At 45.3% G+C, this 72089-nt stretch overlaps 2 long non-coding RNA genes across 2 annotated transcripts; both read right to left on the bottom strand.

The window, feature by feature from the left end:
* Positions 1-36954: 36954 nt before the first annotated feature.
* Positions 36955-40140, bottom strand: LOC139051266 (uncharacterized). The gene is made up of 2 exons (XR_011509296.1): positions 38929-40140; positions 36955-38857 (listed from the first exon to the last, which is right to left on the bottom strand). It is a non-coding gene; the product is annotated as an uncharacterized lncRNA (long non-coding RNA).
* Positions 40141-40175: 35 nt separating this feature from the next.
* Positions 40176-46000, bottom strand: LOC139051282 (uncharacterized). Its single transcript, XR_011509309.1, has 4 exons — positions 45692-46000; positions 44421-44477; positions 43168-43358; positions 40176-41827 (listed from the first exon to the last, which is right to left on the bottom strand). It is a non-coding gene; the product is annotated as an uncharacterized lncRNA (long non-coding RNA).
* Positions 46001-72089: the final 26089 nt, after the last annotated feature.

Genomic DNA, 72089 nt, shown 5'->3' with positions numbered 1-72089 from the left:
GGAGTCCTCCACTACGGCGTGCCTCATAATCAGAAAGTGGTTTTGGCACGTAAAACCCCCCCCCCCAAAAAAAAATGAGCAACTGGAGTCAATCATGCTTGTGTACATCGGAAACGGCTTATCGACAGCGCAGCGGCAACCTCAAGAAAACCGCATTCACATACTGTGCTTCCATGAAAGAATGGCTCACTCACCGATATTTTCTGTCCTGTTGTTGCTTTCAGCAAACTCACAGTACCACTCGGTCTTGAAGGTAAACAAAGCTGCCCATGGGCCGTTCCATCTATGGCCTCAGAAGTCAGTCAGGCTCGGTCACCATACGCACAAGGACAAAATCACCCATCATAACCTTGATTATCAACCGCAACGTCAGTCACCAATGAAACATTGGGAAAAAAAAAGAGCAGCGGACAAATGCCGGCGCAAATTATCTTGGTTCTCAGCCATGCGCCATGCTCAAGGTAAATATACCTGGTAGCGAAGCTTCCATAGGAGCCCATACGTTCAAAACATGGCGGTCCATCGCCGGTTCATGGGGCTTAGCGCCATGTGTATGTGGTGGGAACACTTCCGGCGGAAAAAAAAAATAACGTGACACCATGTCCGTTGAAAGCAGAAGTGACGTCAATTTGTTTTCGAAGGCGCGAAATTTGTTTTGTTGTTCTTCCTTTGGAGCTATATATTCAAATGCCCCGCCATTCATCTTGATGGGCGTTTCGAGCTTTCAGCGTGGAAAGCGATGCAGGAAAAGGCCAGCCGTACGGTTGTCGAAATCGCATCCCTGCACAGAACATACTTTCTTTGGAGGCCGACGAAAGCTTTAGGTGTAGAGTGCTGATCCTATTGTGGGATACCAAGCCCGTCGGCCAGCGCAGTCGCACGAAAACAACTACACAATTATCTGGCGGTCGTAACTCACTACTTTAGACTGAACAGATTAAGAAGCGAGGAAGCTACCCGCGTTACCAAATTCAGACAAACTTCGACAAGCAAAAAAAAGCACAAACTGTGAGGGGGGCGTATTTCCCCAGGTGAACTTTACGAGTGCGCCTTTCTGCCCATTTCAAGACGTGCATTGCATTGCGAGTGATGGCGTCAACGCCCCCTGTGATGATGGGCGCCGCAAATAGGTGCATTTATTAATAATAATAAAATGGAATAAACCAGTATTTTCTTCACTCGTCACGAATATATAAAATTGACCAGCAATTTTACTTTCGTTGAATGAATCTAACTGTGTCTCGCTTGAATTAAAAACGCTTCTTTCTTCCCCAATGTTTGTTCCCTCCAAACATAGTCGCACTTCAATCGCTGCTCCCAGAACCCCCCTTGCTGATGTCGGTGACAATCTGTACTGAACCGCTTTTCGCCCGACGCTTTGCGACCTAGGGCTCTATTCTCGACATGCATGGCGGCTGCACGGCCGCCATTATCCGCCATGTTTACTCTCTGATTGGCTGTGGAGAGCTCACGTGCCATAAAATTTGTGCCGGGAAACGGAAGTTTTGCGAAATGCCATTTTGCGTTTTCATCAAGATGACGAAACGTGACGTGGAGCTGCAAATATTATAGACTAATACATTTTTTTGGTCCTTGGCAGATATATTGCGATGTTAGTGCTTCAAAAAGAATGTGAGTGGTAGCGTGCAGAAGCCAGTGCAATGCATCTGCAATTGCGCGAATATGTGGGGGCGATCCAAGATATGCGCCATGCCAGCTTGCTGATTGGCTGAAGGAATATCTCATGAGGAGCGTCACAGGAAGGGCTGTTTCGTAAACGTTATTTTGACGATGCGTGACGTTGTGCTGGGCCGCCATTGCTGAGATTTTCCGCCATAATTTTTGCTGCGACGAGCCGCGCGAATTATGCTAATGGGCAGCCATATGCAATGGCAGCCGAGAGGAATGCGTATCGCCACATTCTCCCCGTCGTTTGGCACCACGAAAATCTTTTGTTCATAACGCGTGCTCATAGTATTTGCATCGCTCTCGGGTGGTGTTGGCATTTGTGTGTGGGGCCATCATTTTTTAAAAGAACGCGTTTACACGAAATAATATTGGTTGATCATAGCAAACTTTCGGCAATGTTGTCGACTTTTCACTGCTGCATTTGTATTGTAATCAAGATTAATGCCTTTTCGCACAATCAAAAGTTATGACAACGGCCTCTTTCTAACTTATAAAAAGAAATGTACGCAAGGCGGCGCCTTGAAGTTTCCTCCCGCGGTGCGAGTAACCAGCGAAATGAACAAGAGATGGCAGCGCCGGCGCTTGCGTCGCTCTAGTCGATATCTCTGGCGTGCGCAACGCTATCGGTGATATTCGGCCGTTTCTCAGCCAGCCGAGTCGGGCTGAGTCACTTGCGTTTCACGAAATAGCGATAACGTGACCTAGAACGTGCGCGCATCACCACTGGTAGGTCGCGTATGTTGCAAGGCCGATTCAAATAGGTCGCGAAGCTTCGAGCGAAGAGCGGTTCAGTACAGATTGTCACCGACATCAGCATGGGGGGTTATGGGAGCAGCGATCGAAGCGCGACTATGTTTGGAGGGAACAAACATTTGGAAAAAAAAACGCCTTTTTTAATTCAAACGAGACACAGTTAGATTCATTCAACGAAAATAAAATTCCTAGTCAATTTTATATATTCGTGATGAGTTAAAAAAATACGTTTAATTTTATTATTATTATTAAATGCATTTTTTTCAGCGCCCATCGCTACAGGGGGCGTTGACGCCACTATCACTCGCAGTGCAATGCACGTCCTGAAATGGGCAGAAAGGCGCACTCGTATCACCTGCTGAAATACGCCCCCCTCACAATTTGTGCTTTCTTGCTTGTCGAAGTTTGTCTGAATTTGGTGACGCGGGTAGCTTCATTGCTTCTTAATCTGTTCAGTCAAAAGTAGTGAGTTGCGACCGCCAGATAATTGTGTAGTTGTTTTCGTGCGACTGCGCTGGCCGACGGACTTGGCATCCGACAATAGGATCAGCACTCTACACCTAAAGCTTTCGTCGGCCTCCAAAGAAAGTATGTTCTGCGCAGGAATGCGATTTCGACAACCGTACGGCTGGCCTTTTCCTGCATCGCTTTCCACGCTGAAAGCTCGAAACGCCCATCAAGTCGAATGGCGGGCCATTTGAATATATAGCTCCAAAGGAAGAACAACAAAACAAATTTCGCGCCTTCGAAAACAAAATGACGTCACTTCTGCTTTTAACGGACATGGCGTCACGTTATTTTTTCTTCCGCCGGAAGTGTTCCCACCACATACAGATGGCGCTAAGCCCCATGAACCGGCGATGGACCGCCATGTTTTGAACGTATGGGCTCCTATGGAAGCTTCGCTACCAGGTACATTTACCTTGTATGTTGTCTCAAGCAAGAAAACAAGCGCGTTGGCGCCAACATGCGATGACTCATTCCATTTTCCAGGGACACGCATCCTAGCTATTGAAGCAGACGATGGCTTGTACGCAGCAGACGACGGAAGCGAGAAGCGTTTTCGACGGAATAATCATACGCTTTGAGATAGCTGCTTTATTTTTACTGCGGAGGAAAACTGTTTTGCTTTACCGATAACGCTATATTCAGTGCCTTCATTTCAGTTTCTTAGGCAAAACGTCAAGTTGGCGTCACGTTACGTAAGCAAAACTGGGCCACCAGTGCCATTTTGTTTGCGTCGCGCCTACGTCACGCACCGAAGAAAATGGCGGAATGTCCAGAATAGCGCCCCTATTTCGATCGACCACGGAGGAAGGAAACTAAGGAGAGGCCCTACCCTCTCCGCGCGCTAGGAGAAAAGTGTGGCGGAAATGACGTAGTAGGTGCTAATTTTTTGCTGCTTTTTTATTTTTTTGCTGTATGGCCACGCCTTTTGGGCCACAATGGCGGCGTTGTTCTGATTTCGAGCGCTCACACGTGTTGCTCTGGTAGGTTTCGTGCCGTGGCAAAGGCGCTGTGTGGGCGGATTTGCATTAGTCACCGTGTCTTGTTGCGCTGTGTTACCTGTACCGTGCTCTGCCAGTGGTGCGCGAGCGCGCGCGAAACCACGCGCAGCGCGGCGTGGTTCGCGAAAGATGTAAACAAGAGAGGAGGGTGGCACAAAAGGCGGAGCATCGCCATGAGCAACGCCAACTTCCGGCTTCACTTTTGCTTCACAAAGAGTGACGTCAGGGCCTCTCCTTAGTTTCCTTCCTCCGTGCGATCGACCTTGCAGCAGCCGCGCGGCGCGTCCTCTCTCAAACGTTTTTCTATTCTTTTTTTTTTATGCCGACCCGCTCCCCTTTCTTTCGCCCATGCCGCGCGCGCCGCTTACTTTTTTTAATTATTTTTACCTGTACGCAGCGCGTTTTTCTTTATCGCGTGTGCTACGGCGCACCACACGCCAGCTCGCAAGCAATGCCCGCGCTACGCCCGCGTTGCTATTGCTTGCGAGCTGGCCCGTGGTGCGCCGTGGGCTATGCGTTGGCACGCACGCAGTCTTGCCCATACTTACATTATAGCAGCATGTGCCGGGACATAAAAAAAATAATTCCACTTCCAACACTTCCAACCGCTTCATACTGGAGTCTGTGGCAGGCCTCGGCCTCGGCCAGAGATTTCAGGAGTACGTACGCTCCTTCCTAAAAGACAGAGAAGCCCGACTGCGAGTCTCGCACCTTAAGTCGGACCCCTACCCACTGGGCTCCGTCGGAACACCACAAGGCTCAGTCATCACTCCATTACTATTTAATATAGTGATGAAGGGACTTGCAGACAAACTACGACACATCTCAAACGTAAACTGCGCACTATACGCAGATGACATTACCATCTGGAGTCCGGGAGGCTCCCTGGGAGACATGGAGCAGGCATTACAGTCTGCCCTTGATACCACGGAAGAGTACCTTTTAAACACAGGAATGAAACTATCCTCAAAGAAATCGGAACTATTACTATTTCGCAAGTCTTGCCAAGGAGTCCGATACCTAACACCTCTAGACGAACTTCCGCTCGCACTACACACAAGAGACGGACAACAGATTCCGCGAGTCGACCACATACGCATTCTTCGGCTCCTAATCGAATCCACCGGATGCCACGGACACACGATCAAACACTTAACCGCCAAAACCGAAAACATGATCAGACTCCTCCACAGAGTCTCGGGGCGCAGGAAGGCTCTTCGCGAAGATAACCTTCTGCGCGTATACCACGCGTTCCTTATGAGTCACATTAATTACGTCGCCTCTGCCCACAACTGGACGAAAATAGAAAAGACGAAGCTAAACACACTCATGCGCAAGAGCATCAAACAGGTCTTGGGCATCCCACAAAGAGCAAGTACAGCAAAGGTTGATCAGCTAGGCGTGTACAACAACATTGACGAAGTGATCGAGGCTCAGACTATGGCGCAACTACTCCGCATATCCTCGTCCAAAGCCGGTAGGCTAATCCTAAACGAAGCCAATGTCTCCCCTTCTCCCTAGCTCGAGCACGTGGTTACCCTACCGAGCGAAATTAGAGACAACTACAAAGTATCACCATTTCCCAGAAACGTCCACCCACAACACAACGTGGGTAGCCGCTGGGCCCGCGCCCGCGCGATTCTCGACCGCATCGACGCGGATCGTGAAGCCACCGCATTTGTGGACGCGGCCCAGTACGGCAACACATCCACTTTCGCAATAGTAGTCGTGGACGGCAACGGAACGCTACGATCATCCGCATCGGTTCAAACGAGCACCAGCGCTAAAGCGGAACAAATAGCCGTAGCCATCGCCATGGCAGACCCCACATTTACTTATGTCTTCACGGACTCACGTGCCGCAATTCGGGCCTACGAATGCGGCAAAGTATCTAAAGAAGCAGCGCGTATATTACTAGCGAGCTCAAAAGAGAGCAAACGGTGTCTCTCCTGGTTCCCCGCTCACATGGGGAAAGACATTCACCCGCAAAAAGCTAACCTCAATGAAACGGCCCACGACCGTGCGCGAGAACTTGCCCGCCGCGACGGTCCCACGGCCTACGAGGGGCTGGATATTCAGTTTAATGACGCGCTGCTTACTCACCAAGAAATCACCTCCCACTATCGGAAAGGCAGAACCAAATTCCCGCTCCCACACGCCAAACTCGAACGCGCGCAGGCGGCCGCGTTTCGAATGCTACAAACGGACTCGTATCCGTCACGAGGCCTACTAAGTCACTATAACTCAGAAATCCCGGCAAATTGCCCAGACTGCCCAGAACTCTTTTGCTCACTCTCGCACATGCTATGGCAATGCACCGCGTTACCAAAGGGTCCTCTCTCCAGTGAGCCCGAATGGGAAGAAGCCGTCAAAAGCCCGGACCTCAAACTCCAACTCAAGGCCGTCCAGAGGGCCCAAGAACTGGCGGAGCGTCACCACGTTCCCGTCCCAACTTGGGTGTCGCCTACGGTTTCTGCCGGAGGAGTTCCCCGCGTGGAATCTCCAACGGATTGAAACTCCTCAGGACTTCAATGAAGTTCTTGACTGACTGACTGACTTCCAACACAACAGATCTTTGGTCTCGCTTTATTGGCTCCGTTTCCGAAGACAGATTTTTCTTATAACGTGGGTGTGATACACGCTCAAAAAATGAGCAAAAGTGAAAGGTGCATGATATATACATGAGTATTAAAGACAAACGTTCACAGACGGCGAAATAACAAAAAAGTGCATGCACATACACGCACACGCACATGCGCACACACATATAAAAAAAGATTCTTATACGCCCTCAAGACCGAAATCTAGACGAGCTTCTGATATATGCACTAAGATATTGCACAAAACGACGCAAAATACCTAAAGAAAAGAATAAAATGCTAACATTGTTTAATTGACAGCCATACCAAAAAAAAGAGCTTACTTATAAATCTGCACGAAAGTATATGAAATCCGTGACATATTCATTAATGAAAAAATAACATTGTACTAAAAACTGAAATACACATTATCACATTATTTTGCTCTTGGCCACAACTTGAGTAACGGTGGCAAGGGGAACAGAAGGTAGTCGGCTTTTGCAGCAGCACATAGAAAACATTCGCAGAAAGGCCTATTCCTCAATCAAAGACCAGGTAAAATAAGCCAACAACACGACTTTTCTTTCTCCCCGAATGCAATGCTTAGCAATAAAATTACGTCACTTGGGGCACTAAGTCGTACCTACTGGACACTCCTTTGTATAATAAACACGAACTGAAAAAATCTGCATGTAGGACACTTGCAATGCTCATGCTTTCCAGAAAAAAAAAAGCGTATCATGCCTACACATCAAGGTTGTTCGCGACGTCTTACCATCAGCGATTACTGAGGTAATATACAAACGCGAACAGTAATTTTTCAGCTGTTAGTACGTTTGTAGAACGTGACACACAGAAAAAGCACTGAGGGCGATATGGAAAGCTGGGCAAGTTACTGAAGTTGCAGAATGAGACTTGGCACAGAAAAACACAAGTCATAGGCCAGGTGACAATGAGGAGGAACATTTATTTGTCAGCTTTCTCTACCGGCAAGAGGGAAGTGTAGCACAGTCAAGGCGCAACGACGTCCGGAGGCTCATGGTGCACACACATGGACAAGGCTGTGTTCGTGTAAGTACACACGTGAGCAAAAGTATACGGACGAGAGGGTTGCAGATAAAACAGAATATCTTTATAATTAACACGCATAAAAGGGAAAGCACAGGTGCACTAGAAAATAGGCAATGCGAAGTTTGGACTGCAGTTTTTAGTTTGAAGTTGACTTCAGAGACAAATGAGGAGAGACAAATCAGAGGAGCAAATGAGTTTTATCGCGCAATCCCTGGTCCGCATACTTTTGCTCACGGGTGTACATGCGCCTTCTGATGTCCTTTGGTCGGCGCGCTCACCTGTTGTCTTTAGACGCCCGGAGCAACCTTGCAGGGCTTGTTTTTGAGGTAATTGTGCACCACTGCACGATGCACGAGCGGTACGAGTCGTGAAACAGGTGAAACATCGCGGAACACAAGCACACAGCTACAGAGGACCACGAAACTGACGAAACTACCCGCGCCGGTCAACGTACAGCAGCGCACGCTTCCCGACATCAGCAGATAACAAAACATGCAAAGTCATTTCCAATGCATTTCGGTACATTATATTATTCCCAATGGACTCCTCAGTATCGCTGTTATTTCTCAGCATTATCTCGCTACAGGTATTGTTCTTTCATCTTTGAAACGAATGAGCCCTCCCTATATTTTTAAATATGGTGACTAAGGCATTTGTAGCTATATATAGATTGACCTTCTTAGCACCTTATTTAAAAAAAATGTTAGAATACATAGTTGATAAGCGTACTGTTGAATTCATAGAATCGCATAATGCCCATGTAAGTTCAAACATGGCTTTCTGCATAGATTTAGTACCGTGTCGCACGACGTCACTCATGTTTGTGTTTTCTAGCATTTCTAGCAATGTCAATCGTGATTAATAGTTTGCACTTCATTTGCTTGCTTTTTTTTTTCACATTGCATGGTGCGTGCATATTGTTCTTGTATATATACCTGAATAAAAAATTCAGTTGCAAGTCAGTGCTCCTGTTGCGTTTTCACTGTCCTTCATACTTTGTGCACTGCTTCTAGTCTTTCAAAAATGCACTAGCTCGCCCAGCTCTCAGTGTGGAAGTTAAAAGTCGGCTGTTAAAATGAGAATCCAATAAACATGGAAACTGTCAGTAGGACAATAGCAATGATTTTACTGTTTGCAACATGCACTTTGTACATGTTGGTACAAGAAGATTTGAAAGAGATATACATAGTGTTACAGTGTGCAAGGTTTAATGGTCCCGTCTCTGCCGTGAATATTGCAATATCATCATAGGTGTGCACAGGCCTTATACTGCAAGTTAGAGACTTGCTTCAGGGCTTTCTTATTCTATTCAGTGTCAGCTGCTTGCATTCATAACGTGGTTGGTAAATTGCTTACCATAAGTCCCTGCATTTCATTCTGCTAGTATTCACCCAATTATTTTCAGCACCTTTCTTTCAATGACATTAAGGGTTACATTTATTTTGTGTCAAGGTGTTTTCTAATGCACCAAGATTAAAGATTCTTACAAGTTTTCAAAGCTGACGCAATGGCAAAAATAATATCAGCCATAAAGTGTGTTCATTGAGACACCAGGCACCTTGTCCCACAAAACATCAATTCTGTTTTTAGATAAAAGCACATCAGTTTCTTACTTGCCAAGCTACATCTCTAAACCAGTAGACACCACATGGTCTTTCCGAAAAGAAGGTTGCACAGGTATTTAAATACACTCTTTAAAAGTTTACTGTTAAGACCTGTGTTTCCTTCATTTCAGTTGCAATATGCGAAGTAGGTAGCAAAAGTGTGTAGCTTTAGTGCATCTGCTCTTGACAGAGCTAAGCTGACATTGACATGAAGGTGAAAGGGCCTCCCTACACATATCAACCCAACGTAAAGGTATGGCTTGATAATGACATGTTGTGCTGGAAAAGTGAATTAAAGGTCAGCAGGATTCTCTGGTAATGTGGCACGCATAATACAGCTGGGATACAATATGCAGATTACATTGAAATTACTCAATTGCTTTCTTGGTGTTGCATGGCAGGAAAGAAAGCTGCAGCATAAGTGTGCACGCTATAGCGTTATCTTCATAACATCAGAAAAAAATTGCAATTCATTGCTCCACCAAAGGCACCATCAGCCAGTTAAGCCTTTCTTGACATAAAGCTTCTCAGCCTGGTATCTACATATGTTAGCTTTGAGAATGTCTTTTCACACAAACTTGTCACAGGAACTGTGGAAAAGAGGTCAAGAACGCAACATAAAACTTTGGAAACTGATTTGTCCAGCCCAGTATCATTTTATGGTCCTGGCTTTCTTGATGCCAGTTTGGGACTTAAGAAGGTGCAGCTTAGCATGCAAGGTGTCGAATTATATATATTTCGGAGGAGCTAGACATATAAAGCCATTTTATTATCCCCCACATAATGGTCCAAAAGGCTCTACATGAAAACTATGAGATAAACTTGCGTAAATCCCACGCAATGTGTGAATTGATGTTATGTGAAGTATATTACAGGTAGTTGGCTATGCCGAGTTGAAATGTTGCTATCGGTCGTTCTGAAATGAGCACTCGTGTACAACTTGCTTTTGAATCTCAAACAGAGGTGACCAACAACAGGTGGGTGTGCTGCTGCTGACACCTGGATATTTTCATGCGAGCCAGCTGGTTCCAACGCAGGTAGCGTGAGAGTTGCATGACAAAGCTCGAATGACGACAATGCAATGAACAAGATGGCATCACAAACACAACCACACATCTAGTGGCACAAGCTAATATACAACTTGGGCTACTGGGTTGGCATAAAAACATGTAAGAGTAACAACCCCCATTATTGAAATCTTTCAATACAAACTGTAACAAAAATTTAGTGCTTTGTTGCACCTAATATTGTATTACTTCTGCGACCTTATTTTATTGGTGAGGCCATGAAAGCAGAAATGTCAGGTGAGTGAGTGAGTGAGTGAAACAACTTTATTTGGTCCACTATTGACGCAAGCAAACTCCACGTCACCTGACTAGGCCTACTCGGGGACCATCAGGTGAAACCTGACGGCCCTCTCGCGAGCCCTCTGGACTGCCAGGATTTGAGAGGTCTGATCCTGGGCCCTAATTAGCTTCATCATTTCCTCTTGAGTGAAAGGGGGACCGGCAGAGGCGCAGCCCCACAGCACATGTTCAAAGTCCGCATAATCACCACACAGAAGGCAGTCCGGGCTTGGGAACCGTTCGGGGTACATTGTGTGCAGCGCCGCGGGGCTCGGGTAAGTGCTTGTTTGCAGAAGTCTGAGAGTGACTGCCTGGGCCCTGCACAGCGAGGAGTGCGGCGAAGGTAGGAGTCTTCTTGACAGATAATTATATTTGCAGATTTCGTTGTACGAGCAGAGAGGCTCGGGTCGCCCAGGAGAGGACGCGTTGCCCAGCGCACGGTCAGTCAAACCTCGTGCAGCCGAGTGCGCCTCCTTGTTGGGGTTGATCGAGGACCCCTCAATGGTTCCAAGGTGAGCAGGGAACCAGACCAAAGAGTGATGTTTCATGTCTTTGGCACTTTGGACGATACGTAGGGCCTGGGGAGCCACCATTCCCATCTGAAAGGCCCTGACAGCTGCCTTGGAATCGGAATAAATCGTGTCATGTACACTGTCCGTCAATGCAAGAGCAATAGCAACCTGCTCTGCAACGCTGAAATTAGAAGTGCGGACGGTAGTGTAGCTAAGGATTTTAGAATCACAGTCGGTGACCACTGAGGAGAAGGCCACTTCTTGAACGTACGAAGCAGCGTCTACGAAGCATGTTCGGTCCTTGTTCAAGCGGGCACTGGCGAGCAGAGCTTTACCCCTGGCTCGTCTTCGTCCTTCGTTGTACGTGGGATGCATATTTCGTGGCATCCGGTGTATGTAAATCTTGGACCTTACGTCGCTGGGCAGCTTCACAGCATCGAGACTGACGACCGTGGGGTTACGTCCCAGCTTGCCAAGTATGGCTCGGCCCGCTGGGGTACCGGAGAGTCTGACAAACTGGGAAAATTCTTGGGCTTCAACGATTTCTTCGAACGTGTTGTGAATTCCCAAATTGAGGAGATCTTTTGTGTGCGTTTGGATGGAAAGGCCGAGGGTAAGCTTGAAGACTCTTCTGATTAGGGCATTGATCTTGTTGCGCTCCGATACGAGCCAGTTGTGCATAGCCCCTGAATAAGCGAGGTGGCATAACACGAAGGCGTGGATAATCAGGATCAGATTGTCTTCCTTGATTCCGCGGTACCTGGTGGCGATTCTTCGTATCAGGCCGAGGGCGCTTTCGGTCTTGGAATAAATGCGTTTGAGGGCGGCTCCATTGCCCCCGTTCGACTCGATAAACGTTCCTAAGACCCTGATAGTGTCTACCCGCGGTACTGGGGAGCCCTTACCGGTGAATAATGTAATGTGGCTCTCTGCTGCTGGCTTCCAGGACCGGTGTGAACCGCCTCTGGCCTCTTCTTGTAGAGCAAGAGCTCGAATTTAGCGGGCGAGCACCTTAGCCCGGTGGGGATAAGATACCGCTCCGTCACATCGATGGCCTCTTGCAAAGCACCCTCGACCTGCCCTTCACATCCACTGGAGCACCAGATGGTGATGTCATCCGCGTAGATCGTGTGGGTAATGTTCGGGATTTTGTTCAAGGCCCTCGACAGGTTTATCAGGGAGATGTTGAACAGCGTCGGGGAGATCACCGCCCCCTGAGGAGTTCGCTTTGGCCCAAACTGGATATCGTGGGTCGAAAACTCGTCAACCTTGAGTCTAGTGGACCTTGAAGAAAGGAAGGAGCGCACGAAATTTTACGCCCGTTTGCCGACGTTACACTCTGTCAGGCTCTTGAGAATAATGGCGTGCGATATGTTGTGCGATATATATGGAAGCGGGATAGTCGAAAGTGGACGTGGAGGAGCCCGAACGGCGAGACTAGAAATGAAATAGACTTCATACTCTGCGCTAACCCTGGCATCATACAAGATGTGGACGTGCTCGGCAAGGTGCGCTGCAGTGACCACAGGATGGTAAGAACTCGAATTAGCCTAGACCTGACAAGGGAACGAAAGAAACTGGTACATAAGAAGCCGATCAATGAGTTAGCGGTAAGAGGGAAAATAGAGGAATTCCAGATCAAGCTACAGAACAGGTATTCGGCTTTAACTCAAGAAGAGGACCGTAGTGTTGAAGCAATGAACGACAGTCTTGTGGGCATCATTAAGGAGTGTGCGATGGAAGTCGGTGGTAACTCCGTTAGGCAGGCTACCAGTAAACTATCGCAGGAGACGAAAGATCTGATCAAGAAACGCCAATGTATGAAAGCCTCTAACCCTACAGCTAGGATAGAACTGGCAGAACTTTCGAAGTTAATCAACAAGCGTAAGACAGCTGACATAAGGAAGTATAATATGGATAGAATTGAACATGCCCTCAGGAACGGAGGAAGCCTAAAAACAATGAAAAAGAAACTAGGAATTGGCAAGAATCAGATGCATGCGTTAAGAGACAAAGCCGGCAATATCATTACTAATATGGATGAGATAGTTCAAGTGGCTGAGGAGTTCTATAGAGATTTATACAGTGCCAGTGGCACCCACGACGATAATGGAAGAGAAAATAGTCTAGAGGAATTCGAAATCCCACAGGTAACGCCGGAAGAAGAAAGCCTTGGGAGCTATGCAAAGGCGGAAGGCAGCCGGGGAGGATCAGGTAACAGCAGATTTGTTGAAGGATGGTGGGCAGATTGTTCTGGAGAAACCGGCCACTCTGTATACACAATGCCTCATAACGTCGAGCGTACCGGAATCTTGGAAAAACGCTAACATAATCCTAATCCATAAGAAAGGGGACGCCAAAGACTTGAAAAATTATAGACGGATCAGCTTGCTGTCTGTTGCCTACAAAGTATTTACTAAGGTAATCTCAAATAGAATCAGGAACATCTTAGACTTCTGTCAACCAAAGGACCAGGCAGGATTCCGTAAAGGCTACTCAACAATAGACCATATTCACACTATCAATCAGGTTATAGAGAAATGTGCGGAATATAACCAACCCTAATATGTAGCTTTCATTGATTACGAGAAAGCATTTGATTCTGTCGAAACCTCAGCAGTCATGGAGGCATTACGGAATCAGGGTGTAGACGAGCCGTATGTAAAAATACTGAAAGATATCTATAGCGGCTCCACAGCCACCGTAGTCCTCCATAAAGAAAGCAACAAAATCCCAATAAAGAAAGGCGTCAGACAGGGAGATACGATCTCTCCAATGCTAATCACAGCAGGTTTACAGGAGGTATTCAGTGACCTGGATTGGGAAGAAGTGGGGATAAGAGTTAATGGAAAATACCTTAGTAACTTGCGATTCGCTGATGATATTGCCTTTCTTAGTAACTCAGCGGACCAACTGCAATGCATGCTCACTGACCTGGAGAGGCAAAGCAGAAGGGTGGGTCTAAAAATTAATCTGCAGAAAACTAAAATAATGTTTAACAGTCTTGGAAGAGGACAGCAGTTTACAATAGGCAGCGAGGCACTGGAAGTCGTAAGGGAATACATCTACTTAGGGCAGGCAGTGACTGCGGATCCGGATCATGAGACGGAAATAATCAGAAGAATAAGAATGGGCTGGGGTGCGTTTGGCAGGCATTCTCAGATCATGAACAGCAGGTTGCCATTATCCCTCAAGAGAAAAGTGTATAATAGCTGTGTCTTACCAGTACTCACCTACGGGGCAGAAACCTGGAGGCTTACGAAAAGGGTTCTACTCAAATTGAGGACGACGCAACGAGCTATGGAAAGAAGGATGATAGGTGTAACGTTAAGGGATAAGAAAAGAGCAGATTGGGTGAGGGAATAAACGCGAGTTAATGACATCTTAGTTGAAATCAAGAAAAAGAAATGGGCATGGGCAGGACATGTAATGAGGAGGGAAGATAACCGATGGTCATTAAAGGTTACGGACTGGATTCCAAGGGAAGGGAAGCGTAGCAGGGGGCGGCAGAAAGTTAGGTGGGCGGATGAGATTAAGAAGTTTGCAGGGACGGCATGACCACAATTAGTACATGACCGGTGTTGTTGGAGAAATATGGGAGAGGCCTTTGCCCTGCAGTGGGCGTAACCAGGCTGATGATGATGATGATGTTGTTGTCAAAAGCCTTTTCCAGATCCAAGCCGAGAATTGCCTTAGTGTCGGCGGAGGTAGAGTCAATGATCTGGTGCTTGATCAGTCTCATGGCATCCAGAGTCGAAAGCCCCGACCGAAAGCCAATCATGTTGTGTATATAGCATTCGTTAGACTCGAGATGGTCAGTGAGGCGGTTAAGCATGGCGCGCTCGGCCATCTTTCCAACACACGACGTCAGGGAGATGGGCCTTAGATTGTTGATGCTCGGCGCCTTACCTGGCTTCGGTATGAGTACTGTGTAGGCTGCTTTCCAGCTCTTGGGAATGAGGCCGCTGCACCAGATATCATTCATCTTGTGCGTAAGAAACTCGATTGAGGCGTGGTCGAGATGCTTGAGCATTTTGTTGGTGATCCCGTCGGGCCCAGGGGCAGATTTGCCGTTGAGGGATGCGAGAACTCGCTTGACCTCAGCCACGGTAAAATCCTCGTCCATAGATAGTACGTCACGCCCTTCGTACTCAGGAAACTGGGGGGGGGGGGGCACCGGTTCCTCCGTGGCCGCCAGGTACTTGTCTATGAGGTGCTCCGTGACTGCCTCATCTGGAGTCGAGTCGGTGGCCAAATGGACAGCTTTCGCCAAAGCTCTCTTCTGGTTGGACTTGGTGTTGCCATCGTGCAGTAGGTGCATAAGGAGACCCCGGCTTTTACCGTTCTTGAGCTGGCCCTCCACCGAGTCACACTGCTCGTCCCATTGCTGCTTGCATAGCACCTTGCAATGAGGCTCTATTATCTTGTGTATATCGGAAATTTTCTTGCGTAGTCTTCTGTTATGGCGCTGAGTCTTCCATCTCGCGAGCAGTGCCTGCTTGGCTTCCAATAGATGCGCCAGCCTACTGTCCATCCTGTCCACTTCCAGATCGGTTGTCACCGCCTTAGTGGCTCTAGCCGCATCCTTCTTTATCTCGTCGCACCAAGAGTCTAGGTCGATATCATCGTTAAGGACGCGCTAGGAGCGGTTGGCACGCAACAAGTCCCAGTCAGTGAACCTAAAGGTCCTCGTTTTGTTACGGGCAGCCTTGATCACCGCTTCGATGATGCAATGATCGCTACCGAGGTCCATGGCTGTGTTGGTCCACTTGACGTTTTCCAGGTTCTTGACAAAGGTAAGATACGGAGTCATATCTCGGCAAACCGAGTTCCCTCTCCTGGTTGGAAAGTCTTTATCGGTTATCAGCGTAAGATCTTCCTCCGTTGCCGCGTCCCATATGTCTCTACCCTTCTTCGTATTGGTACAATAGCCCCGCGCCTGATGCTGGGCATTGAAATCCCCCATGACGACTAGAGGCTGACAGCCGGCCAAATGCACGGCCTTCTTGAGAATAGCACCAAGCCTGGCTCTGTGAACGCTGGGTCTGCAGTAAACATTCAGTATGAAGATACTGTTTCTTCTTAAGCGCTGCGTAGGGGGGTCGACAAGGAGTTCGGCCATGACGTACTCGATCCCATTGTCCGCAGGACCAAGGTCTTGCTGAAGGCACGTGAACTTTTTACTGACCGGTATAGCGACCCCCCTTCCTCCTTCAGTGGAAGCCACCGTAAGGAAAGCGGGGAGCTTGATAGGCGATGATGTGATCGTTTCTTGCAAGGCGATTACTTGGGGTTTGTCCTTTACGCTTTTTAGGTATTGTTGCAGGGTCGCCCGTTTGCTGACGAACCCTGCGCAATTCCACTGCCACATTGTTATGACGTTAGTTCCGTTATCCATGTTTGGTCTTGGGAATGGATTGCGAAAGTGCCGCATTCATAATGGCACCCTCCGTCGGTGAGGCAATGACGCTGTGCAACTTTGGGACTTGTGCTGAAGATGTGCTTGGCAAAGATCCGTGGCTGGTCCCCTCCAGCCTAAGTATTCTAGCGCTGAGGGCGACCAGGCCCAGCTGAGGGTGCGCGATCATTTCTTGTACGTGAGAGAGACCTGTCTGTATGTGTGAGATGACGTCCTTGAGATCAGACAGGAGTTCTACCATCTCGTCTCCCCTTGAGTCATCCAGGGCACGCCGCTTCACTGCAACCGTCTTGGGAGGGGCTTACACTGTGTCCATTGCCGAAGAGCGTGCGGCAGGCTGAGAAGCTGGCGGTGTGAGCGCCTATCTTCGTATTTCCGCCATCTCGGCGGCTAGCCGACTGATTTCCTGCTTGAACAGAGCATTTTCCTTCCTAAGACTATCATTGGCACGCCTAAGCTCTTCGAGCTCATTCGTGAGACGCAGGTCGTGCGAGTCTTGAGAGTTGGACGCCTGCGTTTGGTTGCCACGGGCTCTATCGGCCCACGTTAGAGAGGACTTGCCTTTACTGCCATTTGGGGTCTTCGAACGTGAGCCGTTGGATGAGTCGCTCCCAGTACGGGACTTGGAGCAGCTTCTGGAGCTGGAGCGCGCTGGACAAGGCGATGTGAGTCGCGATGTTCAGGTAGAGCGACTTCTGGAGCCCCGTCGGCTTGTAGAGCGGCTTCTCGAGCGCAAGAGTCTTCTGCCCCTAAGGTTGGTGCTGGATGAGGCTTACGGATCGGAGGATCGAACGATCGACGGCGTGGGTAGCCGCTCTTGCTACCTGGCACGCTCGAAGCGTCGTCGGCGAACAATGTACGGCGTCTTGAATCTATGCGCACACTCTTTACCGGCTGTAAGGTGCGGACCGCCGCAGATCTTGCATTTTGGGGTGCATTGATGCTGCTCATCGGAATTTGGCAGGCTGCATCCCCGACAGATGAGGTCGCTCGGTGTTGGACACCCATCGGCGCGATGCCCGAGTCTTCCGAAGGCGTGGCATACGTCCACTTGCTTTCGATATAGGGAACATTTCATTAGGAGCGTTCCGTACCAGACAAAATTCGGTACCCGCTGCCCGTCAAAGGCGATGATGATGGTCCCAGTCTGAGCGATTCTCTTGGCAGCTAGTGCAAGAGGGTTGTTCTGGTTAACAATCTTGCCATCCACCGTCGCTGGGTCGTCTTGTAATGGTATGCCACGTATGACCCCCTTGCACGTGGAGTGCGGGGCTGTCTCGTACGCGCAGAGGTCGTGGATCTTGCCTGTGATTCGGATTTGCTTGATGCGGGCATATCGATCGGCATTCTCCCGTTTGGGAGTGCTGGCCACCATGATGTTTTGCTGTAAGTTCGGGAACAGAGTGTCTTGTGTGAGCTCGTGCTGGCTGATGCCGGAGGCTGCAAGTATTGCGTCAGCCACCGTGGCCGCTCCAATTTTTGAAATATTCAACCCACCTCTTGGTCTGATAACGATCTTCGTGTCTTCTTTGGGAAGAACAGGCATTCGGCTTGCCCTAATAATCTTGGTCTTCAGCGCTGCGCCCCTAGACTTGTAGCTATGGGGAGCCAAAGGCGTTGCCATGGCGTTCAGGCTAGCTTCCCGCGATTTGGCGCCAGCTCTTCTAGCACCTGCGGTTTGCCATCCCTGCTCTTGAGTGACTTCCTCCGAAAGGATATGTTCTCCCTCTACTTGATATTCCATGATGGCAGCGGACGAGTGGCACTGAGCCGCCCCGGAGGCCAAGGCGTGGTCTCCGAAGTGCTCGTTAGACGCCGCCAACGGATGCACAGGAATGTCCGTAAAATGGTGAAAAGTCACTCACTGCGGCAAAAAGGGTATCCACGTGGTCCTTACAACTTCACCGAAAAGATGTGCACAAATAAACACTGGCTCGCGACGATTAAATACATGAAAAGCTGGGAAAATGCGGGAACCGAAGAACGCGTCTTGACTCGCCGCCTTCTTCTTCCTCAAACCAATGTCAGGTGATAACACTTTGCCAAAGCTCAAGAAAACGTCTCGTTTAGGACACTTCTTTTTTAATGAAGATTAATTTGCTGCTCATTGATGCTTGCACATGTTGACATAGCTCCTGCCAGTCATGGAAAAGGCTGATTTTATTATCATTATGGCATGCAGTTTCTCAGCTCCAAGCCCTGCCTCTTTTTTAGCATAGCTTCCTTCAGTTGCAGCAATAATATAAAGTTAATATGTGCTGGGCCAATGTGCAGCGATTTCTTTACTCTTGCATGTCATCCTATCTTTTTTCTTCTCCCATTTCTGGCCAGAATGATGCAGTTGATTTGATTTCCAAGGTTGCTTTTACATTGCTTGTAATTAAGCTTGGAAGGCAGCATTCTCCACTCTTTTTCTGTCCTTCCTGGATTAAGCAACAAGCGAGAATACTGCTTTAGGTGGCACAGTGGTTGCTTTATTTTGTCCTCCAATGTAATAGCAGTTGCTATGAACTTAGCAAGAACCTGGCCCAGATGCCAGCAGTCCTTTAATTCTTTACCTTCGTCACAGATATCTGACAGTGCAAATTATTGGCAGAAAATTTGCAGATCATGCACTTCAACTTGCTCACCAGCTCCAATGCATGTTGCTGTGCAACGCTTGCAGCAGTTTGTCCAGCTAACATAGTCCACTGCCAACAAAACTTGTGTGTCTGTATCAGCATCACTCTTTTCTCTGGTGTTTGGTCGGATGAAGTTCTGCAAGAGAAGAATCTGCCTAATCATCGCACGAATTCCTGGGTATACATTAACCAAAAGATTAATTAAACTGGTTTAAGCAATATAGGTAGTTGGATGAGTTGGTTCAGCATTGCAGGCTTGTAAATGCACATAAGATACACGGACAAAAGAAAGGACAAGAATCAGTAATGCATGTGCTACGTGTGTGTTGTCCTATATTTTGTCCTTGTATTTTAGGTGCATTTACACGTCTGAAATGGTTTAAGCATGTCGCATCTTAGTTTCAAGAGGTATGGCTGACTAGATTTTGTGTGGTTTTTAGTTTTTCTGCGTGGGGGTTTACATCTGAGAGAGAGAGAGAAAGGAACAAGGAAGGCCGGGTAGGTTAACCAGACGTACATCCAGTTGGCTACCCTGCATGGGGGTGAGGGTATGAGGGGTTAAAAGAAAAAAAGGAGGCAAGTAGAGACAGTTCACTCGCACAAAAGATAGACGGTGTCTATAAGTGTCTTTTCAGATTCTTTTATTTTAGAAAGTCATTAGAGCTTGTATGTATAGCTTTCTTCGTTGATATGGCCAAGCACCCAGGATCCTAGCCTCTGTGAAAGGTCAACTATCCAGTTAGGTGGGTACACTCTAAAGGAGCTGATATTGGACATCAAAGTGGGTTCACTGACAGGGGAGGTGCTCCATGGTCTTTTCACAGTTACAGTGGTCACATTTAATAATGAAGGACAGTGAATTTGTAAAGGCACTTGATCAAGTATGCCTCTAAATACCAGGGGTTACAAAGAAGGCCCAGATGTCATAAACAGTTCTAATAGAGCTTTTTTCTCTCACCACAAAAGGGAGATGGTGATGTTGCAGCAGGCGCAAACATCTTTGAAAGTGAAGGCTAGTGAGTAACAATGGTTCGTGAAAATGTAGCCAGTGAGCTCACCACTTTAAGCAAACAAGATGGTAGTCAAGCAAGATGGTGGAATATTGAATATGTGCTCTGAGCACTTTAGTATACATAGCTATGTAGGCCGAGATTACGTCTCTCTGCTGATTGCAGTTGTAAAGATTCAACTGTCAACAATCGTGAGTGTTTTACACACAGTAGATACAAGAAAAGACTACCTCGACCACGGCTATATCACCAACTTAACCAGTTGAGAGCTAAACTTACACACATTTCGAAATGCTAAAGGTCTCGTTAACGGCCATGCGCTCAAGAGGGATTTATTTAGAATTGTTTTTCCAGCCTGATATACGTGTATCCCCCTGTTGTGTTGACTAGGACAGGGACCATTGATTTATATTTGTAGAGGCTTTGTAACAGTGAGGGCTGTCCTTGGGAATTTCAGTAGCCCCACAATACATGATTTGTGGTGCAACTAAAAATAAATCTGAGCTGTGCTCCACGAAGCAATGAGAAAATCACTTTTGTGGTAGTGCATTTTTTCTCACTTCCTTTCTTTAGTCCCTGCCATCTAACACGGAGCATCAAGTTTTTCAAGCCTGGGGCTGGAGCTTCTCTAGATGCAATTAAATTTTCTCTGGAAAGAGAAAGAGAGAGAGGAGCTAGATATTGAAGATTTCATAGCCACTGACAGTCCACCGTACACTCTTAAAAAACTTTACACCCTTTGGGGCTTGTCTGGTCCCACAGCAATAATCATCTGCCTTAATTACTTGCATTAATTTCCTCTCTTGAAAACTCGGCGCTCGCTACTTTCCTGTCAAGAGTGCTGCGTCAAGCTGATTACACGCAAGCCGTTCGTGACTAGGAAGTACCGAGCTCTGCGCGTTCAAAACAGGAAATGCTGGCAAAACAAAAGACGATTATATATTGTTTGGGGACAAAATACAACCCAAAGGGTGTAAACTTTTTTTAGAGTGTAGTCGTAGCTCACATAAAGCCACACGTGGGCAAGGTCTTGTATGCATCTCATAATGGTCGACAAATTTGCTTTAGTTAGCTTCACCGCAATATAGAAATTTTATGGGCTCAGCTGTACAAAATGCAGTGCAGAGAAGCATATGTTGCAATATATATATATATATATATATACGCATACCTACACGTGGAGAAAGTCGACAATCATTAAGAAAGATAAAGCAAAGGTGAAGGTGAAGATAAAGCAAATCTGTCGACAACAGTTACGAAACACATACAAGACCTTTGTCCACGTGTAGGTATATATATATATATATATAGTCATATAATGAGAAGCCAACAAACACTGACACCAGCTATTCAACAAAACAACAACCCAACAACCCAAACAACCCAAAACAACAACAACAAACAACAACCCAGCTATTCGCTGCAATGCATAATTGTTGTCTGCAAATGGGCTTTACAGCAGCATTAAGTATTATGCAGTGAAGCGCTAAAAATTTTTAAACTAGGGTAATCGTGCACGTACATTGCGCTTCCTCGTGTTTTCGCGATGTTCGGTGTCTCGCAGGTAGCCAGTACATATATATATGCAAATCAAGTTTTTACGATATGTTCTCAGCAGTTGCGGTGGCTGCGATGAACTTTTACACCAAAATCTATCGGCACCATCACATAAAATTTGTGCTGCAGTGAAGATGTATCGACGTGTATTATACATATCCGACTGCACTGGTACTATGATAAACCATCCGCAAAATTAAACCAGTAACTGTCTAGCTTGAGTTTCGTGGTTTTAGTGTCTTCGTGCGAGTGAGATGTTTCCAACTTTCTAGTTTTTTTGTCAGTGAGGTTCATCATTACGTTGTACTGCAGAGAAGCTGCATGTCAGAAGTACATATTCTTCACTCGTTGCGCAGTGACTAACAAAATTAGTGGTTCTCTCCATTAACTGCATGCTGTCCATATTAACAGTGGTCACAGTGATCTCACAGTCCCTGCAAATCAGTACTCATTCGGCTCATACTTTGTGTCTTTTGGTGTGCATTACCAATCAGTAATTAATGTCTGCTGTTTTGCAGCCGTCCATTAAAGCTGTATGTGCTAGTATTTAGAAACTTGGACAATGTGCAATGATTTACTCATTTTTATGTTTTATATTTACATTTTTGTTATTTTTCCCTTCTTATTTCTAATGTAATACAAGGCGTTGTGCAGGTTAACGATGCAGGACTTGTAAAAGATAGCGCTGTTTTTTGAACACTCTAAACAGGCGTGCTTTTGAATCTGGCATCGGTTATATGTGTAAAAGGCAGGATGCTTTCTGGTAACATTCTTGGTTGCTGCGAAGGATGAATAAATGTAGCTGATTTTGTAATAGCTTCACGATATTTCTGCGCCGCAGTTCTTTGATAGTGCACTACCAATACATACAAAATACACTATAAAAATGCCTTTCCGCACTACACGTTACAATTTTGACGGGGTGTTTGCACCTGTGAAATTCAGGAGCCATTGGGTTGTGGCTGCCCAATATACGTGTCCGACATTAGTGGCGCACGTTCGCTAGTATAGGAAATAAAGGTGGCAGTCAGGTACTGCTCTGCTCTCTTTTTACTAGGAGGGTGCGATTATTCGAAATTTCGAATACGAATCGAATATTTTCTTTATTCGAAGCGTATTCGACTCGAGGAATGCATATTCGGAAATTTCCGAATATTCGAGGACGGCCGAATAATGGTAGAAACGGCGAATATTCGGACAGACTATGAATAATTCAGCAATTATCGAATTATATGCTTGCTATGCATTGTCCTAAGAACATGTTTGTTCACAAAGGACTATGCATGATACGGTTATTATCTGTAGGCTCTGTTGCAGTCTATCTGCATAACGCCCGTGAGACATGATCAGTATCGGTTTCTTTTTTACCAAGCTTTATTCCAGGACTTTTTCATAATGATATATGACGTACTTTCGTGTTCTGCAAGTATACGCAATGAAATATGTAGTGAACGTCTTGTATATATATATATATATATATATATATATATATATATATATATATATATATATATATATAGTCATATAATGAGAAGCCAACAAACACTGACACCAAGTACAACATAGGGGAAATTGCATGTGCTTAATAAAGGAAATAAAGTAATGATAAATTAATGGGAATTAAAGTGGATGAAAAAACAACTTGCCGCAGGTGGGAACCGAACCCACAACCTTCGCATGTTTTTTCATCCACTTTAATTCCCATTAATTTATCATTACTTTATTTCCTTTATTAAGCACATGCAATTTCCCCTATGTTGTACTTGGTGTCAGTGTTTGTTGGCTTCTCATTATATGACTATTAATTATCGGGTCCCTCGGTTAACCCCCTTTCTTCTCGTTTATTACATTCCGAGGGTCTCGAATCCGGCAACATTGATGCCTTCAGGTAGCATATGTGGGTTTATTTACCAGTTGCCTTCACCCGAAAAAGATCACGTTCTCGTGACGCCTGCGGCAAAAAAGACGTTCCACGTCCGCCGCCAAGGTCTGTGAGTGGGGGCGCTGGCTAACACTCCCAGAGTTCTACTAGTACACATAAATACCCAAAAAAGTGGATGGGGAAACGCCGCCGTGGTAGCTCAATTGGTAGAGCATCGCACGCGACATGCGAAGGTTGTGGGTTCGGTTCCCACCTGCGGCAAGTTGTTTTTTCATCCACTTTAATTCCCATTAATTTATCATTACTTTATTTCCTTTATTAAGCACATGCAATTTCCCCTATGTTGTACTTGGTGTCAGTGTTTGTTGGCTTCTCATTATATGACTATTAATTATCGGGTCCCTCGGTTAACCCCCTTTCTTCTCGTTTATTACATTCCGAGGGTCTCGAATCCGGCAACATTGATGCCTTCAGGTAGCATATGTGGGTTTATTTACCAGTTGCCTTCACCCGAAAAAGATCACGTTCTCGTGACGCCTGCGGCAAAAAAGACGTTCCACGTCCGCCGCCAAGGTCTGTGAGTAGGGGCGCTGGCTAACACTCCCAGAGTTCTACTAGTACACATGAATACCCAAAAAAGTGGATGGGGAAACGCCGCCGTGGTAGCTCAATTGGTAGAGCATCGCACGCGACATGCGAGGGTTGTGGGTTCGGTTCCCACCTGCGGCAAGTTGTTTTTTCATCCACTTTAATTCCCATTAATTTATCATTACTTTATTTCCTTTATTAAGCACATGCAATTTCCCCTATGTTGTACTTGGTGTCAGTGTTTGTTGGCTTCTCATTATATGACTATTAATTATCGGGTCCCTCGGTTAACCCCCTTTCTTCTCGTTTATATATATATATATATATATATATATATATATATATATATATATATATATATATATATGTGTGTGTGTGTGTGTGTGTGTGTGTAAAATATGAGTTTATTACCTTCAATAACTTGTTAAATATAGATATATAAATGTGTAAAATATGAGTTGATGGGATGTTTTTGCGGATCTAATGATGAACAGGGAGAAGACACATTCTACATCTGGCCCTCAGAAGGAAATTACAGCCTATGCGAAAAAGCGTCTTCTGGAAAGGGGCAAGGATCCTTGTGAGTGGTGGCAGTCCATTGGCCGCGTCAAGTACCCGCTTTTAAGTGTACTCGCCCAGAAGTACTTGGCCATCCCTGCCATCTTCCTAGTGAAAGAGGCTTTTCTATCGGTGGAAATGTTGTCACAATGCATAGAGGGCGCTTACTTTCTGAACATGTTAAGCAGTTAATTTTCCTTTACAATAACCTGTAACAAGGACATTACCTGACTGAGAGCATTACCTGACATTACCTGACATTACCTGAGTGCATTACCTATAATGAGTGCCTCTTCAACCTGAAGCAGCCTTGTAAAATGCAATATTATTCTTAAAAGGGCAATAAAGCTATGGTAACCTCGTTTTGAACTTTTTAATACTACACACATATTCGATATTCGATTCGATATTCGAAGACAGTTTTTTGCTTTATTCGTATTCGATTCGTATTCGAAAATTTCAATATTCGCACACCCCTACTTTTTACCCGATCATGTTGGTGTTCTGATGGTCTATGTTTTAGGTAGTCAGAGTTGTCAGTTAATAGTTCTTTATCTACTGTCATCGGAAGCTTCATAGTTAGCCTTTGCGAAATATGAAATAGATGATCATATCTTGGTGGTGAAGCAGCGCACTGACAAGGGCAAGGCGAAGGCACACAAGAATACATGACACTCGCTGCGAGGTATGATGATTAATCACCAACTAGCTCAGCTTTCCACATTATTAATGAAATAGACTATTTACTTGTAGCGTGAAACAATGACGCAATAGAAATGTTAGCTTTTCGTATGAAAGCATGCAGTGATTCATGTATGTGTGCTTTTTCAATCCAGCGAGTCCACAAAGGCAGCCCGGTCAGAATAACTTATTCTTATTTGAGAATAAACCAAAGTTATTGTTGAAATGTTCTTTCTCATACTCACTTGAACGACCGAGATACCCTTGTACCTTGCCTTAACCAGAGATAGCTAATTGGTGAGCACACTTGGTTAGGCAATGGCCTGGCCAACTAAGGTACGTACCACTTCACCAGAAATTAACAGTGGTTTTAAATTACACCTTATTGTACAAGATTTTGTGTAGAGCAAGTAGAGCACCACACAATTAATTAAATGACCGACAGTCACTGAACAAGAGAACCTTCTGCCTGGAATCAACGTTTGGACAAATTTAGGGACTTGCCTTCAATAGGGCAACAACTGATTTCCACATAGCTCATCGCTCGCAAGGGTCGAGGAGAATAAGCACGTGCATAAGAGTAAAATGAAGGCTACGGAAAGGGGAAGTGGAAAGCTTTGAAGGCAAGTATTAGTTTGCGATAGTAAAAAGGGTGTGCTAAGAGTTCTCCCAACTCGGGTGGCGAAAACAACCCACAGAACTTCGAATGAACCAGTACGTACAAGTAGGCGTCAATCTACTGTGGCAGCCCTTTAGGGAAACCTTCTAATTAAGTTAATGCTTGCACTGTCAACTCTGTGGACAGCTGAAAGTATCTCATAATCGCTTCACAATGTCCAGGCCATGACCAAATATAATCTGGAGCTTCTACTGTTCCACTTGTCCGTTGTATTTACTATGATATAGGGTTACCTGAAAACACATCTTTCTTGATGGACAGCTTTTAAATTTGCAAAGCCTTTGCTCACTTTAACATACTTGGGCTTCTTAAGCACTATGTCAACTTTATGAGCTTTTTGTCGATGGGTAACTGTTCTAAGACCTGTGGTGTCCAAAATTTATTTATCTTCCGATGGTGCTTACTTGTGCAACATCTCCCAATATTACACAGCATTTAATATTTATGCCAACAGCAGTTATAGTGGACTAAGGATGACTGTATTGACTAATGGAACTACTCACATGAAAATATTTCCCTTTTAGTGCTCTTTCAGAGCTCATCATTTGAATTGTTGAAACATTCAAATGTGGTCAAATACACTGGATTACAATTATTATTGGCTTGTGTCTGCATTGGAAAGAAAAGAATGAAAGTGCTGCCCTGCTGTGTATGGAACACCTGGCTTATAAACAAAGTCATGAACTCAAACCCTAGCAGGAACATGGATTTAGTTTTTTTCTACAACAATGCTTTTTTTTGTAGGATCATTTCTGATCACTAACTCAGCCACGCTAGCACCTATGAGTGGCTCTCTGATGGCTAAATTAATATGTGGTACGTTATATTTTAAGCTTGTTTTTTAATTAGTATATGCACTTGAACTGACTTATAGTTGTGCAGCTTTGCTACGTTCACTTCTTTATATATTTGATAAGAGTTTGATGGGTTAACGGCAACTTTAATTTTTGATATCAGTATGTTGTGGCAATCTAAATGTACCAACAACCATCATCTCGCACTCGTTTCTCTCCTTTCAAGTCGAAAAAGAAACACGAGAAAGAACCATGCTCAGTAATGAAAATGTTTTGCTTTTAGTGTACATATATGACTAAACCTGTCTTCCATACATACTAATACAACTAGGAAGATATTACAGCATGGAGCACCTCCGGTTGCTTGAAAGTTCCGAGAACCGTGCAGCTGTAATTGATATCAATGTAAGTGACCTTTGCTCTGTATATGTTCAAGTAGTACTTAATGAACGGGATTGTGGAATTATATGCCTAATGCTGATGCTATTAAGCTATTTTGTCAAAAGACATTGCTACCCGATTTGTGTAAAGCTTGCCTGCAGCTCCTTTTTATAAATTTAGGTGTATAAAGAAGGGTAATATTTTAAACCTGATGATAAAGGAGACATTGTAGAGAGAATCTGGTTCATATTTTAATGTTCGGAACAGGAGCCAGAAATATCACCGATGTCATCTACCATTGTTAATTATGTGTGGGCATGTCCTACATACATAATTCTTAATCTGCTACTGAACACCCCGCCCTCCTCACCCCCCACATTCTTTAAATCATTGTCCAAACAGATAAAGCATGTAGGTGGCTGTGTTACCACTTGTTCATTATTGCCTTTCACTGAAAGCCATGACCCAAGCTCTTAACAGTATTCCTTCGTCTAAGCAATGCAACTTTGTGTCATGAAGCTTAAATATTATAAAGAACTGGTCTGCCAAAGGCTTTTTCATAGTAGCCTAATAATTTACCCGCCGTTTCTTTGCAAAAGCTACCCAAAATTTTCACCGCATGCCTTGCATTCTTAGACTTTTGTCCTTGCTGTCTAGTTTTGGAATTGCTGACGTACATCATTTCAGGTGTGCTTTCTAGCAAGATTGGTTGATTTAGCTTTCCGTCAACTGTACAAACAATACTTGCCAGGTGTGCAGCTTGTGTTTCCCTACTTGATTCTGAAATGAAATACTTGTACACATTGTGTGGGATGTTGAACACTTTCCGTGCCTTCGCGAACCTAGGTTCGTCCGTGGCTTCTTGCTAAAAACGGCCAAAGACAAGCTCAGCTCATAAGCAGTACTTCGCATTCTCTAGCAAAGCCACGGATAAGCCAAGATGTGTCTCAATGCTTAGTCAGGCTTTTGATCGAAGGCAATGCATAATCCACGGGACAGCGCAAGAAGCAAATTTATTCTTTCTGAGTAGGTAAAACACGTTGCCAACTGAGGTTTTAAAAATACATTAGCCACTTCTGGTCAGAATGAAACGAATTGTTGGGTTTTACATGCCAAAACCATGATATGATTATGAGGCACACCGTAGTGGGGGATTCCACATTAATTCTGACCATCTGGGTTTCCTTAATGTGCGCCAAATGCCCAATACATGGGTGTCTGCATTTCGCCCTCATCGGGGTAACAGTGCGACATGGAAGGGCATAAAAAAGTGCTTGGTAGTACATACTGCAAGAGTGTGCTTAACTGAGCTTTGCACGTTTATAATTGAATTCAACAGTTCTGCAGATGGGCGGAGAGAAGACGACAGACAGCGTTAGAGGGGTGAAGCTTCAAAACGCCATATATAATTTAATATAGGAGCTTCTTTACAGCCACTTTTGCTTTCCAGTAGGATACTATGCCATGATGTCACGACACAGTATATGGTCATGTGGGAGCAGGACATTGCGATGTTACGACACTCGCTCTAGCTCATTCAGTCGTCCGCTATGCTGCTACATTGGCCTTCACAAGTAGAAGCACACAAGTCGACCGAGCTAGCTAGAGGCCCCAAGAGAGTGTCAAAACATGGCAATGTCCTTCTCCGGGACCAAATACTGTGTTGTAATGTCACTACACAGTGTCCCCCTAGAAAACAAAACCAAAACCGGCTCTAGGAAAGCTATTATATTAAATCACACCACTCGAAAGCTTGTTACTATATTTTTAGAGCTCTAAAGCCTTAATTTAACGACAAAAAAAGGAATAATTGAAGATATCATGTCAGTACCTCTTCAAGTGGAACTTTGCAGATGTTCGGCCTAAAGTGTATTGGGTGCTTTGAATAAGCATTTATGGTCTGAGGATGTGTTGCAAATGCCAAAGAAAAGTGGAAGGGGGATAGCCCCTGGGCATAGTTTTCTTGGTAAGGTACTTTATTTGAAAAATCTGAAGGAGCTAAGTAACATTTTCTTGCTGCAAATATTGGCTTGCATAGCTGTAACTGACACAAGAATTGTTGAAGCTTGAAGCAGCATCGACTCTGTCATGGGCACTCATGCAGTGGGCATTCCTTCTCTGGAGAAAGACCTATAGAGTGAGGGGGCAGCGTAGAACTGAAAAATGTTGCTGTCCAGCATAAATGCAAGGACATACTTTATGCTTTGCGCAACATACGGTATCTGTCAACAATAAACTTGCGCACAGTCATAAAATACAGATATGCCTGCTCATGGATAGAAATAAATGGCTGCCTTACACATGACATTTAACATGACAGCCATCTGGCTTTGCCAAGGTATGCAGTAGTGTAACAGCCATGCAAGTGTTGGCAAATTGTATGGCAACATCTATGCAAATTAAAGGGCAGGCTATTGCTTCCTGTCCAGATAACCTGAATCAGTTCTATACCAGTGCAATTTATATTTCGGTATTTCTGCCCTAAATAGATCCTATTTACACATTGCACTTCTGCCGACGTTAACTCTCACACTACAGCACACAAAAGTTCTGTTCTTGCCCATTGCCGAACTCCTATTTCAGTCACCACTATAGAAGTTTAACTGATGAATAACCTTTCTTGCAAGCCAAAACTGCACATATTCAGCTTATCCAAGCCACAAATCCCGATTTGCTCACAAGGAACAAATTTTATTCCATCTATTTCAGGCTTTCAGGTTGAGTTTGTACAGTTATGCAATTTTGGAGCTGTTTATAATGTTTTATGTATCGTGCAGTGAGGCAGCATTATTTTAACCTTGTGTTTGAAAGGAAATCCTTTTTTTTAACATAAAGTATAATTTTCACTCCTTTCTTGCATTCGGGTGCTTGAGTTGTTTCCCGCAATCTTTCTGCATTCGAGTGCGTGACTCTGTCTTTCCAAGCTGCCAAGTGCCTTCGCTTCATCGTTGTGCTCTTTTTGATGCCTTCAGTATGATGCCTGTCCATTTGATCACACACGAAAGTGCAAACTCTCCTTTGACTTATCATTCTGGTTCTGATCCTGACTGCCACACCTTATCTCAAAGAATCCTTGTCTCGTTTTTCTGCAAGCTTCATCCCCCCCCCCCCCATTTTGTGTTTGTCTTTATGACAAATGTTGAACATTTCTTTAGCAGTGGTGCCAGATGGATTATCAGTCCCAGTGAAAGGAAAGCTGTCGCCGTCTTCAGAGAAGACACAGCACCCATTGACCGACACAGCATAGCAGACGTACTGAGAGAGAACAGAATGGCTTTTATGGCACAAATTTAGATTCGCCTCTGTGAGTTTCTGTGCTTTTAGAGCTATGATGATTGCTTCTGCAATGCATCTATTTGCTGTGAGAATATCGCTACTCAAGTAATGTTAATTTCTGGCAGCAGTCTTTAGATCGAGTTACTTAGCTTTATCAATGGGCATGCATCCTCTCGTCATGTGAACAAACCCAGCTCTATGGCCTACATATCAAAATCCCTGTTGGCATAGCGGATGTGTAACATGCTTTCTTGTCTAATTTCGTCAATCGGACCTCGAGCTTCACGTTACTGCAGCTGATGTCCAATTCAAAGTATTCACAAGCCTCTACGTCACTCTTGTTGATCCAGACTACTAGTGTTATGAACCTGGTGGTCTAGTTTGTTCAACACCTGTCGCATCAATTGCAGATGTAAGCAAACTAAGTTGAACTTAACTATTTGTGACATAGATGTAAGCATTCTATCACTTTTCTTTGATTTCTTTGATATCAGGGCGCAAGAATATTCCCATAATTCTCAGCCACTCAATGCCCCGTATTTCAGTCTATTAGGTCCCTAGGGCACTTGTGAGTGCACAGCCAAGGATGCTACGTAATTGTTTGTAAACATCAGTGATATTCACAGTTCCTCCCATCTTTAATACTGCCGTGGCGGTGCTGGCTGCTTGAAGGGCAAAGCTCCCAATTTCAGATGGGATGACCTCAGCGTTCCAGCCTTGCAAACCTTGAAGCGCCCATCACGATGAAGGCGCAGAATATTGGCAGGCACACAGCTGGTGGTTTCAAGGGCTAGGCCTGTACGATCAGCCTTCCGATGAGACTTGCTATCCCAGCCTTGTGAGCTATGGAGCAGTCATCATTGTGGTGGCGAGATAAGTCTGCTTTTCATGTGCTGTTCACTTCAAAGGCTAGGCCTTCAAAATGGATGTCACTGAAGAAATTTATTGTCCCAGCCTTGCAAGCTTTGCAGTTGTCATTGCAGTTGTCCTTCGCATCGATAGGCAGGCCATCTGCTGCTCCGTGGGCTGGGCTGACAGGTTGTCTCATTCACCTCCGTAGGCATCCCGGCTTTGTGAACTTTAGGCCATTGTGCTGAAGGGCAAGGTCAGACAGAACCTACAGATCACGCCTGCAGCCACAGTATGAGCACTGGGTATTATGGCGCAATATGTTAAGAATCGAGACAGATGCCACGGCTACCTTGATCTTGCTCCTTTAATGAAACTCTAATGTGAACGGTCATGATAGAAAAGTGATGCTATCTTCCTCTTCTGTTTGGGATAGGTACGAGGGCATTCAAGGCAAGAAAACAGGAAAATTAAAGGACCTATTTGTACGTATTAAGTAAGGGACTAATCACTGCGGACCACAAAGCCCCGGGTGACAAAAATGAAGGGAATAGCTGGAACATGGAGGAAAGCCACGTAGGAAGGTCGTCCTGTGGATTGTGCTGAAGACATGCCGTTAAGACTTCACTGGACCAGGGCAACCAGTCAGAACCTGGCTAACACATCGCTACAAGAGTACGGTTTGTAACTTCACCAGGCCACATAATTCTAACACAAGGCCTGTGAGCTCCCGTTTCTGTGGCCAGAACACAAGTTTCTCGATCGATATGGTTCTGTAGTTGCTGGGGTGAGTGCAGTGCTGCTTCCCTCATCGTCTCACCTTGCTGCAACAGTGAAATGTTTTCTTTGGCTGAACAATACTTCGTTCATTCGCTTTGTTTTGTGCCACTGCTTTATTTGTTGTAGTCTGTTGTTCACGTCAAAATGCCATCTTACTGTTAGCTTCTAACTTAAATCTTTATATTTACTTCCCCTTCCATGGGTGCATTAAACTTTTGTTGCATGTATGCAATGGCTTTATTTTCTTTTGGGTACTATGAGGTTTTGGGTAAGTCACCAATTCCAAATATAATGAACCTACATCTTATCTAGTGATTATTGGTAGCCATGTTAAAAGCAGGCAGTGAATATGTAATGGCTAAAGAATCCCTCCACATAGATGGTCTGTTGCGATTTTTAGGCCTGCCAAACTTATATGAACACGACAGTGCAAGCCAGAAAGTACTTAAATTTAGAAAAATATACCAAAAATTATTCGGTTATTCATTATGTTGACTGTTTATATTAAGTAAAGACTGGCAGATTTTATTCCGTAATGATGCTGTGAACAGCCATGCAGCTCAATATAGCCACAGCCGCAATGGGTCGGTGCTGCAGACATGCAGAAATGTATATGAAGTTTACTAAATATTCACGTAACATCTGATGAGAACTCAGTTGCCGTATACATGCAGCCGTGCAGGTAGGTCTGCATAATCAATGAGTGCAAAAAAATTAGGCCATAAAAATTGCTCAGTGGCTTGTTTTATTTGAAATCGATTTTGTCCAATCTACACACAAACGAAAAATTATCACATATCTGTCTCAATATGACAAACATAAATGAGGGGGGGAAACGGTAAGACGAGGAGAACAAAGCGAGAAAGCGATTGGGCTTGGTTTGAAACCTGACAGCAGCTTCAAAGCATGGCCAGAAGGTTGGCCCAGGATGCTGGACAATAGATGTATGTTGGGAAGAGTTCGAGGGCATTGTGGTCAGCTCCATGCTTGATCCATAGTACTATCTGCAATGCGTGTCAATAAGCGTCCTCCTAAAAGTTGTTTCCTATGTAAGCATGGTTTGTGTATGTTTCAGCTCAAGAACGGAAGTTATAGTTACCTGCTTCTGTGCCTGAATTGACAGATGAGCACGCTTAATAAATCAGGACGTGTCAATAGTCTACTGAGTAGGCATATGTTAGCAGGCTAGGATTTTCTTTGTCTTTAGTTATATTTCTCTTCATTTTACCTGTTGCACAATGTAGACCAATGAAGGCCCAAGACAAGAGGGAAGATGAAAAAGTGAATGCATACATGACTTTCATTAATGAAAAAATGAACGTTTTCTGCTTCAATGTCATAATACATACCTGCCAACTTTTACAATTTCATCACAAAATGTCAGGTTTCTAGAGGTTGGCTTATAATTTTTCTAACAAATAATTATAACACAAATAATTATAATGTGGGCATTTCTTGGGCACTTCTTCATTATCTGCACATGATCATCATCATATCGTATTCTTCATCTTCATATCTTGTGGGGACCCATTTTAAGATTGATCTGTGCCTTCAGTATGATCGGTCCACCATGTCTTCGGGGCGTATTAAAGGTCATGCTAACAGCTACGTCACAATAGCATTTTTTCATTTGCATCCTATTAAAGGCAAAAACTGATCTTAATGGAATGCAAATATTATCGATGGGCAATTTTCAGAGCCACACTCGGTTATTCAGACTTACTGGAAGCAGTGCCACAAGTAAAACGGCAGGTAATATTTTGGCTCACATTACATAAATATTTTGCGCATAAGTATCACAAGCATTTGTTTTTCTATGACGCAGATTATGTTTGCTGGAAATATAGAGCAGCATGCCTTTTCATAGCACCTCTACAGAATGAAACCATGTAAGGTTCCCAGAAGTGTTGCATAATTTAGTTTCCTAAATCAGCTTCGCCACAAGTCTAGTTATGCAGTGAAGCATACGCAATGTACAGCGGCAAAGCATATTATAAAAGTGGAAAGGGGCCACTGTCACGGGACATATAATGTGTTCCTTAATAGAGAGTTTTAGAATAGGGGCCCCAATATTTTGGGGCCCCAAAGAGCTTTGCGGGTGTTAGCGTTGGGGCACGCAGGAGTGAAGAGTTTTAGAATAGGGCTTTGCGTTTGCGGATAGCGTCTTGCGCTGACAGCGCCACTACGGCGTCTAAGAAAAACGATTAAAAATAATTAAATAAAATATATAATTTTATGATATGAATAGTAATATTGACTTGCGTGTATTCGCGTTTAATTACAATTTAGAGGTTATTCTTCAAGCAGCAAACAATTAGTTGTGCTTAGTTTTGAGCAACAAAACCAACTTTACGTGCCATCACCAGCCAAGCTTAGCCGTGTTAGGCCTACGAGCCATAAAATCCACACTCGAATTCGGAATCAGCGGCGTCTAATGAATCAATCGTTATAACACATGCTAGTTGAGAGAAAGCGATAACTGCAGTCACTTCTCCTAGCTTGCGAACTTCACGCGTTACCGCGAATCGAACCCAGTTTGGTGATAGGTTAGAGCCGTCGCTTCGATGGGTGCCGCCATGTTTGTTGACGCAAAGCTTTTGGGAACGCTATTTGAGCTCGCGCTAAATCGGTGAAATAGCGTTCCCAACGCAAAACCCAAACGCAGTTTGCGTCTCGCGCATGCGCAGTGGCTTCGACGCTATGTCTTTGGGGCCCCAAAACGTTTGGGGCCCCTATTCCAAAACTCTCTAATTATACGTGTGTGCACCCACAGTCTCCTGTCAGTAAAAGCACCAATCCCAATTGCCCCAGATATTGGACCTTGCCGTTGGGTGCGGGAGTTGGCCGAGGCTGAGGAGGACTATGAGATGAAAACTGGAGGTTTATTTACAATATTTACAGTGAGAGTGCAAAGAAATTAACAGTCATAAAGTCATTACGGGCCGGCAGCAACTCGGACACTGCGGCCCGTGGCAAGAAGCTCGAAAGAGATGAGTGAAGGAATGCTCTCTTGCTGCTCCCGGTCTCTAGCTTTTAACCCCTTCAGTGTCTCGAACTCGCGTCACGTTCGGCCAATCGGCGAGCCCGCTCAGGTGTCGTCATTTTCGGCCAATGGTAGGCGCCCGTGCGAGTGTACGTCACATTGGGCTCAGAGGGTCACTCCTTGAGCTCCAATTGTCTGAGGGATTACTTATCTGCGGTATTGCCTTCCCGGTCTGACACTTCCATCACAAAGGCAGATGGGGGGATTGCTGCCAGGGCTTTCCGGTGCATTAGGGCCGTCTTGCCTCGGGACCCACGTTACCTGGTACAGTGCCAGGCTCTCGCTACGCTTTCGGGAAGAGTCAAGCGGTTAATAGCTCCACCTGCGGCGCACGAGGTGGGGGACGCCAACTCGTTTGCACGTGCCGCGCCTCGGCAACGGGGTAGATGTGCCTCTGCGCTCCTTAATTAGCTGTGACGCGATTCGATGTGGTCTGGTGAACTCGAAGGAGGCTCAGGAAACGGTCCCATATCTAACAACACCTATTAATTGTACTAGCAGGCCATCAGAGCTACTTTGGACATGGTTGTGGCAAGGTGAGCTCTTATTTCAACCACCTTGCAAGGATGTAGCTAATATTCTACACACTAAGAAAAAAAAGAGTATCCCTTACTCTTTTCGAAGAGTCTGGACTCGTCACGTATACGACTCACTTTGTGGGAGACACCCGAACTCTCTTTTGGCAAAGAGTCCCGAGACTATCTGCTCAATACAAGGTGTTTGCGTGACTCCGCACACAATAGTCATGCATACTCTGTTGTAATAGTCACCTATACCCTCTCAAAAGGGTCACAAGACTAGTGCTGAGGGAGTCCGTTAACAATTCTAAATGAGTCCAACGACTCAAGATAAAGTGTCTCATGAACACTGCAAGAATGACTCACCGAACTATTCTAGATGAGTCTGATGACTCCAGCAGTGTGTCAAGTTACCCTTAGTGCGTGGTGCCGGCCTCTTGCAAATAAAGTAAGGTAACTAATCTATGTAAGTCGTTTCACTCTTGGATGGCAGTGTCGAGCCGCTTTTCAAAATGTGTCAACAACTCTTGCTGTAAGTACACACGACTACGGCTAGTTCTCAAGAAGACTACTATGAAAAGACAACATAGGATAACAAAGAATCCACAGTAAACTTGACAAAAAGCACATGGCAGGTTAGCAAGAAAAAGTTAATGTTTCATCAATCTTTGTTATTGTCTTCTGGAAAATTCAAATGTATAAGTCAGCACAGAATCACTATGAAAGCAAGACAGTTCTCTTTACCATTAAACTGGAATCAATAGCCAACTAAGCAAAACAGTCTTAAATAAATATCCAATATGTAGCCTGCAGCTGCATATGCATGACACTGCAATGCCACTCAGAACCATAATGAGACCCCAAAATATTATGTAACTCATGTAGAAGGTTAATTCACCACCGCACAAGTCTCTTATAATATGTCAAAAGATTCATAAGTTCCACCTATTTCCCTGTTCTAAAAGACTTAACTTACGACTTAACATTCTAAGCAAGTAAGCTACACATAACAAATAAGAGAGGCTGCACTTATGTATAAAGGAGACCCATATAAGGAAGTGCAATAAAAACAATATTCCAACTTAGATTACATTACCTATGCATTATGCTATGCTTGCTGAAAACAACTGGTTGGCAATTGATAATCCAGTCTAATAGTAAAAACAGCTGTCTTACCTTATGGTACTCTTGTTGGCACTTTTTCCCACACAATTTGTGCATGTTAGCGTGAGATGAAAATTGATCTGAAAAACACATTAAAAAGTTGTGCATCAATTTTATTCTGTCATACAACATGCAACAGTGTATAAAAATCTCATAACTGACAAAATTACAAAAATAAATACAGCAACACTTATACTGATCATTTATTTATGTTGAGAAACATACTTTTGCAAGACTAAGTAAAATAGCTGACACAGACAATTTCACAGGTCGAAATAACCGCTAATACAAAACTTTCCATAATGCAAACACGTTGACAAAATAAGTAGCACAGGCAGCTGTATTTTGTTACGGCAAAGATAGCGCATGAATGATGAGGACAAGAGAGGAAGCAGAACACATAAACAAACTATACCCAGCTGCATGCACGCAGCTGTAACAATACTCATAGTGCACAAAGATCCAAAAGAAACAAAGAGGAAGATGTGAGGAAGGCTTCTTTTACTCATCACAAGTCATCCTGTAAGAGCACATTATGCACTGGCTGTAATCTATCCTCAGGACATACATGAATAAGTTACTTTAGGTGCCACATCTATAAATCACTCATACAATGTTCTTGTGATTTTCCTTATTCCAATCTTTAGCTTTAGCTTTTACGTAACTATGATTTATATTTGGCAAGCAGCCTAACTATCGGGTTGATCAGCTGTATTTTAAACAAAACATACTGACAGATTTCCGTTTCTAGCTAACATAAGGAGGCGGGTACATCCTTTCAGATTTCAAGAAACAGCTGTGCAACAGAAAGTCTACAATGACCAGTACCTTTATTATTAAGTGCCATGTACTAGATCTTTCTGCAATGAATACCTCTATGACCAAAAATTGTAGTCTGAAAAACTAATTGGAAAATATTTACAAGTGACAGATACTAGAACTGCATTACAATTGCAAATTTTTTCGTAAACAATATCACAATAATTGAAGTTTTATTAATTTCAGCAAAATGGCTGACATCCTATTATTGAGGCTAGTCAGTGCTGAAGGTATTGTTAGTTTGTAGGAGTCCTCAGACTGACAGCTCTGAAATATTTATCGCCATACTTGGTGGAACATGCTTTGCTGTTGCAGATATTACTTAGCCACAAAACATTTTGTAAGCCTTATGGGACAATTCTGTGTGGAAGATAAACCTATCTGATCATGTCTTTTTGGGTTGTGTATCTCGGAACTGGTGCTAGTCTGAGTTCTTACAAACTAGACGTTATTGAGTACTGTAATTATAATGCCTGCCACTGCTATAAATTTCTGTTAGCGAAAATTGTCGCATTGTCATGAAGCAGATATGTTCAATTTTTAGCGGCAGTCACTGCTGAAACACTCAGTACAAAGCACAAAACAAAGATATGGAGTCAAAATGTAAATGTCGAACAAAGTTATAGTCAATTCCTCATTTCACAGAACTGTCTTTTTTTCTGTTAGTTTGCCAATACCAATTGCACATCCACAAACATTTTAGTATTGCACTTCTGGTAAATGCAGGAAATTTCAGTGTTTAACAGAAGCCCTTGGGAAGACAGCCCAGAGTCGCTTTAACAAAAAGACTTGCATTCAATCTGCGTTTCTATGTTGTAGGTCACTATAGCAAGGGGCATGTTTTGCTGATTGAATATTACTCGAAACAGTCTTATTATTCGTACTAGAGGCTTTGAAAGAGAGCAAATTGTAGAGTTCTTCATGCAGATTTCATATATGTCATTAGTATTTCTTTAGCTGCTTCTTGAGTTATGTCCCACACAATGGGAAAATACACTGATCTTTGCGGGCACTTTCTTGTGTACTAAATTTTCACAAAAAGCAGTGTGCTGTAGCTACCTCAGCTCTTCGTAGACTACAAAGTACCGATATCTATTCAAACAGCATGTAAAGTTACTAGAAGTATGCAAGATTAGTAGGCAGGCAGAGAGGCCTGCCTACTAATCTTGCATACTTCTCATGCTATTGTGAAAAAAAGCTATTGAATATACTTCAAAAACATTTTCTCACAATAGCATGAGAATAACCTTATGCACTTATAGTTGTCCTATACTAACGAAATTTGGCATACGTACTCTTCAAGATATGCAGAATGCTCATATCTAATTGAAATTGCAATCTGTAAAATTATTTAATGTGGCCTAATATATTCTTGCATAGTTCCAGTAATTGTACAAGCCGTTTGGATAGGTATCACCACTTTGCAGTATACGAATAGCTAAATAAGATACAGCATGAAGCTATTTCTGAAAACTTTATACACAGGAAAGTGCCCCCCAAAATATTTTGCCACTGTGTAGGACATAACTAAAAAACAGCAGCTACACAAAAATAAATGACAATTCAAATCTAATAAAACACTTTATGAATGACAGTATATTCAAATCTCTAGTACAAATATATAAAAAAGTTGTTTCGAGGAGTTAATAAGTGGGTGTCAGTGTATTCTACCAAAGTGTTAGAAAATGCCTTCAGGCATACCATGGGGAGCTTTATAAATAGCACACGCACGCATCTGCCTAAAAAGCCCCATGCCCTGCTTGAATTCATTAGTCATTTTTGCATTCTGTTGTATGTCACCATTTGCATCCCTTAACATAGAGTGCACAAAACCAAAAACAGCCTATTACCGTATTTACTCGCATAATGATTGCACTCGCGTAATGATCGCACCCCTAAATTTTGTCGTTTTAATTCGATTTTTTTTATTTCCCACGTAATGATTTCACCCCGAACTTGCCGCAGCGATGTGTCAAGTGCCAAATCTAGCTAATAACGATCGCGCTTACCATCTGTCGACTGCTATGCGAACGACTCTTCAAGACAAACCAAGCAGTCTGCACGCAAAAAACTTTCTTAAGCAGATGCCCCATTTCATTGCTTTCATCACTTTCCGCACTTCTACGACAAAAAAAAGCTACAACCAAACTTTCCTTTATTATGTGTAGGCTTTATAATGGTTGTGGTCAATAAAAACAACAAAAAAAGGCGTCTTTCGATTCTTCTCATCTGCACTTGTGGGCACGCAACAAATCGCGAGCGGCAATGATAGCAGCCACGTTTACACTGATAGGTTAGAAGTGTACCCTATTCATTCGCCGACGTTTGTAACGCAGCTAAGATATTCACCCACCCTTAGCGGAAACGTGCCACGTTAGGATAGTGGTGAAGACAAATGCCGCAGTTTCCGCAGCATGTGTTCCTATGTCACTGGCAGCTAAGTGCGCCCATCTGTTTCTGTCCCCTAAAAGTGGGCATGGCTATGTTTTTGCCGCAAACTTGCAAATATTATTCATTACTAATATGGAAGAAACTGTTTGAATGCACTGTAATGTACTCACGAGAAGAAAAATGCATTCGGCGCGTTCGGCTTGCTCTGCCGGCCACCATTTTTTTTCGTGTCCTGCACTACATACAGCAGCAGCCGCCTATTTGTTGACCTGTTGTCATCCCGTAGTAAATGCCAGATAATATATTTTTTTCTTTTTGCGGGAAAATTAACCAGTGTAATGATCGCACCCCTGAATTTGAGTCAATTTTTTTTGCAAAAAAGTGTGATCATTATGCGAGTAAATAGGGTAACACACGGAATTTTTAGCCTGTAAAGGGGTTGTATACAAATGGGGCAGCCCACTCTAGTGTGACAATAAACAAATATTTGTACTCACAATATTGAAACCAGTCATAACATATATCCTCACAAATTTGGAAATGAATAACTAAAGAACCTTGCTGATTGTCTCATTAGTGTCCTAAACAAGATCTTTTGATGTTTATAATTTCTAGTTTAATTCACTTTCTCTAGTAAATGGACTTTGACCTAGACTACTCAGAGTAGGAGACTAACTCAGACCTGGAAGCCAATATTTAAATCTGAAATAAAGACATTCATCCCACGACCACGTCACTGCTATGTCATCAGAAGCGTGCATCCATGGACTGTAAAATAATTTTTACATGATCTGTACTGTTACTCTTGCACTAATAAATTAGGAAATGCACTTGCTATTTAAAGCACTGCTGTAAACCTTTGTGTTTGAGAAATGAAATACTCAAAAGTGTAACACAACCAATGTGTGCATATAACCTACGATGCCTTTGACATTCGTCAGTGTGACAAATGGGCACCGAGAAATGCAAAGGGCATCATAGCTTTCTTGTTTGAAACCTTGTGTGCGAGTATATTACTGGTATCTTTGCAGTGAAAGGAAGTCACATTATTATCAGACTTATGAGGGGAACTTATGTTTCTCTAGTTTAATATTTTCTTTTTTGTGCTCCTATATTCTTGACTTTTCCAAGAATAATGGGTGTTTGAAATAAGTACTCTATATTGCTCTTAAATTTTTCCTGCACAAGAGCTCACGTTAGGTTACATTTCTTGAACACTTTGCAGTGCTGTAGATAATCAAAAGAAAGAAAAAAATGCTGTAAGTTTGCATTTTAGCCTTCTGTATAACAAGTATGAATCTATCAATTACATACACAAGTACAAAAGAACTACGAAAAACTGGGCATAAAGACATACATTATAGTAATAGCAGGAATCGATGGTGAGAATTCTAATAGAAAGGAACCATTAAAAACTAGGCACTAAAGACACATATTAATTATAATAACACAAGTATTTGCTAAGAATTTGAAGAGACAAATAGAATGTCTCTTCAAATCACTCCACCCTAACATTCATCCATGGTTTGATGAGTGACCACAGTTGGTGATGCTGTTTGGATAAGTTGCAGCTGAGGTGCAGCTGTGAAATAGGTGGAACATGTAGAGAGGTCACCAAAGGTTGCACGCTGGTCGCACAGCAGGTTGCCTTGATCTCCGGACTCACTCGACACTCATGTGTTGAGCCTGGTTATACGCCGTTTGCAAGAGGCCTGGCCCGTGTGTGGTACGGCTTTGGTAAAATTTCGAGGCAACCTGAAAAACACAGATCGATATCTATAAGCACCACAATATTCTTCACCATAGGGCAAACCTGAAGTTTACCATGGGCACATAGCAGATAATGAAAACAGACACAAGCCACCAGACTTCAGGTATAAAGATGTGCAAAAGTGTAAATGAGTGTTAAGAGCTGTTTATAGGATGGAATGTTTCATTTTGTCTTTTGTAGATGAATAATAGTATCTTAACATAAAGTCAAGTGTACTTGGCCCTCCCTAAAAAAATTTAAATTATGGGGTTTTACTTGCTAAAACCACTTTCTTATCATGAGGCACGCCGTAGTGGAGGACTTCGGAAAGTTCGACCACCTGGGGTTCTTTAATGTGCACCTAAATCTAAGTACACGGGTGTTTTCGCATTTCGCCCCTCTCGAAATGCGGCCGCCGTGGCCGGGGTTCAATCCTGCGACCTCGTGCTCAGCAGCCCAACACCATAGCCACTGAGCAACCACGGAGGGCATGGCCCTCCCTATTTGCGTAAGTAGGCAATTCCATGCGAGCTGTACCGACCTGGCACACGACCACTTGAAATTTTTTTTGAAGAACTGGAGGCCCTTCAATATAGCGCAAATGTTAATTTCAAAAAATACTTAACTTAAAAAGTTTTTTTACTGGCGCAAGCACTAAGTGAGATTTTGTGTAATGCACCAATCTATGCATCATAAAAGGCATAGCAGAAAAATTGGTTCCTTCATTAAAGGGGCCAAATTTTTCGGGACTTTAAAAAGAGGCCTTACACCAAAAATTGAACTGCTTATTAGCCACTGCTCAGTTTATTATGGGTCATTAAACATGGACAAAATGGCCAATTAACATTATTTTCATGAATCTGGCTTACAGCAAAAGCTGCAAATTTATGTAATCCACATATTTAGGAGTTGTGCTGCATGCAAAAACTGGTTTCAGGAACATAAATTATACAGCAGTGCACAGAGATGCGGATGAACTAGCAAAAAAAAGTCAGTTTTGGTGTGTTTATCGGCATACTTACTATTGAGGCAGTCCTAGTAAATTTATGCCCAATACCATGTATGAGTGTACACCGTATTCTTTTTAGATTGCTAAAGCTTTATCAAAGCAGTTTTTTGTTAAGCAAGAAAAAAAATGTACAAGTGGTCTCCTACTGGTTTCAAAATTTGCAGCGCGTTTCGTCTAATCCACAGAGCCTTTTGGCGGCTAAGGCAAACTGCATGGACTTGAGCATTCCTGCACCGATAGCAGGGAGTCTAAACTGCTTTGAAGTTAACTCTTTCATTGCTGAGTGGCTACAAGCCACTTCACTCAAAAAGTTGCCACTTAATCACATGTATTTACATTAATCTTTCTGTTGGCTTCCAGCCTGCTTGGCATCATCACGAAGGCTGCCAACTCCCTAGTGGACGTAGTCAGGACATGGTGGTGGCAGGACGCAGCGGCAGGAGCCGCCAAAGGCTTCAAACTCCCTAGTGGACGTAGTCAGGACACAGTGGTGGTAGGATGCAGGGGCGGGAGCCACCAGAGTGTACCTGCAGCAAATTTGCACAAATGCTCTTAGTCCTACCATGTCACAATTTACAAGAAAAATTAAGCAGTCTGTGGAACATGGATACCAATACAAATAAATGTAAACAGTTAGGTCCCACAACACAACTAGAACATTGACAAAGAAGAAATGGTACTTATGCTTATGAAAATCCAAGCAATGAAAAAAAGAGAATGTGCATCCGATTTGTGCACGGAAGCTCAGTGGAAACCTGAGCTCATACCATCAAGTGATCTGCTAGTCAACTGCAAGCCTCTTAAAATGTCATTGTATATTTTTTACACACACTATGTTAAGCTGCATTAAAACAAGTTCAGCATCTCTAAATATAAGTAATCACGAAGCAATTCAATTAATTAATTCCAGTGGTCGATAATGCAACAAAGTGCACGCTCTGATGAAGCTGGCCAAACTGGGTAGTGACAAATAACAGCGTGGTTCTCTACATCTTGTTTTTCTGGCTTTCGCTGTAGCATTAAAATACACAAGAAATATCACATTCCTGACATTTAACCCTGCCAATTTTTATTCCATAATGCATAATACTTCAGCAAGAGCAATAATGCTGTCTTTTAATCATAAATAGTGATAGAACAAGAAATTTTACTGGAGCTAATGTTTTGACAAGAAAACTTATCTCCTTCTCTTTGTCGAAACATTGGCTCCAGCGATGCTCCTTGTTCTACGGCTCTTCATCATTTCAAGTCTCTGTCTTCCTGTGTACCTCTGTACTTTCAATGTTGTATCAATGAAATTGTAATAACGGAGAATTAGTAAATGTAGCTGATGAAGAACTTGGGCTTGTTGGTAGACAATGACAGAGTAACGGCGCAACATAGAGATACGGACAAAGGAGGCTCATGTGTGCCGTCTCCTCCAGCTATGTCTCTCCTTTGGACAATTACTCTATCTCGATGTAAAAGTATTACCCTTTGCACAATAATGCTGAAATGAATAAAGGCCAGGAAAGTGGACACAAAAATTACAACAAATAGCATCTTATGCTAATGAGATATGCGAAAGTCCCTGCTACGATCTGTCTCACCAATAACGTGCTGGATAAGATGGCGTCTTCTTCTGGATGTTGGCATTTCTTGAATACCTAAAATAAAGTACATTTCAAAATTACAAAAATACACAGAACAGCCGTAGCAGAGGAGATAACGCATTGTTTAGTAAAAGAAAGTAAACTAATCTCTGATGCAGTGCAGACGAAATTTCCTTTATTAAATTAGCAGAATAATACATCACACTTCATTTCATTTAATGCTGTGAGCGTTTCTTGGTACAACAAAGAAAGGTATTTCTGCATGAAAACAGTAAAATAATCATAGCCTTCTACTTTTACAAAATACGCGACAGCGACTAAGCCAACTACAGCAGTATATACTTAAAATTGTTATATGCACATTACAATAGCCAAGACAGGAGAAACTTGGGTTTATATGTAGCTCACCAAGAGGTACCACCTTGGAATCGATTCATTTCTGCTTGCCAAATATCTGCACTAACATAAGACTACAAATAAAAAGACCCTCGTTTTCATAAAATACCGGACTCAAAATAGAAAATCCAGTAGGAATACCACAAATTCTGTGCATAACACAGCCAGGTTTTGTGCGCCTAGTAGGATTTACTATATAAAGGTTGCAGCAAATTCATTCTTTTAAATATTTACCACCATGAAAATAAAGATTACATAAAAAATAATAACATTATACATCGGCTTAGATTGTCAGCTAACGTGTTTTGTGTTTTCTACTTACAGCCAAATGCACATAAAATTTGTTCTGTTTCAGCGCTTTTAAAGCGCTGTGTCTGTTCGCTTGTGCATGCAGCCGCTTTACCGCTCTTAAGATATCTGTGCTGCCACATCGCCTGACACTGCCATACAGCGTTGTAGCGCTTTTATTATTCGCGGTAATATACCTAAAGCGCTAGTAAATCTTCAGAATACACAAGCTGTCTTTTCGACTACCTGTCTTCGCCAGCGAAAGTTACACTGGTACTAGTATTGTATCTACACTTCAAGTTACGCAGCACAGTACTTGATATTCTACGGATCTTTCGATGCGACAGGCCACTCGTCACCGGAGTCGTTAAGAACGGTGTTTCTCCTGGCAGTACAGCTTTGCAATAATTTCAGATGCTCTCCTGAGGCTTCCGTCTGCCAGTAGTATTTTCGCATACATACGCGCACGCATGCCCAAGAAACGTCTGTGAACTGCCAAGAGAAACGTGGCGCAAAATGTAGCCATACCGGAAGGACCGAGTCCGCGCCGTTTGTAAACTCGGAACAAAAGCTGATATGCTTACCTGAGACGTTAAGAGAAATATGGCACAGGTCACAGGTCCCCGCTGGTAGTGGTTCGTATGCATCTGGTCGTCTCTGTCCGTTGCGATCTCCCATATCACAATGAAAGATGCAGTGCAAACCGCAGCACTTCGGACGCTTCCGGCGAGCGCACTTGCTCGATGTCGGCAAAGACGAAATCGGCGAAACGCTGCTGCTGGCGGCGGTCCCCTCGTCGCAATCACACAGCACGGACAGAAGCTCCCACCGTAACTTGTCGCAACGCTTGGTTGCAGTCGTCCCTAGCGCAGCGATTTCAGAACCACTCAACGACAATGTATTCGCAACTTTCCCGGCCTATAGGGGGCGCCACCTTAAATCCAACATGGCTGTCCGAGAGATTAAGAACTAGAGCAGTCGGTGCAGTGCTGCGGTCGTCTTGCAATGCTCAGTGACATGTTGTTTCGCGTCGTCATGTTGAAATGTCTCTTCAATTTACACACCCGCTGTCGTTAGCCTGCGTAATGGCTCATATTGAGCGAGCAGAACGCAGGATTCGAAGCCTGTTTTAAGGCGAGGAAGTCCTAAACGCTGGTCATCTTGTGTAGTGCGGCATAAAAGTATGCACGTCGACATCCGTGACTGTTGAAGGACTTTGCATACAAACTCCGCGACGGTGTTATTAAGAGAAGTGACCATGCTTTCTATTTGTTATTCTATTAATCTGACCTCTTTGAACGGGTAACATGAACTTCTACACGGTGTGGTGCTCTCTGCAAGTTGTTACTTAGACCGCTTGAATAAGCCGCCATGTCGAGAAAAAAGAAACCTTCCTGGTGTCGCGCGACCGAAGTCCATCACATCGACGGCGGGAAAAGCAACCCTAAAGCGTTTTGTGTGCGAAAATTTCTTGTCTAGTTATCCCTGGCTGTGTTCACAAAGCTGGATGTTTAACACGAGAACTAAACAAAAAACCATATCTGACCGCTTTTGCGAGCTATATATACGATAACCGTTCACCCTTGTAATTTAGTTATTGCGCTTTATGCGTGCTGCTCAAGCTACAGTCTTGCGGTAGTTTTACAGCCTGCGCGAGTCCTACCGCGTCTTGCCTATAGACAGATCAAGCGATACATAGCCGATATTTACCGGTCCGCGGCAATGCTCGCTTCATTCTTCCAGTTATCTTTACAAAATAATATACGCGCAGATCAGCTCAGGGTTCGCTACGCGAACACTGCACAGTAGTTTAACGTTTGTTGGACTAAGATTTGTTACCTCACGAGTGCAGTCATGCGCGCCTGTACACACGTTGCAGCTGCGCATCGAAGTCGCAGACGATGTACGAATTCCAGGTTCCTCTACGCCTGCGTCACTCTGCTTCGATGCACAAGTGAGAAACTCATCTTTCTGTTCGAAAATAGTGGAATGTCAAGCCGGCGTTGCAGAGCACGAATGCGTGAACGAGAACAAGAAATTTTGAAGCAGGTACAAGACTTCACGGAGAATGTTTGCGCTCCAACGTAGCCGCAAAGGCATGTGTGGCAAGAACGCAAGCATCAATCATACTACAACACATTTGAGTTAAGATTGCGCATTATTTCTTTCCCTGCACGTAATGTAGAGCTATGCCTGCATCTTTATGGAGGTGCGTCTATTCGCGATTTCAAGTGCTTGGAATCGTCACTCATCTGTCGTATTCGAAAAAAGTCCTCCGGCATGAAGTGCGCACTGCAAACCTTCATAGCTTCTGTGACAGCTTTGCCAATCCGCAGCATAATAATCAATTTCTTCCTCATGAACGCAGCGGGTAGGAATGAGTGAAGGCTCACATCGCCTACCGCATAACTACCGCTCGACACCCATTGCGGCACGCAGCAAATACGGTTACTCCTATGTTTGCTCATTCTGAACATGTTAAGTGTCCTTCAGGATCCCATGGGAGCTTTGAACGCGTTAAAACATCAACCAAAAGTGAAGGAAAAGCGTACTCAACACCAATACGCTAGCCGAACGGGCGGCAGCCAGCGGCGAGTATAATCTTTCGATTGCTTCCGGCCGCCGCCGCACGACGGCGCCACCGTACGTGAAAGTTGCGAATACTCGTACTCGTGCGTGATGCAGCGCAACTTTAAAATGGCGTCATGCTATTGACGGCTTCGGCTTTGGATCATTTTGTAGCTGCACAACTGAGCAGAACAGTTGCGCTAGTTTCGGTTTTGTTTACTCGCGTTGAAATAAAAACTGTTTTGCTCACTGATAATTTTACGTCACTTAAGTAATGTTCACGAATGAAACAGCCATGAATTTAATACGCGTGTTGAAATACCCGCTACGTTCACTTGGCAGAAGCAAAATTTGCTCGTCCGAGCGTGGTTGCGTTTGAAATATCTATCGGTGGGCTGTCGGAGCATGCTCGAAGTGTGAAGACGCGGCGTAATTGTCCTTAATTTCCTTAGATATAACGGTGCGGCTGCCCTTGATTTCCGTCTAGTGCAGTTTGCTCTGATGTGAGGTAGAACTACAAAGCCGCCCATGTTGCTAAATGATCTAGTGCACATGAAGCTGCCAGAACTCCGGCATTTCCTCCACAAGTTCTTGCGACTGTGTGCCGCGATCACCAAATGCGAGCGTAGTCATTTGGCGGAGATTTAGCAGCACATTTTCTAGAACTATCGTTCACCGCTCTCTCACGACATGGAGAAGCAGTGTGGTTGGTCCTTGGTAAAAATTTCTATTTATTGCGAATTTTGCGATAGCAATTATATGGACACAACCGTCAAAATATATCTGTCGGTGTTATCGTGAGCTTTCGTATAAAGTCAAGTGCAATAAGATCCTATCCCGCGCCGTTGGCTGTGCGCGTTAAAGGAAGTGTTCGAGGCTGAGCCGGGCTCGATGGGCGCCCCAAGTATCTATAGGAGGTCACGTGATAAAACGCGCGCAAGCCGGGAGAGGGATGCGGGATGCGCTAGTTTAGCGCGCTTCTCCTCTAGCCGTTGCTCTAGCCCGGTCTTGCGCCACCCTCGCTCTGTCTTGGTGATAATTTCCGATGGACGCAAAGCTGGGGGGGAGGGGGGGGCGCTCAGATAACGCAATTTTGCGGAGACGCTTTGACGGAAGAGGCAGCAGAAGCGTTCTGTCCGCTCTGTTCGCGCCCTTCGTCAAGCCAACGCTGTGACAGCGAGTGTTCGCCGTCATTGAGTGAGATCTGTTGTATGCACGTACGCGCGTGACCCAGTGCTTCCTAATTTAAGGAGTAAGCGAATGTTTACTGCAGTTTATTCAGCCGATGAAACAACGAACATTGGTTCCAGCAGTAGTTCGTGCAGTGGTTCAGGCAGCATTGGGGCGAAACTGCCGTATTTTTGTTTTTATATTTCTAGGGGGTTCCAAAGCAGTGTTGCGTACGTTAATATTTGTTTGTGGCCGCGGAACGCAACGCACAGTAGCCCAGTGGCTTTGGTGTTGCGCTGCTGAGCTCGAGGTGACGGGTCCAATCACAACCGCGGCAGTCGCATTCCAACGGGGGCAGAATGCGAAAACGCGCGTATACCGTGCATTCCGTACACGTTAAATAACCCGAGCTGCTGAAAATAAATCTGCAGCTTTCCATTACCGTGCGCCTCATAACAAGATATTGATTTTGGAACCTAAACCTTCGAAATTTAGTTTAAGTCGCGGGATTACATTTACAATCGACACTGTTGACTGCACCTACTGAACTTATCTCTTTGCTGTGCTCTCTTTAGTAGCCAATACTTTTTTTTAGATTTACTTATGGTCAGAACCAGTGTGACAAATCCAAGTCTTCCTTATCATAGGAATCCAGCTATGGCTTAAGCGTGTGAGGTATCAACAAACATGGTCAAGAAAAATCAATATATAGAGTTCGAAGTAATTGCAGAACATGACAAGGATGAAAGAATGATACACGGCGGCATTACAACCAGGACAGGAACCCGAGGGCCTGCCTAAAACAGAAGAGTTTATCTGGTATTTCTTCTCCTGCATTAAATCTTTCTCTCGCCAGACTCATCTCGAATATCAGAGGAATGGCGATCTTCCATGACTCTTAGCGTGCTATTGAGAGTCAAACGACCCATGCGGGAATGTGGACTCTTCTTTTTGACTCTACTCGCGCAAAAGTGGGTCTTAGGAAGAAAAAAGAGAGTCAAGTTGCTGTGACTCACTTTTTACTCTCTTTTTTCTTAGAGTGTAGAAATAATAAACACTTAAAAAAACATGAACTTTATAAACTTTGGCTTGATAAACAAAATATTACTTTCTTACAGCTAGGGCCACACTTTTCACTCCAGAACATGGGCCTTAAATCTCCACAGAAACATCTTTGAATGGCTGCCAGTACAGTTATTACATGTGTTGGTATTTGTACTATGACAGGGGACAGTAGGTGTGCGCATATGTAATTAAGGAACACACATGTCCTGTGACAACGGCTGTATCACGGAAAAACTGACTTTAGGAAACCGAATTATGCAACATTTTTAGACCCTTGCCCAAAGCCAACCAAATTACTTGCGCAGAAAACAATTATCAGAATTTCTTTCTATATTTCAGCGTTTTCTGTCTGCAATGGTAGTACTTTTTGCATATAAAGTTAAGAGTCTGTAATACAAATGGTTTGTTTATGTAAATTGTCCATCGGGTATCTTAAGCACCAAGTAGAACACAAAAGCAAGATGACATACAACACATAAAAGCTGAGATTTGGCATAGACAGCACAAGCTAGCATGAATTTTAGTTCTTGTGTAAATCTATTTTGACCACGAGTTGAAAAAAACCTGTTCACTTAATGCTGAAGATAAAAGTAGACAAATTTTTAAGGAATGAAAAATGCGCAGGGTAGGCTTATCAGAAAGTATAAGCATTGTCTTTTAGTGAGGGTTTCTCACAAGAGTTTAAATGTGGTTTCTAATGAGAGCTAATTTTGATTGCTGATAATCCTAAAAATTCTAACACATTAAAGTCATTTAATGTGGATCTAGCTTCTTCACTTCTTCCTCCAAGTTTGGCGTGATGGGTGTATTTCATAGCTCATGCAATTCAGAGATGCTCAAACAGTAAACATGTTTAATACCTCGTAGCGGCGCGACTGTCCCCTCTAACGCAGGTGAAAAAGATGAGCTCACATGCAGCTAGCGCGAGTATAGAACATGCTAGCGCGCTTGATCAAAGCAGTCGAGGTGTCAGCCGGCCCCAAAATCCTGTAGCACCATGGCTGGATGGCTTAAACAAACAGTGGCTACGGCGGCTACCTCTTCGCTCCGCCTCCCACAAATTGATGACACCAGGGTGTCTACCAAGTTGGCATTTCCAAATTCCCTGAGTTTTCCAGGTTTTCCCTGAGTGTCATTGCAAAATTTCCTGAGTGATGCAGGACTATGTTTTATGTCACGACAGGCTGAAACCGCTGTCACTCTCTAGTAAGCATACGCAAAATTTAAAAAAAACGACTTAGTCCAATTTAGGATAGGATAGGAATAACTTTAATAAAGTGCCGGCAAACGACGATTTAACGAGTCGTGACGCTGGCCAAGCGTCTACCCGGGGTCCAATTTGAATACTGAAGAGTGTTTATGTTATTCAAAAAGAGCATAGAAGGGAAAGGTTAGTAAAATGCACAGCAAATAAAATGTCTTCGAAAAAATTGAAAATCGAGTCGGACATTCTCAAATACGAATAAAAAGGGGATGCAAACAAAAGCAAATATTCCTTCTTTCCGCGCACAATAACCGAATGGAATAACTTGCCCATATCGCTTCTTATTAACACTGACAGCATTGAATGCGTTGACAGCTGAACATGCGACAATTGAAAAGTGTTGTTTGCTTCTTTTTATCTTGTTTTGTTGCAGTGTTTCTGAAATTGTTTAATTTTTTATTTTCCTGCAATCATTCCAATGTAGTTGTTATTTCTGTTTTGCTACTCATGTATTCTTGCATTTCCTTGTTTTTTTCTGTACTTCTGCCCCTCCTGCAAGGGCCACTACAAGGCCTGCAGTTTTTTCTAAACAAATAAATGAATAAATAAATATTTTCGAATATGAGCTATTTCTATCAACTGATAGCAAGCGCAGTGGTATGAGACCCGAACGTTGTCACAATTGAGATTTTCTCTCAACAACTCGTAAGTCAACCTCACCTGCCCTGACATACTCTCAGCCTGTGCACGACGCCTCAATGTTGTGTTTCACTGCTTTAAATACTTTATTTTGGTTTGGATCAGGGACACCTGCATCTCGGCCTCAGCCAACACTGTTTTTTGAGCTCAAGCTCCTTCAGAACGGTGGCAGCACACTTCCTTTCCCGCTCATTCTTCAATGCGCTAGGTCCTTTCTGTTCTTGTGCTCCTTCCGCCACTCGTTCGCCCCACAGACCTTTTGAAGCATATTCTTGGTCAGTTGCACAGCCCACGTCCGATTTTTCAAACAACCTAGGGGCTGCGAAAACGTCAGAAAAAACGGCCAGTTGGAAGAAATAAATGCATGAAATTTACTGCCCTTAAAGGGAACCTGAAGAGTCTGTCGAATTCAATAAGACGCTCATATACGGATGCAGGTAAAATTTTTGCGGGGGATTTTTCACTTAGGAGCGACGCAATCGTCGGTTAAAATTGCGCTGTAGCTACGCCCCCCGTCGAGCGCCGCGTGCTGCTGCTGACGATGCGAGCGGAGACCGGAAACCGCGGCGTAGTGACGTCAGCACTGGTGTTCCGTTCCTTCGCAGTCTCCGCAACTGTGCCTGACAGGGCTTATTTCTGTGTGCGTGCCGTCCTAATCTGCTTTGCTCAACCCTACATTCCTTTGTTTGTGTGCATATAGGAGTGGTAGTTGTAGTATAGTGTCGCCCCCTGTCAGATCTCTGTCATCGTACATGTATGTTTTGTAGTTGTTTAGCTAGATGGCGCACCCCCCTTCTGTGTCTCGGGAACACAGAGAAGCAAAGAGGGCGCAGTTATCTGAAGAGGAAATAGGCCAAAAATGGGAATATTATCGACAAAAGAAACAACAAGTGCAGGTCCTCGTCCAGGCAAAAATAAAGCAGTCCTCTGATCGCTCGCTGGCTGAAGTTCGCGATGCAACTAAAGGGGGGTCAAGAAAATTCTGGAACCATATAAGCTGGCTGGGTAAAGCTAATCACAGAAAAGAGGAACAGATTCACGATACCGAAGGAAATTGTTTAGAGGGAGATGACGCTGTGAACTACATTGGTTCAGTTATAGCAGAGTCATTTAGGAAAGACGATAGGGTAATCGCCCCAAGTGAGGGAGCAACACAGAATAGCATAATAGAAAACAGCTTAGAATTGACCAATCTTAACTGGAAAAAGGCGGAAGCAAATGTTCCAAAATGCACGTCCGCGGGGATAGACGAAATTCCAATCAAGTTAATTAATGAACTTGGCCCAAGAAGCAAGGAAACGCTGATAAAAGCATTGGAGGCAGTCATAACAAATAAACAACTTCCGCACAGCTGGAAACAGAGTAAAATGAATTTGATTTATAAAGGGAGAGGTGATAAGAAGAACATAAAATCTTTCCGAGCAATTACGATAACATCAGTTATATATAGGCTGGCGATGCAGGCGGTGAAATTAAAAATGCAGTCATGGGTAGAAAGTAATGGAATACTTTGAGAACTTCAGAACGGGTTCAGAAGTGGTAGGCGCTTAGATGATAGCCTGTTCGTGCTTACCCAGTGCATAGAAATAGCTAAGGCGGAAAATAGACCTCTGTATTTAGCCTTCCTGGACATAAGTGGTGCGTACGACAATGTGAACAGGGAACTCCTGTGGAACATATTAAAAGCTGAAGGTATCGGTAATGAGGTAATTGATTTTCTACAGGAACTATATCGAGAAAATAAAGTTGAAAAAACATGGGAAGGAATCAAGAGTACGACAAATGTCGAGGTTCACAAAGGATTAAGGCAAGGTTGTCCTCTATCACCGCTGCTGTTCATGCTTTATATGATAAGCATGGAAAGAAGGTTACAACGAAGCAATCTAGGATATAATCTGTCGTACAAATTAGGCGAAAAGGTTGTTGAGCAACGACTACCGGGTTTAATGTATGCGGACGATATCGTACTGTTAGCAGATAGCCAGGAAGATTTGCAAACTCTGGTTAATTACTGTGGGGACGAAGGAGACAGTTTAGGTTTAAGGTTTAGTGCAGCTAAGTCCGGTGGGATATTTTTCAACGATACAACTGATCAGGAGCTTACAATACAAGGCCACGAAATACCCCGAGTGGCCGAATACAAGTAACTCGGGGTATGGATAAACAAAGGGCAGATGTACACGGAAAAGCACGAACAGTCTCTAATAGCAAAAGGGCGAAGAGATGCCGGGATAATGAAACATAAGGCATTGTGGGGTTACAACAGGTATGAGGTACTGAGAGGCATTTGGAAGGGAGTAATGGTGCCGGGGCTTACTTTCGGGAATGCGGTCCTGTGTTTAAGGGCAGAGGTTCAGTCGAGACTAGAAGTAAATCAGAGAGCTGTGGGAAGGTTAGCACTAGGTGCCCACGGGAAAACCACAAACGAAGCAGTACAGGGAGATATGGGCTGGGCATCATTCGAAGCAAGGGAAGCTCAGAGTAAAATCCTATACGAAAAACGTCTGAGGAAATTGGATGATAACAGGTAGGCCGCCAAGGTGTTTAAATACCTATACAGAAAGAGCGTTGACTCACAATGGCGGAAAAGAACTAGGAAGCTAACCAGTAAGTATGCCAGACACGAGGACGAAAAAGGACAGAGCATTAAACGACAGGTTAAAAATGCGGAAGGTAAAAATTGGATAAATTCAATGGAAAAGAAGCATAGCGTAGAAATATATCGATACTGGAAACAGCAGATCAGGAAGGAAGCGTTTTATGATAACTCAAGAGGCAGTGCCCTACTCTTTGAAGCTAGATCAGGATGTCTTAGAACACGGAGCTATAAAAAGAAATTTAACGAAGAAGAAGACACATGTACTGTGTGTGGTAAATATGTAGAAACAATGGAACACCTCATACTAAAATGTGATGGTATCAATCCCGATGTCGATGCGGCCACAGTCACCCTTCCTGAGGCCCTAGGGTTCAGAGATAATGATAGTCATGTAAATAAATGTGCGGTGGAAATTAGCAAAAGGCGATTGGAGGATTGGTGGCTCAAAAGCAGAGAGGTGACATAAGGTTAAAAGGGTAGGAAGACGTATTTAAAGAAAATCGAGAAATTCAATAACACACGACACAGATAAAAATAAAAGGCGAAATAAAAATCTGAGCATGGTGGGAACTGCCATCGCCCCGTTTCAAAGGGGACGCTCCTACCATCCATCCATCCATCCATGTGACGAGCTTGAGCCAATCTGGAGGTGTCATCTGGCGTGTGAAGCCTTTATTAGCAATAAACGGCCGCGCGTCGGCCGAGTCTTCGTTCCGGTTTTCAGCGGGAGCAGTTCGCTCCGAGTCTCCTTCACTGCGCCGGCGCTCGCGCGCGTTCGCTGGCCGGGGCCCCCCACTTGCCTGCCGCTGCCGACACAACATCTTGTGGCGACGAGGATGGGATTCCCGCAGCGGTTCCGACCGGGAAACCAACGAGCTTCGTAAGTGAAGCGTCCTTTACGTGTCGGCACGGCCTGCAAACGCCGCCGACGCACTTCGCGTCGCGAGGCTTCCGAGCCTATAGGCCTACTCGCCCCCTTGTTCCTCCGTGCCCCATTCCTGCTGCGAGCTCCGGCTTGTTTTCTGCACTGTCTCCTGCACGCTACCGGACATGGCGTCTTTTACGGCGAACCTTCCCGTTTTTCTGGAATTGCCCGGGCCACCGTTAATTCCATGGTATCGCTGGAAAAAAATTTTTCAGGCCCACCTCGAAGCGGCCGGCGGTGGCGACTGGACGGACGCGCGACGAGCGTCCGCGCTCGTCAGCGCTCTCGGGCGTGAGGGACAACGGAAGTACTTTGCAGACGAGGGGCAGGAAGCAGCAAGGCAGTTAACCAGCGCAGCGTCAGCTTCAAGCGAAGCAGCAAGGCAGTCGACCGGCGCAGCGTCAACGTCAAGTGATGCGGTCCCGCCAGCGTCAGAGTTTCCGAGACTCTTGCAGCGGCTTGACCGGCTGTTCGCCGCGTCAACAAATGTCCTGGCGGAAAGGCACGAATTCACCAGTCGAAAGCAGTTCGAGGGAGAAGGATTCCTGGAATTCGTGACCGCATTGAAGGAAAAAGCGGTACAGTGCAACTTCGGCACAACCTATGACGAGCGCGTCCGAGACCAAATCATACATGGGGTAGCGAACGTCAGCGTTCGCGAAAAGTTGCTGGCTCATGGCGAAACCCTGTCCCTGGACAAGGCAGAAGAAATTGGACGCTCGTTAGAAGCCCTGCATCGAGCGAACCGCGCGTTCGACTCGGAGAAAATACAGAGAATCGAGGCAGCTCAACTTGGCGCTCCGTCGACGAGCCAAGATGGCCGACTTCTTTTGGGGAGCCGCCAAGATGGCCGACGTAGTCCGGGAGGCCATGAAGATCGCCGACTTTCGGGGAGCCGCCAAGATGGCCGACGTAGTCCGGGAGGCCATGAAGATGGCCGACTTCTTCCAAGGAGCCGCCAAGATGGCCGACGTCTTCCAAGAGGCCGCCCAGATGATCGACATTTTCCGCGAGGCTCCTCCGGGACCCGCAATGAAGCACAGGATGCGAAGGACCCTAATTTCGACCGTAGTTCATGCGATCGGTGTGGCAGCACGAAGCATGTTGCCACGTACAGGAATTGTCCCGAAAGGAACCGGCGGTGCAACGCCTGCCACACGTTGGGCCATTTTGCATCAGTATGCCGAAAAACCCCTACTGTTAAACACGTCTCTTCCGCAGAAACGCTGTCTTCAACTTCCGCAGGGCAGCCGTCCGCGTCTGTCTTGACGGTAATCGCTTTTGAAACTAAAAAATATTTGGAAGTTCCGGTCGTAGTTAACGGCGTCTCCATGCGACTGCCGGTGGATACGGGAGCGTCTGTCTCATTGATGACGGCCGAAGATTTTAGAAAGCACTTTGGTCGACAGCACAGACTGTCACAAACAACAGTGGACTTGAAAAACTTCTCCAAGCAATGCATCGACATTCAAGGCCTGTTTCAAGCCACTGTCCAGTTTTTCCAAAGGTCATGCTCCGTCACGTTCCACGTAACGACAACAGGAACATCACTGCTGGGTTTAGACGCCATCCAACGCTTGGGCATACAGATCGACGGTACGTCGCTGACATGTCGTCTACCATCACTTCCTTCAGTACAGAGCCCCACAGGTGTGCCTCCGGGTTTTGATCATATCTTCAGTGAAGAGTTGAGTTTCGTAAACAACCTTGTGCACCGAATTCATCGGCAGCAAGATGCGAAACCAGTATCTTCAAAGTTGCGCAGACTACCCCTGGCTCTCCGTCACCAGGTCACAAATGAATTGCGACGTCATCGAGCGCGTCGAGGCTTCAGAGTGGGTGTCTCCACTCATGGTGGTGCGCAAGAAGGATGGAACCATGCGGCTCTGTGTAGATCTACGGGAACAGGACAGTCTTGTGCCTCACGTTCAAGAAAGGGTCTTGCAGAAACAGTGGCAGACTAAACAGTACGTAGACAAACGTAGAGGTGCTCAGGCAACTCGTATCAAGGTGGGAGACACCGTCAGAATAAGATTTAACAGGAAAGGATTTTTTTAAGTACAGCAAACCTCGTAAAGTCAAGGACCAGATAGGACCATCTACTTTTCTACTCAGTGATGGGCAGACGTGGCATGTGTCTAAGTTAACCCTAGTGATAAAGGATTCAGCAGATAGTACATTGTGTACATGTGATGGAGACTTTTTGCACTCGTATTCAAATCTGGATAGTCATTCCGATGACTCGTCTGTAGTGACAGCGTCTTCTCATATTTATAAGCATCAGCTAGGTAGTTCATCTGACTGTATCACTTCCGAGTCTGCACAGTCAGCAGTCGTCTCTGATTCCGCGGGTAGCCTCCCAGGACTTGTTCGGACTTCGAGGGGAGCTTCCTGGGCAACCCTCTCCAGCTTTGAGCGACACCCATATGCAATTGTCCAACCAGGGGGAGGGAAATAGTAGTGGGACGACTAGGTCTTTAAAGTCGACCGATACGCGTCGCAACCCCCAAAGTTCTTCTGAGGTACGCAAGCGTCCTCATCGTGACAAAAAACTGCCTCCGTGGCTCGATGATTTTGTTTCTATAGTGTAGAGCGTATTGCCGTCTTTGAAATGCCACGGCTAGGGGCCTTGCTGTGACATCTATAGGAGACAGTCCACATGTTTCATTAACACAGGTATAAAGTGCTCCTTGTTGCAGTGCAGTGAGTCTTGAGCCGTGTTCCTTGTCAGACTTTGTTTGAGTGACTGCCTGTGTTTTGGTGCCCAAAACTGGTGCGCGTGTATGTGAACTTGGGCGGGGACGGATTGAATTTGTTGTGGACTTAAGTGCGTGCTTTGTGTGCAACTGGTGCGCGTGTGTGAACGTGGGGGGGGGGGGGGACGAACTGAAATCGCCTTTGGACTTAAGTGCGCGTCTTGTGTGCGCGTTTCACTGTATGTTTACTTTGTTTCCAGGGGGGATGATGTAGTATAGTGTCGCCCCCTGTCAGATCTCTGTGTCATCGTACATGTATGTTTTGTAGTTGTTTAGCTAGATGGCGCACCCCCCTTCTGTCATGTGACGAGCTTGGGCCAATCTGGAGGTGTCATCTGGCGTGTGAAGCCTTTATTAGCAATAAACGGCGGCGGGTCGGCCGAGTCTTCGTTCCGGTTTTCAGCGGGAGCAGTTCGCTCCGAGTCTCCTTCACTGCGCCGGCGCTCGCGCGCGTTCGCTGGCCGGGGCCCCCCACTTGCCTGCCGCTGCCGACACAACAGTAGTTGACGTGCGCAGCATCAATTGAACTTGTAGGCCGATCATTCCGGCGTTCTGCGCAGCCTACGCTTGCACGAACACCAGCGGCAACGATGATGTTCCGATGTTCCATTAGTTCCTGCAAGACAAGCTTTCAGCTAAGTGGGAGGCTGCTGTGAAGCGAAACAACTTCAAGCGCTCAAGAACAACAGTATTGTGCTCTAACCACTCCCGTGACGATTACTACGGCAGTTTATCAATAATGCGTGCTTTGGGTTCTTCTTCGTGTTAGCACGCTGAACGGAAGGTGCATGTTTATCTCCCACTCTTGACGCAGGTTTCATCACCAAGCGCCGCGAATTTTCTATTCACGCGTGTTGTGAAACAGCCTGCATGCAGCTACCATAACGCAGTGCAAGCGTAAAGTTTGCATGTGTTGGAAAGCCTGCTCACGCCAGGACGCTGCGCTCCCCCTTCTCTCGCACACATAGAGAAACCGACCATCTCACGTAGCTGACGGAATTCGCCGGTTACGAGTAGCGTGCGGTTGGCGCGCTGATGAAGGTTCTATACTACACATGCTACAACAGCCGGTAAACTTTTCCCGCGTTTAAACCGTCTGTGTAGATTGCCGACAGCTTTGGGGCAGCGCACAAATGCCGAAGATCGCATCACCGCTTACGTTCTACGAGGAGGCATGCAGGAACATGACACTACAGTTGTTTGCCCAGAAACGTGCTCACTGGTACGCTGAATGCAGCTTAGCAAAAAACATACTCGCCAAAGAACATTTCCAACACAACGAGATGCTGACACTTCGCCTTCGTTCGCTTGGAAAGCAGTACTTGCACTAGCATTTTTTGCTTCTTGGAGAGGCCGACTCTTTGCTATCGGCTCGTACATGTAGGGAGTAAAGCATAAACCCTTTACAAGTCATCTTGCATGCGACAGCGGCAGCGCGACAAGTGAGGCGATGGTTGTCACGTTCACTCATCGCCTGCAAGCCGAACTCCATGCCAGCGACGGCTTTGAGCGACGACTTCCCGGTATGAGGGCAGCAATATACGCGCCGAAACTAGCGTGACGCATGCTTTATCAATTTGAGTTGACGTATTTTACTGAAAAAGGAGCATAAAATATTTCTGTAGGTCTTGCACTAGGTTCTTATTCTTGCATGTGTAAAATTCAATAGTTTGCTCGTTCCGTGCGACAAACAGTAGTATTTGAGTTATGGACATCCACTTCCGGCTTCGCACTATTGGCTAGTCGCTCATAGCACTTCCGGGCGACGAGCGACGAGTTCTAGAAACGAGCGAACGAGCGACAACACCGACCCTTAATCTCTCCCCTCTTATTCCTCTTCCCACATCACTGCCCAGCCCTTCCCATGTCTTCCCCCTCCTAACCGTTAATCCCCTCCCAAAAAATATGCATCCCGAACACCACCCCTCCCGTAGAGCAGCGCGAGCCTCCGCGCTCTGGCGTCAGTACGAACGGCAGGCCGCCGTGGCTACGTAGATGCTGCCCCGTACCGCCGCTACCCAGCACATGCCCTTGCCGTCACTGACAATTCTCTCCGACCCACTCTTACTGCCTCAGTCTACACTTCTACCTCTGTCGAGGACGAGGAGGCAGCTATTGCCTTTGCCATCACGCAAATCTCCACGAAGTACAACTTCAGCGACTCCAAACCTGCGGTCTACAACTACGCGGTTGGACGGGTGGCACACCCGGCCATCGGAATCTTGCGTTCCGATACCGTTCCCTCTCGCCCCATCCAAATCATCTGGGTGCCCGCTCACGCGGCCCATCCTGGTAACGAGGCGGCCAATTCCATCGCTCGAGATTCGACTGACCGAGCAAGCCCGCCCGCGCCGGGAATGGATACGCGCGACGCGCTCCTCACGTACCGCGATATCACGCAGCACTATCGCCTCTCTCGTCTCACCTTCCCCCCTCCGCACCAATCCCTTTCCCAACCCCACCAACACTTATGGCGCCACCTTCAGGCCCATACCTATCTTACTCCCGCACGTCTTGCCCTCTTCCACCCCAGGACGCACTCGCCGGCTTGCCGCTTATGTGACGGCTCCCGCGCCGATTACGATCACGTCCTATTCTCCTGCGCGGCACACTTGCCCCCTGCCTCTTGGCGCCTAAGCAATCCGCAGCAGTGGGAGGCTGCTTTGTCCAGCACCGAGCCGGATATCCAACTCCGGCTGGTGAAATGGGCGGAGGACGTCGCGACTAGGCATGGCCTGGACGCCACAACCGGCAGCCTGAAGGCCGCCCACAACGCTGCTTTTTAATTTTTTAATTTGTTTTTACTTTTGGCCTTCTCATCAATAAAAGTTTTTCACCACCACCACCACCACCGAGCAATCTGTTCAAGCGACGGCCCGTTTTGTCGCTCGAAGCCGTCGCCCGCCACCGTCGCGCGCAAAATCGCTCTCGTGGAGTTTGGACTTAACGCCACACTCCTCAGAGAAACGCAAGCTCTCGAAATTTTCCATGACCGTCTCAGCAAAACAGCACCAAACCACCTTGCACCATGCTTCGTGTGTAGCGGCAGCAGTTGGTCCGGACGAACACCACTGTTGACGTCACGAGGCGCCCGACCAATCACAGGCGGAAACGAGGCGCGCGAGCTGGGCATGCCTGCTGCTGCACTTTTCGTCGAAATAAAATATGTTTGCGCTTTCCTTCGCTCAATTTTGATGCGACATTCAAATTCAGAGGGTTGAAAACCACGACGTACTGCTCTCCACTCATTTTTTCTGGAAAAGCTTTCAGCTTCCCTTTAAGGGCTCAAACCACCACAGGCACATTTGAAAACGCCCTGAAGGCCTGCCAGTACACGTATTAGTCATATCGGTCGGTGCTCGTACTGTGACAGGAAATACAGGGTGCACACGTGTACAATTAAGGAATACATACTGTGTCCCATGGCAGTAGCCCCTTCACACGCTTGTTATGCTTCACTGCAATACTTTTGCGTATGCTTCACCAAGTAACATTTATGTACGGAGGCGAAGCTGACTTTCGGGAACCGGCATTATGTAACACACCGTACTTTCCAAGCTTCTAAGCCAATCGCGAGGACCACTAAGGCGGAGTCCGTGCCATTGCTGACAGCAGCGAATTCTTTCAATAAATAACACGGCATCCAACGGCAAGAAGCTTCATAGCGAACGTCGAAGCACATAGGCTTAGCGTTGCCGCCGTGGTGACTACGGCTGCCAGCGGATCTGCGTGCGAGAGTGCCGGTGCGAGGCTGCAAGGTAATCAAACTGGCAACGGGGGTGCCTTTGATTAATGTCGTTTCGGACCTGCGGTCACGCCAAAACCTCCAGAAAATCGGACGGCGAAGAGTTTTCACGTCCGAAATTTCGGACGTTCTGATACATTGACTCTATGGGGTACGTGGTAGTGCCGCGAAGCCGTCCAAATTATTGGTAATCCGGAAAGTCGGTCGTTGATTGTACACTGGCAACTCCTCCAGCCGACGACAGGGCGTCAAAGACGATTCATTACGATTCCTGTCTGTTACTCGAGCCAGCATTACCTCGACTTTCTACCCTTTTAATAAAATTGCAGCTAATTTTCCCTGATAGAGGCACAAATTCCCTGAGTTTTTCCAGACTACTCAAAATCCCTGAGAATTCCCGGTTTTCCCGGTTGGTAGACACCCTGGACACGGATGAATGAACCCAGCCTTCCCGCAACTTGATGACCAGGACGACCGAGCCCTGCCAAGCCAGCATCAGCGCACAGACTTTACCAAGGCGAGTAGTGACGTGATCTTGCACGGTTCGGCAGATTTCCTGCGATTGTAGGGTGCCCGGGAATTCTACATTGACATGCCGGACATCTGGTTCATCCAGCTAAACAGTCATTTCCTTCTCAACATGGTTCCAGGCTTCGGCTACGTTGCAGGCTCTGGCTTTCAGCCCCTGCTCCGACTTCTACAACGACTTGCGGGCAGCTGTCCTTGCTCACTGCGTCACCTCGAGCGCTCACTCTCCTCCAGTCGGTGCTCCATCACAACAGCTCTCGCCATCTATCGCTCGCGGGCAGCCGTCCTTGCTCACTGCGTCACCTCGAGCGCTCACTCTCCTCCAGTCAGTGCTCCATCACAACAGCTTTCGCCATCTATCGCGTCATTCTGCGTCTTGTCGTCCCACATCACCTGTGTCCACCCGCGCCGGTCGTCAGCATGCGCCGACCCCAGCATCAAACCTCTACTCGGTCCGTCAGCCTCCTCCCCAGCTCAAAGGCAGCTGCTCGACGACTCTTTCCAAGGAATTCACTGGGCCAAATGCAAGCGCTTTCGGCTACGGGCGTCTTGCGCTGGAGTTTGAGGTATAGTAGCGGCGCCTGGTAGCGGCGCGGGATACGACATCTGGGTCGTACCAGCTTGGGTCGTATTGAGCCCTGGCTGTTGCGAAGCACGTTTCTAGGCCGAGTTTTGCGTCGATTCACACTTTTTTCTGCCCTGTTGCGAGTGCGAAAAGGCTCGTCACTTCTCACAGACCATGCCGACCACGCTGCGAGCTCGCCGCAGCTATAGTTTAACGAAAACTTGCTCTCCGTGTGCCGTGGGACGTAATGCTGGGAGCAGACGGAATCGGTGATGCCGATCCGGAGAGACCTAGCCCAGCCTCGAGAAGGCGTCACCGTCATTACTTCTGCGTCGTGGGCTGCCATGAACAAGAAGGCCTGAATCCCAACATCAGATTCTACCGTTTTCCTTCAAGGCCTCACAAAGTGGAGCGTCTGGCACGCTGAGTAAGCGAAACTTCGCGCCACATGCTGACTGCTTCGCCTGTCTTGAAGCTTACTTGATTATCTGCGTTCTAAATTTCGGTCTTTTACACCTACAGTCCCGACAGCACACTGACATAGCAGCAGGCATGGCTGGTAATTCACGATTCGAGACCCGGCCACAGCGACAATGAACAAGTCGACCGATGCGAAGTGGTTAAGTGACCAGGTGTGTGCAAATGACCACAAATGGCCGGGCTGATTCGGTGACAATTCACTACCCCACTACGAGCAGCACAGGCTAGAGAGTTAAATGTGCTCATACTTGACCTCAAGTCAGCATGTTGAGGCAGCGCAGCAAGGTAGTATTGATTACAGCAGATCGATGTTCGAGCGCTGTAATTAAAAGCTACGTCAAGCGAGTAGCGCCCGAGCTCGCGTTGCAGCGCGATTCGCACTTACGTGCGAGCTCATATGCATTGCATCAGTTATTACCAGTTACTAAAAGGGACAGATGGCCGCTACGACAACGCAGGCATAACTACTTGTTTAGCGGCATGCAGTCAACAAAGATTGCAGGAGGCCCGCTGTTTCGCGGCATGTCGAAAGACCGCTGCCTTCGGGGCGCGTACGATCGTGTGCTCGAGCAGTTCCGTACACATGATGTCTGCTTATCGCTGCTGTGGATTCATTTAAAGCAAGCATTTCCTCGCGTTTGTGCGCCTGAATCTAGCAGCGTGCAAACCTAACCTGAAGTTCCACTTCGTACGCGACTCGCTTCACTTGCGAATTCTTGAATGGCATGCAGGTATTCGGCACTGCATAATTTCTTGCCTTTACGCAGCGTGCCACCCCTGAAAAAATCTTCGGCACCGGATATTCACTGCAGGCCGTGATACAACACAACCGAAAGTGGCGGGTCCTTATTGTAAACGTGCTTTCTGAAGCAGACGACCGAGCTTGGTACGACCCATTTTAGGACAGAGGGCGCTTTTTAGCACCTTTTTCGCAGCGCCCCCTGGGCAATGCAAGAGCCCCACTCTACAGCTCGTCGCTCTCCTTCCTTGGATGTTTCCACAAGCTGCCCGCTTTCCACTCAGAGCACCTCACTCATCAGCAATTCAGAGGCTCAGCCACCGGCTCCACAAGGCGCAAGTTTCCCTCTCGCTGGCACAGCGACACCACAAGCACAACCTTCGTGATGCATTCAGTGACCACTGCAACCCTGATGCTATTAGCATTCGAGATTCCACTGCAAGCAGCAGCAGGCAAGCCTTCCGATGTTGTGCTCACACCTTCCGCGGATGCATGACCTACTGAAGTGATGCAGGAGCAACTCTGCCATCTTGTTTCTTCAGCTCGAGAATCACTTCTACTTCAACAACATGAGTGACCAACACTTGCGCTATCTCCACGCAAGTCCTGAGCTGCCAGACGGTCTACTGGCCCGTGCATCTACGAGTGCCTGTGGCAGGTTGCGATTTTGCACTCTGGTATCATTGTGGCTGCGCCTCACTCACAACCTATGCTGCCTGGTATATATCTCTCAGATTGCGTGAACCTGACACAACCAATGACACCATCTGCACACTTTATCTGGGCTTTACCATTGGACTTTATTTCAATTGCACTTTGCACTAGGAGGTGGGCCCTGTAGCCGCGCGACTATCGCCTCCAACGCAGGCAAAGGGGATGGGCTCCCGCACAGGCAGAGCAAGAATAGAACATGCTAGCGTGCGCTACCTGAACGGCCGCTCCCAAGATCCCGTGACACCATGGCTGACTGGCTTGAATAAGCAGTGGCTACGGTGGCTACCTCTTCATGCTGCCTCTTGTAAATTGGTGACCAGGACAACCGAACCCAGTCATCCTACAACTTTTTTGTACATACACCTCTGCTCAGTGCTTCCATCGCAAGTCAGAAAACATTGCCTTAGCCTGCAAGTAATTATTGCATTCATGTAATTAACCATGAGGACTTGTTAATTTGAATTCTAGCAGAAGGGTTAAACATTTAGACAAGTCGGAAACCAAAATGGAGCAACTCCCATGCATTATGGGAACCAATGTTATGGTAACATTTTGCTGGTAACCCAGCATTGTTATGATTAACGTGAAATGTTGCTAGGCGGACCGACATGTCTGTGTAAAATAAACAACTATGCGTGTAATGACAGTAAAAAGACGCCAGTGACCGTGATTATGTGACACTGATGGCGTGATTTCTACTCCGGCAATTTGAAGTCAGCTTACGATATGCAGACTGTTGCGTTCTACATATGTACTGGACGAGCATATGAAAGAGAAGCATGGATTGTGAAGTTATCAGTGATTGTGTTATACAATCGTACGTACCTATGGCTATGTCATGTGATGTATGTTAAAACAACGATGGCTTCATAGGTTTCTCAGCTGAAAGCAGTTTTTTAAAAGCCCATATGGGTTTCTTTGAAAAAGAAATTCTCCTGGTCCGGGGATGGAACCCAGGATATTGTGCTAAAGTCAGGTTGATGAGAATTTTCCTTTTCGTGAACCCTCCTTGATCTTGTGGGCTTCCGCAGAACTGATTTGCTAATAATTGGGCTTAGGAGCAGGCAAATGGTCGACGGCCCTGACTGACCGCCTCGATTCCTTGGGGTAGCATACAAGAGTTTATTGGCTACAAGCCTGCTTCTAAGGTCACATGCAGGATCATTCTAATAACATATGCCTCATGAACTCGCGCACTGCCCAAGATCATAACACGTAAAATGCACAGTTCACATTAGCAGGCCTTGCAAAGCATGCCAAGATGCATGAAATTTATTTGAATTGTTTGAGTGCTCCCTAATATGGTCATATAATGGGACACTAAAGGCAAATGCTAAGTAGATGTGGCCTATGAAAGTAGCATTCCATAAACGTCACAGTGCTTGTTTCGTGCCAAGAAAAGACTTAGTTTACGAGAAAATTGCGTCTGAAGGGTTCGCATACCTAGAGAGCAATTCAAGTCGCCTGCTCCTGAAGACGGAGTGGCGACATTGCACCATCACTGCCCTTTACTTCCATCGACGAGTAAAACAGTGCCTTACAGACGGTGCTACAGTTTTCTGAGCTAAATGCATACACGCGGCCATGGAGCAACCGAGCCAAGACAATGTTGGACTCGCTGCTGCAGCTGCTCTTGATCAAGTAGCATGGACTGTTCGAGTATCGTGCAACATCACATGAACATAGAATTCTCTGAAACTTGCAGTTTGTGTGAGTTTCGCGAGCCAGAAAAGCCAGCTCAGCACTACGTGATAACAAAAGTAGTGAAATGTGAAAGCACGGGCGATACTTTCAAGGGTAACCTCAATGGGTTCTTTTTTCTAAAAATCAAATAGAACTAGACAAGTAGTATTTTCTTTCATCTTATAATCAATGCAGCGATCTTTTTATTACTAGATGACTCCTAGCGACAGAACTTTAATGAGGAGTACCTTCGTCATCGAGCTAGTACTTGAATGCCCCGGGGGAGCCTCTAATTGTGTCGTGCATTTACTTCAGTTTATCACTTACTGAAGCTCTGTTCGCAATAATAGTGATGCAGACGTTCTCGAGCACTAATCTATTACTTTAGCTTGATTTATTTGCCTTTAGTGTCCCTTTAGATACTAGTCCCTCTGACCTGCATACGACTTGCCAGAGTCGAGAGGTATCGCGCTGATAACCCCACAGCACTACACACGAAGTGCTTGGCATGGTCCTTCATACATGCTTGTCTCCCAGTACTCGTGGTACAAAGACACAATTAGTCTAATCGCTTGGGTGCGGGAGAAACCACTGGGGCACCATATCTACCAGCCAAGTTTTTCAATTTGGGGCTAATTCTGAGCACATATGGCGCAAAGTCATGTGTAGCGTTGTCTTATTTTTATGTCCGATGGTGTGTCCTAGTGAGCAACGCTTCACCTTTCAAAGAACATATTTGGTAACAGCATGTACAACAAATTGAGTGAAGCTGGATTTTAAATGCCCGTTCATTTGATGAAATCGCATCAATAGGCCACTTGCCCCAAGTGGGCAAATGGCCAATAAACCATCGTACCCTATCTTAGGGCATCAAGGGGCAGCCAGAGTCAGAGCCCTCGAACAGTTGCCTGCTGATGTATTTCAAGATGCCTGCAGTTAAGACGTCTGCTGCTGTGGCTGAGTGGTAGTGGCTTATGCCAAGGGGATGGGAGGGTGAGTGCCACACTAGCTGAATTGGTAAGGCACCACATGCCCAATGAAGGTGGTGTGGATTCAGCTCCTACCTACAGCAAGCTATCTTTTCATCCACTTTCATCTCTCTTTCCATACTATCTATAAATTCCAAAAATGCACAATTAATTTACCCTATGCTTTCTCCGATTTCATAATCTATTTTCATCATCTGGTCAAAGAATGGTGGCTCAGCTCCATACGAGATACTTCAGCTTGGAAGATAGGAATGTCCGAGGAGGCCTAAGGAAGTGACCTGCTCGGCAATTGTGGATACTGTTCAGAATCAGTTTTAAAAAAATATAAGGTTTTGAGCTAAATGTATAGTAGACACTCGATTTGTCATAAAGGTGCTTAGAGTAAATACTCGTGCACTAAACATGAAAGTTTTAGCTAAATGTGCCCCAATTGCTGACAAGAAATGCAGTAATAAGGTAACTTCTCAATCTAGTATATGCTCCTGACAGTGCAGCTTGTCAGCGAGCACCGCAACATTTTTCACAGCAGAAGTGCAACGAGGGGTCAGATGGGGAATAGGCACCCTGCAAAACATTGCAATTTGCGGCTTTGAAGCTGGTCGGGGCACAGCGTGGTATTGGGGTGTTCAATAAAAGCATAAATCTTTTTAAAAGGCAGAAGCTGACGCAAACGCTTTCCATTCCGCATTGTGGTACTTGTTAAGTCGTCAGTCCTCACATCACCGGCAACTGCGCGTTCTGTGCTCGTATGTTGACATTTCTAATGGCATTGCCGGACATTTATGTCATTCTTATGCCTGTCCGTGTAGAGGCTTGGTTAAGATGTCCTCTTTGCCACATTAGGGCCAGAAAATTGTTTCATAAATCAAGATTAAGATAAAATACATGTTTTCTTTGGATCGTTGCTCCGGGTGATATAGTGCCTCACTTGATTACCTCTCCCACCCAATGCTTCATCGCCTCTCTTGTTTCATGCTGGTGGCCAGACCAGGCTCTAGTTACTTCAGCGTCAAGTGAAGGTATGCACCTGGGAGATGCTATTTACATGGAGCAGCAGTGTCTGCCTAACCGGACCCTTTAATCTGATTTGCAACTATAGAGAGACAAGTTTTACATTTAAAATAGCGTGAGGCTTGTCACCGACTTGTGACAGCACTGCAATGCATAGTAATAATGCTGCAGAAGTCGACCGTGAGGCAGCCCTATTACAAAAATCTGGACTTCTATCTACCTTAACGCGTCCCTAAATCAATTTTCCATTTCGCTTTCTTCAAAGTGTGGCTGCAGTAGCAGATCCAGCTAAATGCATAGATATTTCAGTGGCGTGAATATAATGGTTACACTTCATCATTACCTCCGTGCATTAGCTTGAGAAGCAGCTAATCACTTTGAGCATGCTAAAGTAAGCAAAAATTGAGGGCTCACTAGAGCACTGAAGCAGTGCCACGAAAGAGCGAGCTGCTCGAATATCGAGCCGAGTCGTGCTCGCAGACTCTTTTGAATTGCTATCTCAAGGTTTAAATTCATATACGGTGTGGCAGAGTTGAGTTTAAAAAAATCAATATTTATGTTTCTATTGCTACGAATGTTGGCACCCCAGCAAAAAAAGACCCCTTCTTTTACGCCGAAAATGTGCGCAGCAGTGTACAGCATTAGTCATACATGAAAGCGAATAATTTTGCTATTGGCTTTAAGTAAGAAAGCAAAATTCATGTCATTTCTGTTGCTCTAAGCAAGAGCGTGCATGCAGTTTTGATATTAGCACAACACTGGCAGACCGGTCCCAGCGTGCCATCGTTGACTCAACTTGCTGTGCGAAGCACTGATAGTTCTTGTTCCAACCTGGGCAGTACCAGAAGCTTGTACGCTATTGTGAAGAGAGGCATCTGTTTTTTGTAGGTTACTCTTAATGAATTGGCACACGGTTATTTTTTTACAATGTCAAAACAAAGAAAAATGAAGGCATTTGTTCCCCTCAACCTAAGGAATTTAAAATCCAAATTTCTGCAGGTAAGGTGACGGCGTCCATGTTTTGGGACCAAAAAGGGATCACCTTGGACTATATTTAAGTGGGTGCTACAGTAACAGCAGTGAATTATTTATCAATGATGGCGAAATGAGGCAGATTAGATCGACAGGCTTTTAAAAGCAGGTTTATCCTATAGGTCTGGCATGCCATGGCCGATTCCATTCCCCGAAATCTGAAGAGCAGCTTGACAAGGACTTGCTAATCAGACGTAAGTGGAACAGACACCACTAGGCATGAAGTGTACAAATTGTACGCCTCATGTACAAATATATGCATAAGTTTACCCACAGCTTCAAGAACATGCCTGCTAGATACAATGTCCCAATTGTTCCTTTACACACCTGTCAAATTAGCCCAATTGTGTTCTCGTACCACGAGACATGGGTGTATGAAAAATCGCGCCAATAATTTTGTGCATTGTGCTGTGGGTTGGTCTATAAGATACCTCTCAGCTGTGGCAAGTTCTATGTGGACCAAACGGCCCAATGCCTGAATGACTATTTGAGGGAGCATCCAAACAATTTAAATAAACCGGATGGTGCAGCGGACATTGCAAGGCCTGCTCATGTGAGCCATGCTTTCGCACATTATGATTTTGGGCAGGAGTAGCAACAAAACAGCACATGAGCTCACGAAGGTATATTTTATCAGAAAGATTGTGCACATGTTAGTAGCACTTCAAATTGCACTTGTTTAATGCCGATTTGTAGTATTACTAGACAAACTAGTACTGTCACAACATTTGTCGCCTGCGTGTGCGCAAAATTTATACCCTATGTTCCATCCTTTGAATCATTAAATCAGTTGGTAGTTCGCACTTTCATGTGTCCTTCCTCTATAAATATCTTTTTGTGCACAAAAACAATGTGCAGCAGACTTCACCAACTTGCCCAAGAAGAAGTCCTAGTCAGACTCAAAAATCTCCTTCAGAGATTTTCTTATTGTAATGAGAATTTGACACTGCACGGCACTCTGTTCAAACAAAGTCTTCAGTGATAAGATGGGAGAAAAGAAAGGTTATAGAGGCAAAAATTGTCACATTATCACCCAGATATATTCCCTAATGCAACGCCTAAAAGATTTTTTTTGTTGGACAAGAAGATCAGGGTAATGCTCAAGACCTATGAACATTCTTTTGCACAGATGAAGAGATTAACCAAATAAGCCCTGCGAAGTCAAGGAAAATTCATACAATGGAAACTTGGCATTTGCTTGAGAGCGGCATGCATGGACCAGCAAACCCACACACCGCGGTCATATTAGCGTGCATCTCACATCTATACGCGGCGTGCACGCCGATGGCCGCGCCACTGGTGGCGGCCTTGCACAGAACGCACAGGAGAGGAGCGAGCCGCGCGCCGTAGCACGCCGTAGTTTGTTGCGTAGCTGATAGTGCTTCTCCGTCTTATTTGTGTTTTCAGAGCAAAATAGGCAACACCCTTCGCATGTGTGGGATGGCCAAAGCTTCCGAAGAATGTCGAAGAAGAATTGTTGCAGGGTGGGGGGCACAAATACCGGCGATACGGTTCTAATTATTCCCCGCAAAGCCTCATCAGCAGGAGCAACGGTGGCAATGGATCGTCGCTTCGGCGCGAAATTTCTTGTTCTCATCCTTTCCTTTGTCGCTTCGGTGTTTTTTCTTTTTTATTATTATTTTTTTACTCGATTGTAGTTAGACGCGTAAGCGACGAAGTTCATCTGCAGTGCAACATGCGGTTTAAAGGCATTTCGCTAAAGTTCGGAATGCCGTTTGCCGCTTATATTTTTATCCGTTTCTTTACCGCGTTGGGCTAGCTAGGCAGCACGACTGCATGAGCACATTGTGTTGTATGTTAAAGCTACAGAAGTTTGCAAGAACTGAAATTGTTAGTTTTATGTGGCCCGGTAAATCCTTGCACCAGCTGTCGCGCACTTCATGTCTTTACATCTATTTTATGCGTGGTTTCGCACATGTTTAACTGTTGCTAGTTGCTTCATGCATAACTCTTGATTCTTTTGAGCTGCGAGGTTTTCACCCTGCCTCGTTTGTAAAGGGTATAAATCACGCTGTGTCTTATCGGAATGACACCAAGCAAGCACTTCTTTAACAGCTTTATTCATTTCGCCCGAGGGCATCTTAGATATTGTGGTTTTTTGGGAAATGTGTTTAGAAAATAGGCAGCTCAGGGCGAGAATTGCTAATAGTTGCTGCATATGGTATTTTTGTTACATTTTTCGCTGAATAGCTCGCGTCACGTTTGGTAAGTCATCACACCTTGATGCTGTCTGAGCAGACTTAACATGCCGAGTGATTTGTTTGTTTCACAACGTAGTCGCTTCTTGCAAGTGAATTTCGTACTCAACTGAATTATTTCTTATTATGCTTACACCGCATAGGACTAAACCCGGCCTTGCCGCCAGCGCTGGATCTAATTTGACTGGCGCTGCTCTGCCTTTAAATATATCATGTGGCACCTCTCTCTAGTAACATTTCAAAAAAGTACTGCAAAGTTAGTCAGACTATAGCTTTGTACGTTTCCAAGCA

The sequence above is a fragment of the Dermacentor albipictus genome, unplaced genomic scaffold, assembly GCF_038994185.2.
Source record: "Dermacentor albipictus isolate Rhodes 1998 colony unplaced genomic scaffold, USDA_Dalb.pri_finalv2 scaffold_11, whole genome shotgun sequence".
In the NCBI taxonomy this organism is placed as follows: Eukaryota; Metazoa; Arthropoda; class Arachnida; order Ixodida; family Ixodidae; genus Dermacentor; species Dermacentor albipictus.
The sequence above is the reverse complement of the archived record's forward strand: the minus strand, read 5'-3'. Positions and strand labels throughout refer to the sequence as shown.